This window comes from Camellia sinensis, chromosome 4, assembly GCF_055761805.1.
Source record: "Camellia sinensis isolate YWXY chromosome 4, ASM5576180v1, whole genome shotgun sequence".
NCBI classification, from domain to species: Eukaryota; Viridiplantae; Streptophyta; class Magnoliopsida; order Ericales; family Theaceae; genus Camellia; species Camellia sinensis.
Window position 1 is genome coordinate 192065629 of NC_138964.1, and position 55343 is coordinate 192120971.

At 34.3% G+C, this 55343-nt stretch overlaps 2 protein-coding genes and 1 pseudogene across 2 annotated transcripts; all 3 read right to left on the reverse strand.

Moving 5' to 3' along the window:
• Positions 1–10634: 10634 nt before the first annotated feature.
• On the reverse strand, positions 10635–11871 carry LOC145824320 (receptor-like protein kinase FERONIA pseudogene; annotated as a pseudogene).
• A 20645-nt stretch (positions 11872–32516) lies between these two features.
• On the reverse strand, positions 32517–36251 carry LOC114274602 (BTB/POZ domain-containing protein At5g66560). Its single transcript, XM_028216561.2, has 4 exons — positions 35973–36251; positions 35814–35883; positions 34493–35731; positions 32517–33249 (listed from the first exon to the last, which is right to left on the reverse strand). Exons 1-4 carry the CDS (start codon positions 35993–35995, stop codon positions 32689–32691), a joined length of 1893 nt encoding a protein of 630 aa, XP_028072362.1. The 5' UTR covers positions 35996–36251; the 3' UTR covers positions 32517–32688.
• Positions 36252–48436: 12185 nt separating this feature from the next.
• Positions 48437–54631, reverse strand: LOC114274603 (uncharacterized). Its single transcript, XM_028216563.2, has 6 exons — positions 54266–54631; positions 52948–53204; positions 50472–50672; positions 50235–50325; positions 49817–50090; positions 48437–49092 (listed from the first exon to the last, which is right to left on the reverse strand). Exons 1-6 carry the CDS (start codon positions 54532–54534, stop codon positions 48739–48741), a joined length of 1446 nt encoding a protein of 481 aa, XP_028072364.2. The 5' UTR covers positions 54535–54631; the 3' UTR covers positions 48437–48738.
• Between the last annotated feature and the right edge of the window lie 712 nt (positions 54632–55343).

Consider the following 55343-nt stretch of genomic DNA (forward strand, 5'->3'; position numbering starts at 1 on the left):
CTACAAAAATACTAAATCCAAAACAAATTGCAAGCACGTCTAGGCGTCACCGCCGTCTTGTTCGTCACCTACATATATATGGAGAGGGGTGAGCTTGGATACTCAGTGAATGGTATAAATAATAAAGGGGTTTACATGAATGATATCCGAAATCTTTATCAAATCAAGGCACATCATATCTTGTACAAAATCCAAGGGCAAATCAAGCTTATCTAACAAATCTTTCAAGTCTCAACGATTAAAGTCTTTCAAGGCTTTCAAGTTCCAAGGGATGACATTAACAGAGATTGTGCTACAAATGCTTATAGTCCCCTAGCACGTACGGACTTTCAAAGATTGTGCTACAAATGCTTATAGTTCCCTAGCACGTACGGACTTTCAAAGATTGTCAAAACCAAAGCTAATACTTGATACACAAAAAGGGGATAGTCATTCATGCTTAACAAATACTTTTCCAAAACAAGCAAGGCAAAACTTTATCAAAACTTAATAACATAACTTTATTAAAAATACCACTCACATAGTTCTTCAAACGTCGGGGTTACAGGCAAGGATCCAAGGCCTACAAGCACATAACAAATCCCATTGAATGCACCATCAAACAAGCTTTACATGAATGCAAATGATCCCGGCATTACTTCAAAACTAAGTCGAACCAAAACAAACACTGTTCCTCACCTCAAGAAAACATAATGGACACCATCCAGGTCTTGGCCGAGGTCCCACACCTCCCTTGCCGAGGTGTGGTCCCGATGGCCACATTCAAGGAAACGAAGTCGGGAAAATCTGGGTTTCCCTTTTCTTTGAAGAACATGAAGAACATGGATGCAAAGATCATAACTTATCATTACAAAATCTGAGATTTCATGCTATGAATTCAAAAACATGGACCTGGGTACCCTATTCAAGGATCTTGTGAGAACAACACAAAAACATGAATCTTAATGCAAACTTTTGGATCAAACAAGACTTTTTCTTCAAGAACACATGAACACTATTTTCTCTTTCTAAAACCAACTTTAAATCAATGCATGGCGTGCAGAGCATGTTCGATCGTGCAATGCAGCTAGATGATCAATAAGAACAACAAGAGTAGTTTAAGATTCTAACCTTAAAACTCGAATCTACCGGTTCAAACTCCAAAGATCAAGCTTGGAATTCTACTCCCCCCCTCAAGAACTCCTTCTTCTTCCTAGAGTCTCTCTCTCTAAAAGACAAAGATGTGATACAAAAATGATGTGTTTTCTCAACAGTCACTGACTTAACCCTCTGCTGGGACACGTGGCATCGGCTGATTGGTTCTTCTCAAAAAGGTGATAGATTGACAAGACATGTGTAAGACAAAGCGTATCTAACAAGCTACCCGGCAAGGCACTCCGGCAAGTGATGACATCGGCTAAGGACAAAGCTTCGGCAACTAAGGTGGCAATGACCTCGGCTAGGAAGGACAACACTTGACTAAGCTGTGCCACACCTTGGCCTAGATGTGCCACACCTCGGTCTAGGTCATACCACTCCAGGACAAGATCACTTAGGTGCAAAGGTAACATCTCGGCCTAGATAATACACATCTCGGCCTTGGTGATGAACACCTCGGCCTAGATAATGACATCTCGGCCAATATGTCAGGGCGAAGGTGGAGGTCAAACAAAGTGGTTCCAAGATAATTCTAGACTAAAGATGACCTCAGCTAAACTCACACCAAGCAAGGTACAAAACATGCAAGAAACACTTAAGCAAAACAAATCAAGGTTTGCAAAAATGTAACATATCAAGACAAGATCATGTAATATATGCAAGCATGACTAAAGTAGAGAGGGTTGTTACATATACCCTAAAATCTATGGTTTTTTGTGCCCTAGAATGTGGAATATCAAATGAAAAAATGATAAAGATGATTCCAAGGACTTACCAGTTTAGGGGCAGAAGTTGCTTCTTCGAACACGAACGCAGGAGAGGGCAGGAACGGAGCTTGATGAGGGCACTGGAGCTCTGAGACGTCTGTAATGTAGGAGAGTCAGTAAGAGGAAAATGTGAAGGGAAAATGACGTATATATGGGAGAGAAAGACCGCCAAAAGTTTTGAATGCGAAGGGACGTGAGGGTTGGCTACCCGAGGCCAATGGATGAGCAACGCGTGTCCCAATTAACGGCGGCGTCAGAATTGAAAAGACAAGAAGGCAAGATGAGGCGTTGGCCGAGCAAATCGAGGAACCGAACACAGAAATTAGCGCGGTTGACGTCCTGCAAACTAAGGATCGAGGAAGAGTCTACCCCGGTCGGATCATGTAATCCCAGCCACGCTTTTGCGAACAGAATTAAGGGGAAATTGAGAGGGAGATTTATGAGCTGGAAATGGGCCGTGGAAAGGGCTGGGCAAATTGAGGGCTGAGCGTGTGCAAGCCATGATAACTTGGGCTTGCCCGGAGATGGTGTTGCTCGATTAAAGCCCAAGACCGTGTTGGACCGAGCTACTTGAACTTGTCTATGTAGAAACCAGGCTACCTGAGTTGCTCGGCCGAGATGATTGCCTCTCATTCCGGCTTCCACGGTTCGTGCATTTAGCTCGGCAGGAAGGCCTTCGGTTAACCGGCTTGACCTGTCTCGAACTCAGCTTTGCCGGGATGCAACTAAGCTTGGACGTTATGGAGCTCGGCGAGTGAAGCATTCGGGCACGCTACGCAACACGGTTACAAAAGACTGAGGTGGTACCGCCAGTCCGCCGAGCTCTGCTAATATAGCCTGACAACTTGGTTAGGTGGTGATTGCTGAATTTGTGCTGAGGGATGGGACAGTAGCACCACGTGTCAAGAGACTAATGGGAGTAGATTTGGAGTGCAGAGAGTATATAAGCTTGACTACGCCCCCCATGCTAGGGATGGATCGTTTGGTAAAAAACACTTGAATGCTCAACTCTCTCCTCTCTCTCTCTATATCCCTGAGTGTGTACTAACTTGACCGTCGGAGGGGTTTTCCGGCCACACACCGTCGGGTAGCTCACTGCCGTTGTGTTCACAGGTCGATCGGACAGATGAGGAGCTTGGTAGAAAGGAGTACGGGCACGCCGGAATATTTGCTCCTCGTATAGTACAGAACCTGTCCTTGGAGAGGAACAACAACTTAAAACGACGGGTAATATCTGTATTTTAAAAACTGAACAAATAGAATTGATAGTTTATGAATAAAAAATAAAGATTGATGATACTTTAATGGAAAATGTAGAATTAACTCTTGTGACTCTGATTTTGTTTATGAAAAAATAGTTAAAATTCTTAAAACATAATCTATAAATAAATATATCTGAATGACACGAACTATAATGTAAAAAACTTTATCTATCATTACTCGATTTAAAGTACACAAGACCACTACTGATGGCATAAGGTTGCTTCCCCCCCTATCTTCATGAAAATTGCTTAGAATATTTTTAATCATACTTTTAGCTTTTGAGAATGTCAAATTTATTTTAAAATACAAGTATCATTTTCACATCTTTAAATTTGATATATTTAAAATAAACTCTCCTACCAAAATGTCAATTTATTATTTGTATTATTTTTTTACTTTAATGATTTTTCATCACTCCAACAAAACTTTCTCAAAAGTAAGGCCATTTACAAACAAATGAATAATAATAATTTTAAAAGGTTCATAAGTCACACATTTTTTTTATCATTATTATTTTTATTTTTTTTTGGGAGAACTATCATATGCAAAATTTGAAGGTAAAGAAAGGATGCCAAATAAGATTTTGACACTTTTGTTGAAACATTCAACACTTTCAAATCTGATTACCTTGTCAGTCACCTAAGATTTGACATCACTCTTGAAGAAGATCTTAGTAAATAACATATATTAAAATCTCAAAATAATTATATAAGGATAAGATTTTACTCCAATTCATCATGGAGGAATTCCTGTTGGTGCAAATTTGGTAAATGAGATGGAAAGAGATAAAATAGACAATAATTAGTATTATTTCAAAGCAAGTTACAACGTCGTTTTCCTTAAAACGATATTTACCCCTACCAATTCTATCGATAATGATATGCACTGGGTTACCTGCAAATCTGCCTCCAAAATACAATGAAGCCCAGTTTAAAGAGTCTAAAGACTGATGTCTAATTACGTTATGTACGAACGAAATCAGATCCCGAATACTTTTGAATTTTTCTAATCCACAAAGTATAGAGGAAAATAACAATATGAATGTTAGAGAGAAATTCCATAGATGTTCTATGCATTTCATATGATTACTTTTTGTCCAATTGCCAACCTGTTTCGCCTTTATATAGGCATTCGTCTGTATCCCTTCAACCAAAGGTCATGTCCTTTAGATTCAAAAGCCACAATCTTTAAATCCAAAAGTATACACCCTTTGGTTTAAATCCAAAAGTCACATCTTTATAATTCATATAACTATATTATATAGTTATATATATATATATATATTATGAAAATGTTCCAACAATCCCCTACCATTTTCAAAATATATGAAAATAACATCTTTGATAGATTAGGAAAAATCATGCATAAATGAAGATGTCTTGCAATTTGAATCATTCACTTAGTGAAAACATATCAAAGTTAATCAAAATGACATAGTAGACTTGTCTTTGAACTAGTGATCTTGTGTCTATATCTTGTTTCATGAGCCCTCTAGTGTCAAGTCCTTGGATTCATAGGAAGCGGCACCACCTCCTACACTCATATAGGTAAGTTTACTGATAGTACCCCTATAACTATAGTACCCTAACTCACCATTGTAAACCTTTTAAGGGCTAAGTAGCTCAACCTCCTCTTTTGCATTACATGTCCCAAGCACTAAAATTAAAAATTTAAGTGCTTGCAATCACGACATATAGTGTACTTGGGCTCATTGAACTTAAAGACTTTATGTTTTTTCTAGCGTTGAGTCAAGTTTCTACTAGGAGTGATATGTTACTTGGGCTTAAGACTCATCCCCTTTGATTACCTCACATCAAATTCCTTGTAAGTATTTCTTAGACAATTAAAATTCTTACATAATAACTATGTATTACCACAGTTTATGGCGTGATCAACATATCCAGACTAATAATCACTGTCATAACTATCAACTCGCATTGATGATGAGTTTGCATCTTGAAAAATTCAAGAAAAAACCATAACAAAAATACAATGTCACTCCATCTCTTTTGTTACAAGAGGTTAACAAATTGTAAAAATCATCTCTTTAATTCTAAGAGATAAACCCCCACCAAGAGTAATCTTTATTTACTCTAAGCCATTGTTTTAATGCTAAGTGTTCAAACAGGCGCCTTTGTATCATTTCAAATAAAATTGGATACCCACTTTAACATATAAATTAACCATTCTCAATAATTTTGAGAAATAAATTGTGGGACTTAAACAATCAAATACTCAAGATATTTAAAACTAATACTTTCTCATATTTTAAGTTTCTTGATTTGTACTTGTATTTGTTTGGAGTCATAAACTGACCAACCAATATGAAATTTCCGTTCAAATACAAGTTACAAAAATTAGAAATTCTAATTTAATTACATTCAAAAAATTCACCAAGTATATATTTTCTCAAGTTTCAAGAATTCACAAACCAAAAATCATACATCATTTTTATAATTAAAATCATAATTTGATTTTAAAAATACATTCTTAAAACTACCACAAAACATGTACTAATAATTGTGGGCTATTCCTTAAATCTAAAAACAAGATTTAAAGTTCAGGTTTTTAGTCTCATCCTTAATCTGTTAAATTGATTTATTAGGTTTAGAATGCTATTTGGGCCTTTATTACTTAAAGAACAAAAACTTGGGCCTTATTAATAAACCATATTATTATAAAATGTAATGGCCCAACTCAAATAAGTAAATATAGATGCTTGGTTTAAAACCACTAGGCTTACCAAAAGGTAGAAAACAACGAATGAAACAAGTCATCCCAATAAAAATTTGAGCCTTTCATATCAGTTTAAGATGGGAGAACTTACTAATAAGTCCAATACACAAAGTTCAAAATCCATCTAGTCGCAAAACAAAACACGTGTACCAATTAGTCTTACATATTTTTAGTTGTTACTAAAAAATCATATTTTTTTCTTATTTTAAAATTTAAAGATGCTTACATCCCACCATCGTCGGATTTCAGTTAGACGGTTATCAGAGACTCGCCAAAATGTTCAACATCATAGGGAAGTCGCTAGAAATTCACCGGAGTAGCATTGGAATGTTCTAAACGTCACCGAAAGTTGTCTTAATGTCTTAGAATATTCGCTGGATGTCAAGAATATCATCAGAGACTCACCAAAATGTCCAAAATATTGCCCAAAAAAAAGAGAGTAGGCTGATAAATTAAAGCGAAAAAACATACCAAAATATGTTAAATATTGATAAACTAAAAGAAGAAGAAAAAAATCTAAGAACAACAAACAACAATAATGGGAAAAAAAGCATATGTTATTTTCAATTTTTTTAGGGTTTAAGTAAATAATCTCCAATATTGATCAAACTGAAAAGCAAGCTTTGAAACTATAAAATGTTACAATTTCAAAATATGATTCTATTAAGCATTTATCTTATTAATCAAACTGAAAAATATGTTATGAAACTGTAAAATTCTACAGTTCTAAAGAAAGTTATGAAACTGCAAAATTTTACAATTTAAAGAATGATTCATTTCAGCACCAAAAAAACTGAAACTATAAAATTTTATAGTTTTCACCGCCTGTAACTAAAATTCGAAAACAACTTGGGTAGAACTTGAAGATTTTCTCTATTATCATAGGAAAATAGAAGTGTGTAGTACAAAAAAAGTAAAACAACTGAGAGATCAAAAGAAAAAAACAGATATAGAAAGATGCTTTTACTTTGGTAACTATTTTTTTAGTTTAGGTCTAGTCGGATCTAACGTAGATCTACTTAGATTTGATATAGATCTGAGTAAGATGCTTTTACTTCGGCAACTATTTTTTAGTTTAGGTCTATGTAGATCTACTCATTTTCTTCGTCAGAAACTCATCTCTTTTGCCGTCGGTGAGCTCAAAGTAAGGAATTGGTGCTCGGTGGTTGCCGGTTAAGCCCAATCAATGGTGGTCTCCGGTCACTGGTGACTGTAATTAGAAAGAGAAAGAAAAGAAGGAAAGCATGGCTGCGACTGTGGTCGTGGCCGTGGTCGTGGTCGTGGTCGTCGTCAATATCAGAGAAAGAGAGATAAAGAGAAGTAACAAGGTGCAGGAAAAGAGGAGAAGATAAATGAACATAGGACTTTTGGGTCTATTTAAAAGGTTTTGGGATTAAATAAAATATACACTTTTCAAAAAGGACTTCGTTTAAGACAAACAAATTAAAAGCGCATTAAGAGACCAAATTATTTGACCCAGGTATCCTAAATAGAGAACAGAACAAATATACACACAAATGGTTGTTTTGGGAAGTAGGTTAAAAATTAGTTCTTTTTTTTTTTGGCTTTTTTTGAAAAAAAAATGTAAAAAAGTAGAAAGTTGATGTGACCCAAAAAGATTAAAAGCCAAAAAGCTACTTTTAACCGCTTAGCCAAAAGAGGCCAAAGACAACGTTTCAAAGTTGTCTTCTCTGGAAATGGAACCGTTTGGCCAACAAAAACACTGCAAACCAAACCCACCGACTTTACACATATATAGAGTAAAACTTCCTTCGGTGTTTAAGTTATTTTTCAGCACTTTAAAATTAAATGAAAACAAAAACTATTGCAGTAAATTAGCCCAAACCCATCATCAAGTAATGCAGCATGTTCTATATTTTCAATAAACAACAATTCAATTCTGAAAACAGAACTTTGAAAGAAAACAAAACTTTACATAAGTAATCAGGAAATTTACTAATTACAATGCAAAGTAATAAGACTCAATGAAGATGACAACATGCACCACGTTAAATAAGAATAACCATGCGAATAAAACATATAAATAAGAAACAACGATAAAAATTAAATATAATCACACATGTTAACTATCAAACCCAATACCATAGATTCTGACATTGAACAAATCAGTATTTATTTTGAATGACAAGTATAAGCAAACATAGTTTTTATACCAACGATGAACTTCTGTGTTGTTCAAATTATAAGCATGGTTTTCAAATAAAAATCACAAAGTAGAGCACTAAGACATTCCTTTGCCAATAATAAATTGAAGCAAACCATTTTATCACTTTGATCTTTTCAAAAATATTATCTTAAGATTGTTGATGTAAATTTGGTAAATGAGACGGAAAGAGATAAAAATAGAAAATAATTAGAATTGCTTTCCTTAAGATGATATTCGCCCCTACCAATTTTGTCGAATATGCTATGCAACAACTTAGCCACAAATCTGCCTCCAGGATACAATGAAACCCAATCTAAAGACTAATGTCTGATTGCGTTACCTTTGAATTTTTCTAATCCACCAAGTACAGAAAAAAAAAAATAACAATATTAATTCTTAAGAGAAATTCCATGGAATTTCTACAAATTTCATGTGGATTTCTTCTTCTCTAATTGCCAACCCATTCTACCTTTATATAGGCATGGGTTTGTATCCCTTAAACCAAAGGTCATGTCCTTTATATTCAAAAGTGACACCCTTTAAATCCAGGAATCATGTCTTTTTGTTTAAACTCAATAGTTACTCCCTTTAGTTTAAACTCAAAAGTCACATCTCTTTAATAATTCATAAAACTATATTATATATTTAAATATATATATATATATATAAATATATATTATGAAAATATTCCAACATATTCTGAGAAAGTTCTCATAAAGGAAAAGAAACTTGATCCTAACAATAGCTGTAAGAAATCATTTACTTCTGGTTTTTAATGGGGAGGATGTTTCTCTCATGAGTCATGACTGTCAAAGTCTAAGTGCAAATGGATGTCATGGTCTATGCTTTTTCTTAGCACTAGTTAATTCGAAGTATATGAATGATTTAAACATGAGTAATGCCTACCCAATCTAGTAAATTTTACCAATTTTTGTTTTTAACTCACACGTGACAATTGGGTTGTCCTCATCACATTATTCTAGTAGATCTAGTTTCAAATATAAAAATTTCACTATTCCAGGTCATATCTATCAATAAGAAAAAATTGTAAAATTTCTAGGAGCTCCGGACAGGATTATTATAGTATGATTCACTGTAATCCGACCCCCTATAATCTCATCTACTTGTGCTGCACCTCCAAATTTCAATCAGGTCAGATTCAACAACATCAACTTTGTTCTTTGTAAATAATCACCATCCCCGAACTGAACTAATTCAAATTGTTTTTCCGTGTAACCAAGAAGTATTAGAATTCAAAATATCCTATGACATCCAAAAGAAGCATATACCTTACATAACTCATCCTACAATAGTACTCGTAGCATGTATCTACCAACATCAATATCATCCTCCACCGATGGCCAAGGACAAAACTCCAGATGTTAATTACATAATCAAAACAATAAATACACCCGTAGATATTTCCATATTTCCGTTCGTTCCAAACTCTCATGTTTTATGAAAGAGGTATATAGTGATCCCAGTTTTGACCTGGCACTTGTGGTAATTCGGACTCAGGTTTATGGTTTCTGAATGTTGTTCATTGTCTTTTTCTCTTTATTCCTCCTTAAATTTGGTTATTTGGACATGTTGAATATGTTTGGAACAGGTTGGTTGTTTGGTTTTCAAACCCTATGTTGACCAGAATTTTGGTCATCCGCTCAAGCGGCCCTTCTTGCGCTCGAGCGGGATTTGCAAACTCTCAGGTACTTTGCACGTTTGCAAAAGTACTGGAGGGGTGTTTTCCACGCTCGAGCGGCGTTTCCTACGCTCGAGCGGGTGGGCGTTTGAGCGGTCTTTCTTGAGCTCGAGCAGTTTGTCTGTTGTCTGCAAAAGTACTAGAGGTGTGTATTCTGCGCTTAAGCGGGACTTCTTGCGCTCGAGCGAAACAACGTATTGTGTCTGACGCTCGAGAGTCAACTCTTGCGCTCGAACGGACGGCGTGTATATTAGATTGCGAAAATGACTTTTTACATCACTTTTTCAGATCTTTTCTTCCAAAAACCCTAAAGCGAGACCCTCTCTCTCTCTACATTTACACCTAGATCTAGTGATCTCTACACCTGTGTGCCTTTATTAAAAAGAGAGTACATCTCAAGAGCTTCATTTTGGTCCGATTGAGGTTTGATTTTGGCGTCTTTGAAGATTCTCCATCTCTTCCTTTGCTCTTCTAAGCTTGAGGTAGAGATATTCTACACTTTAATGTGATTTTTAGCCTAGTCATTTGTTGTATGTATAAAAAGTGGAATATTGGGGATATTTGTGGATGAACCTAGGGTTTGGGTGTGGAATGAAAGAGGGGTTTTCAAAAATTGGTCCAAGTTCCTCTTTCTTGATGTTCATTCTTTCCACCTTTTAATTGCCACATCAAGATTCTCGCGGCTGATGTGGCCTCTATACGCTTCGATATCACCGCGAAGCCCAATCCCCAAAATCTCGTGAAAATTATTTGTGGCTGCTTGAATCTCTACAAGAGAGAAATGACAGTATGATTGGATGACAACATCTGCAGTTGGATCCTTCTGCAACTGCCATGACACACCATTCTTATGACCGTTGTTCTTTTACTTCCTCCATCCAAGATCAATACCTTTAGCCACTACATGTGCAGTACTCAAAAGCAGATTGCTTATTATTCCCTTTTGTCGAGATATATAAATATTGCCCTGTGATGCCAATCCATGCTTAAGGCTCCCCACAACTTCACTTATTGTAGGCCTTCCTTTTAGATAATTATGTAAACATTTGTTAGCTACTTCTGCAAACACTTTTAGACAATTTGGTGATATTTGTCCTCTTAAAGAGGGATCAATGATCTGGTCAAGGGTTCCCTTTTTTATGCCTTTTTGATGCATTTTTGAACCCATAGGGCTAGACCCATTTGGTCCTCCTCAACACTTATATCCACCGGTGGCCTTGCACATAACACTTCAAATATAACCACACCAAAGGCATACACATCTGATTTCTTGGTTAGTCTACGAGTGAAGAAATACGCTGGATCTAAATAACCAAATGTGCCTTTAACATCTATACTAGCATGGGTTCGTATATGGCTTGTTTTTACCATTTTGGACAACCTAAAATCTGAAATCTTAGCTACCCAATTCTCGTCCAACAAAATGTTTGTGGTCTTCACGTCCCTGTGTATGATACCTTTCTCGGTATCCATATGAAGGTAGTCCAATCCATGGGCAGCACCAATACAAATCTTGAGCCTCTCCTCCTAAGTAAGATGATAAATATCATTCCCATTTCCTTTCCTACTATTTTTGTAGAGATGGTCAGCAAGCGTCCCATTGGCTATGTATTCGTAAATAAGTATCATCTCCTCATAATCATCAGAGTAGCCAATCAGAGTCACATGATATGTGTGCCTGACCTTGGAAAGCATCTTGATCTCAGTCTAAAACTCTGATGCCCCTTGTTTGGACTTTGAATTCGATCGCTTAATGCCGGCAGTGGTAGCTCCACCATTGATGAACCCTTTATACACCTTACCGAATCCACATTTCCCAATAACCAAAGCATCATCGAAGTTGTTGGTTGCCGATTGAATCTCAATAAATGAAAACCAACAGCACAGTTCCTCGGATTGATACACATTGTTTGTAGTTGTATTCCCACTGTCAAAAACTGACATATTTCTCAGATTTGGATCCCTACACGATGGAATATGTGGTTAGCACACGGGATTTGGAATGGCCATCAACCGTTGTAATGAGATAATGAGGGAAGATAAGAGTGGAGGGATGAGAGAAGACATGAAGATCACAGAAGAAATAGAAGACTCAAATTGGTTCCGTCCTCAGATCAACAATGGTGGGCTGTGCTCCTAGCCCACAGTCAATATACCTCTATTTTTTATTTTTTTTTTGGATAAATAATATACCTCTAATTTTTAATGGATGTTATTTCTTCTTAGTGAGTTCTTACTGAAAATTATGAATACTTAAGTCTTATGCATACCATCACCAACAATTTTTAATACCTATGATTGCTTGACTATTGAATAATTAAATAGGTTATTGCGGATTTGAAACCATGGATCCAAGTAGGTATGCCTATTTTCCTGTTGTTAGTCTACCTTTTTTAACCATAATTTAAGCGCTTGGAACAAATTGAGACTATGGAACCATTTAAGAAATTTTTTGGCATTTAAAAATTTTCTTGGTCTAGTGTTTGATTTTATATTTTGCAACAACGTGTAAGAGTATGTGGCATCAACACAGGGCAAGTTGGATGAACTTCCCCCAGTCAAATGGTAGATCCTATTTTTTTATTTGGGAATTCTATAGGATAAGATCATAGAATTTTCTTCTTAATATAGATATTAAAAATACTTTGTTGTTCATTATTCTAAAAAATAATAATAATACTTTGTTGTTTTGTTTTTTATGTGGAAGTCAGAGGCCAAAAATTCCATTCCCTTCTACAAAAACTAATGAATATTTCACTCTTAAAAATAAGAGTTACTACAAGTAGGAAAGAACTGTTATGGCCTATGAAATACAACTCCCGAAATCTACGAAGAAGATACCAAACCTTACCAATCCCATATCGTAGACAAGCTTTTACAACCCATAATCAATTATAAACTATGAAGCATGGATACGAACACGAACACGGACACGGGACACGGCAATTTCAAAAAATGGGGACACGGACATGGCAGGGGACACGGCAAATTTTTTTTATTTTTTTTATAAATATTTTTATTTTAATATACGTTAATTATTTTATTTATTTATTTCCTTTTTTAAATAATGTATTTTTGGTAATTTTTTATTTTATTTTATATACATGTGTTTTTTTTATTAAAATGTATAAGCAGTATATATTATGTTATATACACTTATAAAATAATACGATTTTATTGATATTATCTTATATATACTTGTTTATATATATATGAGAGATAAGAAAGAAAGCAAAAAGATAGAAACGAAGAGAGAGACAGAGACGTGAGAGAGAGAGAGAGAGAAGATGACTCGAGCGAGACATGGTTCGATGTGAGACAAGATTGATGGTTCGATGCGAGCGAAACAAGATCGATGGTTCGATCGATGGTTCAAGTCAACTGGATGTTCGACAACTGGAGTCAAAGGTTTGTCTTTTCACCCTATTTCTTCACACACACTCTCTCTCTCATCGTCGTGTCCAAATCTGGACACGCGTGTCCCCAGCGTGTCCCATACAAAAAAAATAATTAAATTAAAGGGACGCACCATCTAACGTGTCTCGTATGTGTTCCCGACATGTCCCCGTATCCGACACCGCCACAGCGCCGATTTTGCCGTGTCCATGCTTCATAGATTATAAACATAACCCACAAACCCACCAATTTAAACCCAAATCAACCCATATGCTTTTTAACAAAATCATCCATAACACTATGTTTTTAAATGTCATAAAAAGTACTACAAGTCTATCTATAACGAAGAATTGAAAAGAAGTTAGGTTATGTTGTGGTTGTTTACAAATTTTGGGTTTTGGATTAATGTTATTGGGTGTTAGTAAGTATTGTGTATGTTGGGATTTGGAATAATGAGGACTTATTTTTAAAACAAAGTGTGATTAATTACCTTGTAACGCCCCCAAAATAACATAATAAATCCAACTCATGAATAGAAGAATAACAGAAATGAAATACTTTCATTCATCAGAGTTCGTGTTATCTTTTTCATTCATCAGAGTTCGTGTTATAAAAGATAACACATGCAATATACACTCATAAATATACATCCTGAATCTATAGCTTGTAGTACTAGTTAATGATCAACAAAATAAATGCCCTACAAGCTTACATATTTCCAAGACATTGCTTGGTTCCAACAAAAGAGAGTCATAAGCTCTGTACATATAAAGTCCTAGGCTTTAATAAACATTTAAGCACAAAATAACAAAATAGAGCCTCCAGCTCCTAGGTCCTCCCAAGCTATGTCCTTGGAGGAAGCATGTCACCGGTACCTGAAAATGGTTTCCAAGTATGGTGAGCCAAAACCCAGTAGTAACAATCTATCACAATATATAGGGTTTAACAAAGATATAAGTGTCAAATGTATATTCAATATTCATGACAAAACACACATTCTCTACATGACCATACGGTACCGATATTCACATCTCAATCCATTCTCATCTATTTATTTTAATTTAATTCATTTCATTTCAATTCATGGACCAAGTTTATAATTCTCCGAATAACCCAACTGAGACTACAACTCAATGGTTCTCAATCAACACAATCATCATACAAGCACTTCAATTTTACCATTTTACGGAAATTTCGTCCGCGGGATAGGTACCCATGTATATACATGATTTCAGGACTTTCACATTAGACACTCTAGCCAACTTAATTTCAAAAGAGTCCATCCCCTATCTCCTCCCAAAACATGGAGTACATCCCTTTTCTCTTTCCAAAACATTATACATATACAATGTATTTAAAAGCACCGTCATATTCAATGGCTATCAATTATACATACTCAATACCTTAACATACCGTCATATTCAATGACACAATTAAATGATTAGTTTCAATTCACCTAATCCTGATGCAATTTCTACAACAGTCATAGCTATCCTCCACCGATAGCCTAATACAGATATTTCTAAACAGATATTCAATCCCAAGATAGATAATTTATTCAAATTTCCATAGGAGCGAGATAACGTGTATCCGGCTCCACCATTTATATCAACAACTATCCAATTCAATGTTATCATAATCGATTTCGCTTATTTATACAAAACACAAATTGACCCATCTAGGGCACAACTCCCATTCTTCCAAATATTAACTCAAGTGTCTAAATCAACCCTTTTTCAACAACAAACCTTTACATCCACACTCAAACCGTTTTTACCAATTACATTTGAAAACCCCTCTTTCATTCCACACCTAAGCCCTAGGTTCACCAACAAATATCCCCAATATTGCACGTTTTATGCATAACAACAATTAACTATGCTAAAAATCACATTAAAGTGTAGAATATCCCTATCTAAAGCTTAGAAGAGCAAATGAAGAGATGGAGAATCTTCAAAGACGCCGAAATCAAACCTCAATCGGACCAAAAGGAAGCTCTTGAGACGCACTCTCTTTTTAATAAAGGCACATGGGTGTAAAGATCACTAGATCTAGGTGTAAATGTAGAGAGAGAGGGTCTCTGTAACACCCCCCAAAATAATGCAATAAATACAACCCAAAACATATATAAATAACTGCATAAATCAAAGTAAATCGTCCTTTTATTTCATAGAGTTAATGATACAAAAGAGTTTAGTGTAAATAAATACCTTATGGGCTTACATCTTTCCAAATCTTGGCTTGGTTACAACAAAAATGAGACTAGCTCATACAATTAAAGTCCTAGGCTATGCAAAAAGAATACAACAAATAGAAGCTCTTGCTCCCAAAATATCCCTCCAAGCTATTGTCTTGGCGGAAACATATCACCAGTACCTGAAAATATTTTTTCCAAATAGGGTGAGCCAAAACCCAATAGGAATAATCTAACACAGTATATAAGATTTAACGAAGTTATAAGTACAACGTGCATAAACAATGCCAATAATGAAACAAATCTCAAATTTATAATATCATAAAGTACATAATTTAAATCTTAATCCCTCTTTCCTTCAATTCATATCAAGTTCAATTATTCTTTTCAATCCACGAGTCAAATTCATTGTCTTTCAATAAACCAATTGAGACTACAACTCAATGGTTTTTTAATCATAATCTTAACACATACACACTTCAACCTACCATTTTACGGATATTTCATCCGTGGGATCGGCACCCATGTATACACAAGATTTCGGGACTTTCACCCTAGACACTCCGAGCAACTTAATTTCAATGGAGTCCATCCCCTATCTCCTCCCAAACAATGGACTATATCCCATTTCTCCTCCCAAACATCATACATATACAATGTATTTAAACATAATCATATTCAATGACAACCAACAAGAGATTAGTTTCAATTTACCTAATCCTCATGCAATTTCTACAACAATCAAAGCTATCCTCCACCAAAAGCCCAATACAGTTATTTCTAAACAGATATTAAATCTTTATAACAGATAAATCATCAAATTTCCATAGGTGAGTGATTAAGCAAATCCAACAACACCTTTCATCTATACGTCCTCCCAATTTCACATTTCCATACCAATTTCATTGTTTATACAAAATTGTTAATCAAGACATTTTAGGGTAAAGCCCTCCCCTCCATTTTTCCAAACATCAACCCAAAGACCAAAATCAACTGTTTCAACACATGAGAACCTCATATCCAAACCCCACAATCATTTATATAACTCTCACATAAAACCCCTCTTTTCAAACTTGAACCCAAACCTTAAGTGTGCTCAAAACATCCCCAAATCTCACCATTTTTACACAATGACAAATAACTAAGCTAAAAACCATATGAAAGTGTAGAAAATCCCTACCTCAAGAAGAGAAGACGAGCAAAGCAAGGTTGAAACTCCAAAGACACCTAGACCCAACTTTGTTCGGATCAAAATGAAGATCTCGAAGCACTCTACCTTTTTCTCAAAGGCACTAGGGTGAAGAACACAATGGATCTAGGTGAAATAGCAGAGAGAATGTGAGTTTTAGAGAGAGAAGCTCAAGATATTTGGGTTTTAGAGAGTTTTAGAGAGAGGGAGGAATGAGAAAGTGAACCAAAAAGTCGAGCGCAAAAATGGCACAGAAAGTGACGCTCAAGCGTCAGACACAAAGTTTTGCAGAAGTTTTGCAGACGAGGACCCCACTCGAGCACAAGACTGGACGCTCGAGCGTCCACCCGCCCGACCGTAGGAAACGCCGCTCGAGCGTAGAACACACTTTTCTAGTATTTGCAGGTCTGCAAAAATACTGAGTGTTGGCAAATCCTGCTCGAGCGCAAAAATGGCCGCTCGAGCGGAGGAGCAAAATTTGTGAAGCCCACTCGAGTGCAAGAATGCCCGCTCAAACAGAAGAGCCAAAATCTGGGCAAGAAAGGTTTGAAAAACAAGCAACCAACCTGTTCCAAACACACGACTACAACCCAAAAACCAAAATAGAGGGGAGACAAGGGGAACGAGATATGAATCACCATTCAAAACCCTACAAACCCAAGTCCGGAACACAACAAATGATGGGTCTAAACCGGAATTACTATAACCTCCCCCTTTAAGGAATTTCGTCCCCGAAATTACAAATCACATTCAAAATTCATATTTAGACCATTCGCAACAATGTTATTCTTACAAGTTCGTCACCATGACCCATCCTCCGATTATCCATTCTCATCGACTCGATATACAAGTCCCAATATAAAATAAAATTTACAATTTCCCAAAACATTTACAATGTTTAATCAAAGTCCGAGTTTTCAAAATTTACACAGCATATACAATGCTTCCAAAAATAATACAACATCATCAATACTCCATGCTCTCAAAACATGTGCAATGTTTATATAAAATCCATTTTCCAAAATGCCCATAACATATACAATGTTTTTACATTTCATTACAAAATGAAGATTTTAATATAAAATCAAACATCAACAAATAAGTCCGGATATTTCTCTCGGACTTTCAATTCACGTTCCCAAGTTGCTTCCTCAACCCCGTGATGTTTCCACAATACCTTAACCAAGGGAATTGTCTTGCCTCACAAGACTTGGTCCCATCTATCCAAGACTCTCACTGGTCTCTCCGCGTACGAGGCATCCTCATCTACCTCTAAGTCAGTCCAATCCAACATGTGCGATGGATCCGGGTCATACTTCCGAAGCATACTAATATGAAACACGTCATGAACCCCGGAAAGTTATGGCGATAACGCCAAACGATAAGCAACCTTCTCAATTCTCTCAAGGATCTTAAAAGGACCAATAAGTCGAGGGGACAACTTCCCACTCTTCTCAAATCTCATCAAACCCCGCCTATGTGATATTTTCAAGAACACATAGTCTCCCACCTCAAAAGATAAGGGTCTTCTCCTACGGTCGGCATAACTTTTCTAGCGACTCTGGGCCGTAACCAACCTTTTACGAATAAGTGCCACCTTCTCCATCATTTCTTGAACCAAGTCTGGGCCCAACAAAGGTGCATCACTCACCTCGGCCCAGCACACTAGAGATCTACACAGTCGGCCATACATGGCCTCAAATGGTGTCACGCCAATACTTGATTGGAAACTGTTATTATAGACAAACTCCACTAAAGGAAAGTGCCTCTCCCACGACCCCTTAAAATCAAGGACACAGCCTCGAAGCATATCCTCAAAGATTTGAATAGTACGCTCAGACTGCCCATTAGCCTGAGGATGATACGTGGTGCTAAAAGTCAATCTAGTGCCCAAGGCACTCTGTAAGCTCTGCCACAACCGAGTCGTGAAACGCGGATCTCTATCCAAAACAATCGTCACAGGCACTCCGTGCAACCTCACTATGTCCCTAATGTAAAGGTCGGCAGGATAGTCTACCGAATCGCTTACACGCATTGCTATAAAGTGCTCGACCTTCACTTGTTGACAAGTAAGGCATTTTGATACAAATATAGCTACATCCTTCTTCATACCTCCCCACCAAAATTGGCGACTAAGATTGTGATACATCTTTGTGCCTTCCGGATGCATCGTAAGGCGTGAATAGTAAAACTCTCGGAGTACTTCCTCTCGATAAGACTCCGGTACGAACAAACAGTCACGATATCTCACACTCTAGTTGGGATGCACAATCAAGCCTCATTCTACCTTCCCACTGGAAATCTTCTCTCGGAGGGTTTCTACCTTAAGGTCACCCCTCTGTGCTTCTAACAGTCAGTTCACAAGTGTAGGTTGTGCAACCACAAACAAGGCTCAGACTCAACGAACTCGCCCAGATGCAAGTCAAACTCACCAAGAGTACCCAACATTTCCCATTCTCGGATGGCGATACTAGCCACACTGCTAATTGATTTCCTACTCAAAGCATCGGCCACAACGTTGGCCTTTCTAAGATGATAATGCAACTCGAAATCATAATCCTCTATGAACTTCATCCACCTTCTCTGCCTCAAATTCAAGTCCTTCTGTGTAAACAGATATTTTAGACTCTTGTGATCAAAAAATACCTCAAATCTCTCACCATACAAATAGTGCCTACAAATCTTTAAAACAAATATCACCGCTACTAACTCTAGGTCATGAGTAGGGTAGTTCCTCTCATGTGTTATTAACTGCCGTGAGCCATAGGCTACTACTTTCTCCTCTTGCATCAATACACAACCCAAACCTTCTCGTGAGGCATCACAATATATCGAATAGCCCGAACCCCTCTCCAGAATAATCAACACTAGAACATTGGTGAGTCTAACCTTAAGCTCTTGGAACGACTTCTCACAAGTCTCACTCCAGAAAAATTTGATTCCTTTTCTCGTCAACCAAGTCAAAGGTGAAGCTAGCTTAGAGAAATCCTTCACAAACCGACAGTAATACCCGGCCAATCCCAAGAAACTACGGATCTCGAAAGCATTCTTAGGTTGTGCCCAATCTTGCACTGCCTCTACCTTGGATGAATCTAAAGTTACCCCTTCTCCAGATACTACATGGCCTAAGAACTTAACTTCCCTCAACCAGAATTCACATTTCTCAAACTTAGCATACAGTTTATGGGCTCTAAGAAACTCAAGCACTACTCGCAAGTGCTCCTCGTGTTCCTCCTCAGAGAGTGAATAAATCAAAATGTCGTCCACAAAGACGACCACAAAACAATCTAGGAACTCACGGAAGATCCGGTTCATCAAACCCATAAACATAGCTGGAGCATTGGTCAGCCCAAAAGGCATCACTAAAAATTCATAATGGTCATACCGCGTATAGAATGTCGTCTTCAGGATTTCCTCATCCCTTACCCTCAACTGATGATAACCCAACCTTAGGTCTATTTTAGAAAAACAACAAGACCCCTTCACATGGTCAAACAAATCACCTATACAAGGCATTGGATACTTGTTCTTAATAGTTACCCAGTTCAGCTTTCGGTAATCAATACAAAGTTGCAACGTTCCATCTTTCTTTTTAGCAAAGAGAGTCGATGCACCCCAAGGTAAAGTACTAGGGCCGATAAAACCCTTATCTAACAGTTCCTGGAGTTGAATATTCAACTCACTCAATTCAGCGGGTGCAAGTCTATACGGAGCCATAGAAATCGGTGCTATACCAAGCACTAAATCAATAAAAAAAACTTGATCTCTCAGTGAGGTGGTAAACTAGTAAGGTCCTCGGAAAAGACATCTAGGTATTCACAAACCGCCTTTGGCAACTCAACCTGGACTTCCTTACACTCACCAATCAAGAAGCTAGCAAGGAGACAACTAAGTTCACTCCACCCATGCGGATCGTACACCGATGATAAGACTCTATCTACCCGATCCCCCAAGAAATAAAAGCAATCACCGCTCAAGGTACACACAGTAACCCTCTGACGGTAGCAATCTATAACAACCCAGTATGATGATAACTAGTCCATACCCAAAAAAACATCAAAACTAGACATGTCAAGCAATACAAATGCAAAAGGTAATCCACGACCAACAACCTCAATGTCACAACCCCCACATCCCTGTTTCAAAATTACCTCACCACTAATAGGTGACTCTACACAAATAGGAGATTCTAATTGTGCTAACTCCAACACTAACACCGATACAAATGCAGACGAAATAAAAGAATGGGATGCACCCATATCAATCAACACATTAGCAACTAAATTGCAAAATAAGAAGGTACCTCTCACTACAGTAGGCGTTGGCACAAGGTCTGGCGTGGTAACAGCATACACATGCTCTGTAGATCTCTGCTCAACCTGCTCAACCTGCTCACTGCTCGGGGCATATGCCTGATGCACTGACTGAGCCAAAGAGACTCCTTGATTGGCCGTCGAGGACTATGCTGACTGTGCTGGCTAGTGACTCTGTGTCTGCGTCAGACCAAACACACTAGATGTGCCACCCAACTGTGGGCAAAACCTCTTCAGGTGCCCCGCCTGCCCACACTGATAACATGTGAGTAGCTGCCCTCTCCCTTGGCTTTGGCCCTGAAAACGAACCGAAGACGCTGCAGACCGTTGTCCTCCTCTTCTCTGCGAGCAAGCTGGAGACTTATGGCCCAATTGACCACATTTAAAACAAGTAAAATCTCTCTGGCCACCATTCCCAGAACCCGAACTCAGTTCTGGAAAGGTGAACCTTGACTGAGCTCCTTGGGACTGCTGGGGATTAGATCCCCTCTGCCTCTTACTATCCTCCCAATTATCCTGACTCCTTCTAGAGCCCCTCATTCTCTCCTCCTCTACATGCATAATAGTCTCAAGATGGGTTGTCGCCTCCACAAGGTGCCCATAATCTCTAATCATGGACCCGGCCACTCGAAACATGAGTCTAATCCTTAACCGCTTCTCGAATTCCAAACAACGGCGCTCTTCAGTCGTCACCAACTCAGGTGCAAACCTAGAGAGGCTAGTGAATGTGGCTTCAAACTCAGCCACTGGTGTGTTCAACTGCACCAGCTTGGAAAACTGGTCCCTCAACTTCTCCCTAATCGTGGGAGGTAGAAACTTGTCATGAAAGGCGCTGACAAAAGCCTCCCAAGTCACTCCAATGCGCCCACACGCATACTTCCACCACTGACCCGCATACCCCTTCAGCTGGAAAGACGCCAAGGTCTCCCTCAACAGGCTGTCCTCAATGACAAGCATCTCCAACGTCTTTACTGTCTACTCTAGCCACTTATCTACCTTCAATGGCTCCTTGGGATCACCCAAAAACTCATCCCGATTTGACCGAAAGAACTCTCTTTTCAGAAAAGAAGGCACTGTCTTAGTTACTTGGGCCTAGACTTGATTCTCAACCCTAAGAATGTCTATAGAGTCCCGCAATGCACCAGCCATTTCGTTGGCTAAGGCGTCCATGGCCTGCTGACCAACTAGTTCGGCCATATTGACCTGACCAACTCCCTCCTCATGTGCCAGAATTTCATCCGGTATAGGCACCTCGCGCCTTCTAGGCCTACCACGCCTACCACCATCGCGTCCTGACATCCTAATAAAGGTAACGCAAGATATTAGCACATTTATGAATGTGCCGAAGCAAACTCACTCGTGTCCTAATGCATTGGATAATAATAATTCACTCCATATAAGCACATAATCACATAAACACATACGAATTTCCTTCCAAGATAATGACTGTCCCGCGGCATTGCTAGAGTTCCAATTAGAAACAGCAATGATCAAGTGCTTTTCTAATAGGACTTCCAGAAACCCGTAGACCCAATCAATATCTTAGGAATTAAATCTCATACTCATATAATCATATAAGCATGTTATCACATAAGCATGTAATACATACTAACATCTCAACTAAGTGAGACAAACCCATTGTGGTACTAACCACTTCCTACATACCCAAAGTATTCAAACCCGGTACGCTCTGATACCAAGTTATAACGCCCCCAATACAATACAATAAATACAACTCAAAACATATATAAATAATTGCATAAATCAGAGTAAATCATCCTTTCATTTCATAGAGTTAATGATACAAAAGAGTTTAGTGTAAATAAATGCCCTATGGGCTTACATCTTTCCAAGTCTTGGCTTGATTACAACAAAAATGAGACTAGCTCATATAATTAAAGCCCTAGGCTATGCAAAAAGAATACAGCAAAAAGAAGCTTTTGCTCCCAAAATATCCCCCCAAGCTATTGTCTTGGCGGAAGCATATCACCAGCACCTGAAAATATTTTTCCCAAATAGGGTGAACCAAAGCCCAGTAGGAATAATCTAACACAGTATATGAGATTTAACGAAGATATAAGTACAATGTGCATAAACAATGCTAGTAATGAAGCAAATCTCAAATTTATAATATCATGAAGTACAGAATTTAAGTCTTAATACCTCTTTCCTTCTATTCATATCAAGTTCAATTATTCCTTTCAATCCACGAGTCAAATTCATTACCTTTCAATAAACCAGTTGAGACTACAACTCAATGGTTTTCTCATCATAAACTTCACACATAAACACTTCAACCTGCCATTTTATGGATATTTCGTCCATGGGATCGACACCCATGTATACACAAGATTTTGGGACTTTCACCTTGGACACTCTGACCAACTTAATTTCAATAGAGTCCATCCCTTATCTCCTTACAAACAATGGAGTACATCATCTTTCTTCTCTCAAACATCATACATATACAATGTATTTAAACATAGTCATATTCAATGACAACCAACAAGAGATTAGTCTTAATTTACCTAATCCTCATGCAGTTTCTACAACAATCATAGCTATCCTCCACTGATAGCCCAATACAGTTATATCTAAATAGATATTCAATCTTTATAACAGATAAATCATTAAATTTCCACAAGTGAGTGATTAAGAAAATCCAACAATACCTTTCATCTATACATCCTCCCAATTTCACATTTTCCATACCAATTTCATTGTTTATACAAAATAGTTAATCAAGACATTTTACGGTAAAGCCCTCCCCTCCATTTTTCCAAACATCAACCCAAAGGCCAAAATCAACTATTTCAACACATGAGAACCTCATATACAAACCCCACAATCATTTATATAACTCTCACATAGAAACCTCTCTTTTCAAACTTGAACCCAAACCCTAGGTTTGCTCAAAACATCCCCAAATCTCACCATTTTTACACAATAATGAATAACTAAGCTAAAAATCATATGAAAGTGTAGAGAATCCCTACCTCAAGAAGAGAAGACGAGCAAAGCAAGGTTGAAACTCCAAAGACACCGAGACCCAACTTTGTTCAGATCAAAATGAAGATCTCGAAGCACTCTACCTTTTTCTCAAAGGCACTAGGGTGAAGAACACAATGGATCTAGGTGAAATAGTAGAGAGAATGTGAGTTTTAGAGAGAGAAGCTCGAGATATTTGGGTTTTATAGAGTTTTAGAGAGAGAGAGGAATGAAAAAGTGAATCAAAAAGTCATCTTCACGGACTGTTATACACGTAGTCTGCTTGAGCGTGGAAAGTGACGCTTGAGCGTCAAACGCAAAGTTTCGCTCGAGCACGAAAAGTTAAGCTCGAGCGTGGAATAAAAACTTCCATAAGACTGGACGCTCGAGCGTCCACCGGCCCAAGCGTAAGAAACGCTACTCGAGCGTAGAACACACTCTTCTAGTATTTGCATTTCTGCAAAAATACTGAGAGTTGGCAAATCCCGCTCGAGCGCAAAAAAGGACGCTCGAGCGGAGGAGCAAAATTTGTGAAGCCCACTCGAGCACAAGAATGCTCGCTCGAGCGAAAGAGCCAAAATCTGAGCAACAAAGATTTGAAAAAATAAGCAGCCAACCTGTTCCAAACACACGACTACAACCCAAAAACGAAAATAGAAGGGAGACAAGGGGAACAAGATATGAATCACCATTCAAAACCCTACAAACCCGAGTCTGAAACACAACAAATGATGGGTCAAAACCGGAATCGCTATAGTCTCACTTTAGGGTTTTTGGAAGAAAAGATCTGAAAAAGTGATGTAAAAAGTCATTTTAGAGATCTGATATACACACAGTCCACTTGAGTGCAAGAGTTGACGCTCGAACGTCAGACACAATAAGTTGTTCCGCTCAAGCACAAGAAGTCCCACTTGAGTGCAGAATACACACCTCCAGTACTTTTGCAGATAACAGACAAAACGTTTGAGCTCAAGAAAGGCCGCTCGAGCACCCACTCGCTCGAGCATAGGAAACGCCACTCGAGTGTGGAAAACACCCCTCCAGTACTTTTGCTGACGTGCAAAGTACTGAGAGTTTGCAAATCCCGCTCGAGTGCAGGAAGGGCCGCTCAAGCAGAGGACTAAAATTCTAGGCAACACAGGGTTTGAAAACCAAGCAACCAACCTGTTCCAAACACATTCAACACGTCCAAATAACCAAATTTAAGGAGGAATAAAGAGGAAAAAACAATGAACAACATTCAGAAACCATAAACCCCGAATCCGAACTACCACAAGTGCCGGATCAAAACCGGGATCGCTATAACCTTCCGCCTTAAAGAATTTTGTCCCCGAAATTTCAAATCAAGTTCAGAATCATTATTAAACCATTCACAACAATCATGACCCACTCACCGATTTACCTAACTCGATACACAAGTTTTAGTATAAGACGTGCCAATTACAATACTCACATTTACAATGTTTAAACCAAACCCAAGTTCTTTTTCCAAACTTTACTCAATATATATATATACAATGCTTTCAAAAGTGATACAATGCACACAATATTCCATATTCTTAAAACATATTGTCGAGACCCAAACCTGCCCCTAAGGGTTTAGCATCGTAACCGGCTAGTAATCCGTGATTACCAAAGGCCTACAATGATGACAATAATACAGTATAAAGGGGCTGGCGGAAGCCAATTAGTAATAAAAAGATGTCCAATGAGCTGTGAAAACCTAAATGGGAAAAGAGTTTCATGGACAAAACCACATTCATAGCCATATACCAAAAATACATGTACAAAGTAACATACAAGTTAGGGGCCTAATCCCCTCATCATAACTATACATTCGAGGTCTTAAACATTCTTTACATTAACAGAGACAAAAAGGGTGAATCCAAAGCACCTCAGACAGCCTTGACTCGTGTAGGTTCGGAACCTCGATATGAGACGCGATGGTTGGCTTGACAAAACAAGAGTCTAAGTCAGTGCCTCTAGCTCTGGTCTGGTACTTGGCCACCTACATATATATATATAAACTGTAAGCTAAAGCCCAGTGAATAACAATTGTGTAAAGAGGTTAGGAATGAATGTCCTTTTCAGTAATTGAAACAGTCATTTGCATCAGTAAATCAGTTATTCAATCAGTGACTCATATTTCAAGTCATATCAGTCATTTAGGAATCATAGTAATCATACATGGTACATCCAATAGCAGAACAGTACAGTAGGTCCAAATAGACCGAGCAATCAGTTGATGGCCATCAAAATAGTAAATAGTAGTAGTTCCAAACATTGGAACTAACAGAGATCTCTGTAACAGTAGCAGTAGCAGTAGCAGTAACAGTAACAGTAACAGTCAATTACTATGGATGCCACAAGTACAGTTCGTAAAATAGAACAAACATTTATTCAGTAAACAATATCATTTCAGAAAGTAATACAGTTAATCATTCAAAAAATAATTGTAATTGAACATACCTTTACAACATCGTTACTCACTAATTACTGGGCTATAGGTGGGCTAATCAGCGTCCTTGGGTGCCAAACCTACACAGTTGCAAAACGAACACATACTAAATTACACACCCGGAATTAATAACTTAGCCCCCTTGCTCGTTTTGGTGTGATTCTAAATCATTATCCTCATTATGGTGCCTTAAACATGACCTAGGAATGCATAGGATGAGAATGAGGATGCAAAAATGTACTTAAAAATATTTTTCAAAACTTGCTAAAAACAGGGGTCTCGCTCGAGCGAACATGTAGGATGTGCTTGGTCGCTCGAGCTTAGACTCCTTCGCTCGAGCAATCTGCAAAAATGTGAAAAGTACTGGTTGCTGAAAATCTCCACTCAACACTTGCCCGATGCTCGCTCGAGCGTGATACACAGTTCTTCGCTCGATCACGAGTCTTGTTGCTCGAGCGTGTTTCTGCACACGCAAAAACCTAAGAGCTTGCAATTTACGCTTGAGCCAGAATTCTGTCGCTTGAGCAAAAGCATGAAAACAAAGCTAGTCGCTTGAGCGTGAAATCTTTCGCTCGAGCGAGGAGGCAAAATTCTGGGTTTTCCAGATTTGCTCCCAAAGTTTAAACCATGGATTTGATATGCCAAAACTCATCCTTTTGGGCCAATTTTCTGGAAAATACTTAGAAACTCATAACACAACATGTTTTAAAGATCATTTCATAAGATCCAAGCCCAAACGTGTGTCAGTTGTACCAAATTTCAATGTAAACTTTATGAACAATGCAAGAACATAACATGCATGAGTTCTTTAGAACTCCATTACCTCAGCATGATTAAATGTGAGATTCAACTCAAAAACATGGTGAATTCTTGGATCACAACTAAAATATGAACATGCATGTGTAAATTTTCATGAAAATAATCTCAAAATTCAATGATATGGACATGCATGCATAAATTGATTCTCAATTCTACTCTTTAGGCTATTCCTTAACTTTAGTCTCCAAATTTTCCATGAACCATGCATGCAACAACTTAAATTCACAATTAAGAGGGTAAATTCCTACCTTAAGTCTTAAGTTTCCAAGTGTGGTAGCTCAATTATGTAAGTCTCTCTTAATTCCTCTAAACTTCAAGCAATTGCCTAGTTGAATCCAATTTTTCTTCCAACTCTCTCTCTCTCTCTCACGTTTTGTGCAAGAAGATGGAGAATGGATGGTGTCAAACATGAATAAGGTGTAAAGAAATGGTCTTGAGAAAGCCCACTAAGTGGTAAACATGTAATTTAACTTAACTTAACTTAACTTAGGTTTTATCAATTAGCATTATTTATTCTAATTTAATCATTTCCAATCGAATTTTCATTAAACCTATCATAAAATTCTATAAATCCTAATTAGCATATAACACAAATCAATTTCTGAATCGGTCGCCGATAGGGCTTTCAATTCGTAAATCGAAAACAAAACATGAACAGATCGTTCTATACCAAACAGATAGAAATGCAATTAAGACAACACACTCACATAATCAATTTGGGATTTCATCTTAATCATTTACTTGTCATGCTTAATCATGAATTAACGCCAATCATAGGTCAGGGTTGTCACACATATACAATGTTTATATTGAATTTATGTTTCCAAACTCCCATAACATATACAATGTTTTCACAATTTAAAACATATACAATGTTATTACATTTCATTAACATAATCAAAATCTCAATACATGCTCAGGCACCAACAAACAAGTCCGGATATTTCTCTCGAACTTTCAATTTACGCTCCCAAGTCACTTCCTCGACCCTGTAATGTTTCCATAATACCTTTACTAAAGGAATTGTCTTGCCTCGCAAGACATAGTCCCGGGTGTCCAAGACTCTCACCGGTCTCTTCTCATATAAGGCATCATCATCTACCTCTAAGTCGGTCAAATCCAACACATGCAATGGATCAGGCTCGTATTTTCGAAGCATGCTAATATGAAACACATCATGAATCCTAGAAAGCTGTGGCGGCAACGCTAAACAGTAAGCTACCTCTCCAATCCGCTCAAGGATCTCAAAAGGCCCAATAAATTGAGAGGACAACTTCTCTCGCTTCCCAAACCTCATCAAACCCCGCTTAGGTGATATCTTCAAAAAGACATGGTCTCCCACCTCAAAAGACAAAGGTCTCCTCCAACAATCGACATAACTTTTCTGACGACTCTGAGCCGTAACTAACCATTTACAGATAAGTGCCACTTTCTCTGTCGTTTCTCGAACCAACTCTGGACCTAACAAAAGTGCATCACCCACCTTGGCTCAACACAAAGGAGATCTACACGGTCGACTATACAAGGCCTCAAACGGTGCCATGTCATTACTTGAGTGGAAGTTATTGTTATAGACAAACTCCACTAAAGCGCACACGACCCCTTGAAGTCAAGGACACAATCTCCAAGACTTTATCGCTGCTCTATCAGTTCGAATTCTTGACCTCCCTTACCACACCCTATAGTGTGGCTACTAAACTATTGAGCCAAACTCCAATGTTTAAAATTATTGTAAAGCTAGAGATCCAGAATTTTGTGTCATAAATTTTACATAGAATTAAAATGGATGATTGTGATTCAATTAACTAAGGAAAGTGTTTGAGTGTACAAGGTGCATACCATATGCGTTTGCTTAAATTCTCACAAATATATGTAAATTGTCTCACAAACTCATGTAAGTTCTCACTAATATATGTAAGTTCTTGCTAATATATGTAAATTGTGATTTCTTAAATTTTTATAGATTAAATTATGTATATTTATAAAAACTTAAGCGATTTTTTAAGATAATTTATGTATATTTATGAGAACTTATGTAAATATATATGGTATGTACTTGTACATTTAAAAATTACCTATTAAGATATTATAGAATTTATGCATAGAATAAATCTCAATCACATATTAATAATCTTAGAATAAAATTTTGAGTAAAATTTTAAGTTTGTAATTTTGTTGTAAAGTTTAACTAAAAAGTGAGTGCAATTTTTTTCAAGGTACAAGTAACCCACGCGAAACGCAAAGTAGCAAGAAAGAGAAAGAGGGCACAACGACAAGTTAAACAGCTAATCAAAGCAAAAACAAAGGTAGACGAGAACAAAGGGCAGTAACAGTGTACTAGTAGTAGCTGGCTTAAACTGTCGTGCTTTTTAGAACACGAAACGATGGATTTATTTGATTTGTAATTTAAGATATAATTTTATAAAAGAAAAATTAAAATTTTGTTTGATTTAAATTTTTTGAATTTTTTTTTTAAAATCACATCAATTAATCACTTTTTCTCTCTCTTTTATCATTCTCAATCACTTTTTTTTCTTATTCATATTTAGTTAATTATAACAAAATATCAAATAATCTCAAACTCCCAAATTCTAAAATTATTTTTAAAATATACAACTAAATAAACTAAAAAAAATTCTAAATTCTCTTTTTAAATTTTTTTTTTTTTTAAAATACAAATCAAACGCATAATAATTTTTTTTTTTTTTTTTGTCACTTTCTAATGAGAGTGAAAAAGAAAGGACTTATCATCATCATGGGAGACCACTTTAATTTGTTGGAATTTGGTGGTGCATGTGCTTTTGAAACATCCTCAAATCATAAGAACTTGAGTGAGAGTACTTGCGTACAATATAAGTAAATTATGAGTTCGACCTCTCAAATAAAATAAAATTAAAAAAAGAAAGGAAAAAGAGAGGCCTATCCGCTTTGTCTGCTGGCACGGCACATGGAAAAAAAAAAAAATTGCGCAGAAAATATTTTTCTACTTTAATTATTCCTTTGAAAATATTTGTGTTAGTAGTAGTGTTTCCCGTGTTTCTAGTGTTGGGATGGTGGGGGGTGAGGTGATAGAAATGGTGAAATCATTAACTAATTATTTCTTCTCAACACGTCATCATTATATTTAAAAAGTGAATTAAAAAAATAAACTTCTCTATCATTTTTCATATTAAAAAATACGACTCTGATTCATAACTCGAATTCGGAAGCTCGAATTTGCCTCGAAGAAGAAGAAGAAGAAGAGAAGGAGGAAGGAGGAGGACTGGAGAGGAGGGGGTCATCAAAATCAGGCTGGAGGAGGCGGGGCTGCGATGATTGGAGCTGCTGCTGCGACGATCGGAGCTGCTGCAACGATCGGAAATGCTGCGACGATCGGCGGCTGCGGAGGCACAGGAGAGGCCCTTCTCTCCTCTCCTCTCTCTTTCTCCCTCTCTCCTCCTCTTCCCCTCTGTTCTTCTCCTTTGTTCAACGAAGAAGAAGAAGAAAAGAAAGAAAGAAAAGGAAGAGGAAAAAAAAAGAATCGCAAAACGACGTCATTTTGCGATTCAAGCCAAAATCGGGTCACTTTTTTCGAGCTACCAGTCATTTTTCTAAAAAATATTTTTCATTAAAACAAAACAACGGGTTAGATTTTTGTAGTGTCTCATACGGATCATGTATTTCTTTGATGAAAATATCATTACCTGTTAAGGATGGAGAAAAAAAAAATTGTTAGAAAACATTTGCATTTTAGATGTTTTTAATTTTTCTTTATTTTTGTGTTGTCAAATATAACAATAAAGCAAAATTTCAAAGAATCTTCAAAACATTAGAAAGCATCTTAAAATTGATAGAATAAACTATACCGTAATTCTCTTCACATCTGATCATCACTCAATGGATGATAATATACATTTCCGTAAGATGAGGGACAATAATGAAGTTCTAATTTGTAAACTAAACGTTACAATGCTTCATTGTGACCATTAAATTTGTAGGACACAACACCTATAAATTAGGGGTGAAGAGCAGATATATCGATCCGTCAAAACCGATCGAATCGAATCGATCCGCCGCATTTTGAACGGATGCATGATGACGAGCGGACGATTGCGGATTGATTTTCTACAATCCGCCAATTTGGCGGACGGATGGCAAATTTGAGGTTCTTTAGGCCGCAACCGAACCACCAAACCGCGAGCACCCTTAGTAATTTATAAGACTTTATGTTTTCAATTTTTTTAAATATTTTGTTTGTGTTTTCAATTGAAAAAAAGTTCAAATATTCTGTTGAAAAAAGTTTTCAACTTGAATATATTTTTTGAATTGAAAAAAATAAACGTATTATTTATCTATATTTTTTTATTTTTAAATCTAACTCTAAAAGTTTTAAATAGAAAATATGATATATGCTAGTTGGTTTTTGTTTTCAAAAACATATATAAATGTAACAATACAGAGACATACAATCTCTATTATTGCTCTATTCATGGTTTTGGTGGTTTGAATTGTTTTTATATTTTAAGAACCACAGATTGTAATATTTTATGTGGATGAGATATGCTGTGATTATAATATGTGGATGAGGCATGCAGTGATTTTGATATTCTAAAGTTTCAAACTTTCTTTCTTTGGATGAGGCATGCAATAATTGTAATACTTTTTTAAGTCATTAACTGTAATACTTTTTTTTTGTTTTTTTGAGGAAGTGCACAAGTTGAACTATGTTGAAAATTTATAAAATTTCAAACCGCCAAACCGATTCACATCCATCCGCCAAACCGTCAATCCGCTCAATCCACATCCGCCAGATTAGCGGACGGATGTGGATTGATTTTCTCCAATCCACTAATCTGATGGACGGATAGCAAATTAGAGATTCCGTAGCCGCAACCGACCGATGCCCACCGCTAGTATAAATATATGGCTGGAGGAATTGATGGGACTTACTCAATAGTAATACCAACTAATCTTTGTATTCTTTGTACTTTTGGATGGCCAATTCTTCTTATGTGATAAATATCTTCACAGGATTATTTCATCATTCACCATTGTTTATTCTCAAAAAAATTAGGATCTAAAAAGCTGTGACTAGCATGACAATTTAAAGGTATACAAGGGCGAAACAAGAGAAGATGATTGTTTGTTGCAAGAGCATGGAAAGTGACTCAACAATTAAACTATTTAACTCATCTAAACTTCACCAAAAGAATTTCATAGAATATATATATATATATATATATATATTTGTTTATTACTTGGCAAAAGCTTCAATTTTTCAAAAACCCTCCTCATATTTTGATCGTCTCTATTTTTATACATGACATAAGATTCTTTATTTTATTTTGATCTCTTTATTTTGTTTTCATGCATGACATATTACATCATAATAATTAACACATCATTACAAATTTTAAAAAATAATTTAATTACTTTTAAACTTAAAATTTTCACAACCATACTAATCACAAAATAAAAAATTATAATCCTATTCATAAAATCAAAATGATCTAAAATAATAAATACATTTAAAAGAAAGAAAAAAGAAAAAAAAAACAGAGTGAAATCGAATATAATAATGGTCTATTGGTTTCGCCCTTGTCTAGGCTCCACAACGGTTCGCTCATGCGAATCACACACTTGCGTATGGAACTTGCAGCCAAACTTCTTCGTGAGCGACCTCTTCCAGCCTGCGGGTGGGCCCAACTTATCAATCGCCTTCTTCATCGACGAACACTCCCGCTCCAGCTCGTGCACCCGCGACCTCATGCTATCCATGTCTAGTTTCAGCACCTGATTTTCCCTCACCGCCGCCCTCCACACGGCGGTGGTGGTGCTATCTTCCGCTTGCGGAGCCGCAATCGTCGCCGCAGCGTTCGAGCCTTCGTCTCCTACTTGTTCTTCCTCCTCCTGCTGCACGTTCGACTGCCTGGGGAGATCCACCGAGGCTGCGTCGGTGGCGACGAGATTTCCGGCGATGGCCTGGCGGAGCTGTAGCTGCTCGAAGAACAGCACCTGAACCACCGCGCGCAGCGGGAGGCGCTCGTTCTGCGCCGCGTGAGTGCAGGCCTCCAATGTCAGTTTCTGGCAGTCCATCACGCCACAAATCTTCTCCCGATCGTCCTCCGTTAACCACGGATGTGACTGCATATGAGTGAGTAGGGTTGAAAAAATCACAAACTCGTTCGATTTACATCAAATTTTTTTTTTTTTCTTTTTTTATACAAATGAACTCCTGACCTCCCCTCTTCACTCCCTAAGATGTGCTACTAGATCATTGGGCGAAACCCAATGTTTAGATCAAATTGCTTAGTTTGATTTGATTTTTAAAATAAACAAACAATAATTTAAGGTTTGATTTGTCATTTTATAGTTATGATTTGAATTTGAAATTGAATATATATGTATATGAAAAATATTTTTGACAGTACTAATTAAGTACTCTCAATCCATGGCAACGACATAAATAAAATGTACCATGTGGAGAGGTGGACCTATATTCTTGTATCTATCCCACTTTATTAGGGACAAAATAAGGGTACTATATTGATAAAATATAACATAGTTTATATATATATATATATATATATATATATATATATATATATATAATTTCCTTTGTTAGTTAATTGGATAGTATCCATTTTTGTACATCAATTGTTAACCTATTGTTCTTATAACCATTATCTAAATTATTTTTATTTATAAAATAATGGCATATATATTGTTTGATGTTTGAATAGATTGTGAACAATAATTTATAATTTTTTCGTAAATGATAAATAAAAAATAAAAAATAAATTTAAAAATCATAATTCCAAACTAAACACAATTTATTAGTTGGGTCTAGTTTGATTCTCAAGTGATTTAGTTTAGTTCTAAATTGTTTGTAGTGATTTCTTTTTGATTTAATCTTAAATTGAACCAAATTCAACTATGCGCACCCTTAGAGAGACAAGCATAGTTTTAAATACAGCAATACTAGGTATCATAAAAAATCTTTCATAAAAATAATCATAAAAATTTTGTAATCTATATATACTAATTACCACATATTAATCAGGATAATCTAAGAATCATAACTCTTATATCGTCATTTTCATTAAAGAATTTTCATGAGAGCTTAACTTTTCTCTTCTAAATATTGGCCATTACATATCATATTGACTGGTACTTAATAGCTTTTGAGTCGGGTATGGTGGTGTTGGTGTAGGCCGATAGATTTCTTTTGGTTACATATCGGATTATAACTGTTACAAGAACCATTACAATCCCACACAGGCTCAATATCCATCCCGTTAATGATTTCCGATACTACAAGTGCGAGCTATGGTCGAGAGAGACACAAGTTCATAAGACAGACACTATGAGAAAGACACAGTCGTACCTTGAGGTAGACATCGACGGCTCTGTAGAGACCATCATCGAAGATCCTGGCATGTTGAGGTAGAGCAACAGCGAGTTGGTAGAACTCTTCTGGCTTCAAATTAGCATCCGAAGCAATCTCCCCGAGATAACCGTCAATCAATTTTCCAACTGACATCAGATCCGCCATTCTAACTCCACTATACTCTTCTTCACCTTCGATTCTCGCTGCAAATCTCTCCTCCGAACCATCCAGAAAGTAACCTAAGATCCTCTCAACACAATGAACATCATATAGCGTCTCGTTCAGATACGAATAGCTCGGTATCAAAAGATCGTCTAGCGTAGCTTGTTCAAGCTGTGATCCAATCTTTCTCTCCAAAGCGACTCTACAAGCATCGGAAGCTTTCAATATGTTCGCTGTCCTCAACAATCCGAATAAAAACCTCGTAGTTGTTGAAGATCTCGAACTCTTTTCCACAGGTAGATTTTCGATTATAGTCTCCAACAGCTCTCTCTGTTCGTTCTCCGAAGGAATTGATGATGACGATGGCTTTCGCTTTGAACGTAAAATGCCTGGAATGTATCTCTTCGCGTAGCAAATGAGACAGTTCTCGATGATATCTGGACTCAGATCTCGAGCTTTCATGGCAAAAATCAAGCGTTTGAATAGAATTAGACCGAGATGTGCTAGTTCGTCGAACCAAGAGTCTGCTCCGGTAGCTCTGCCGGTGGTTTTGCGGCCTCCATTTCCGGCGGGATTTTCATTCACCGGCCATCCGAACAAAGACGGATCTGTGGAGAAAGCCCTAGCGGCGATGGAGTCGATGCATCTCTGAACAATGCCGAGAGTCTCCGCCATAGGCATCAATTTTTCGCATGACTTTAGGGTTTTGATGGAGTCCTTGATGCTTTTGAAGACGGATTGGGAGAGAAATCTCTCTGTTTTGGAAATGAGATTGTCTTCAGAGTACTCTTCGGTCATCTCCAGAACCTCTCCGGCGCAACGGAGAGGAGCGACGTTTGAAGACGAGAGGCCAATCTTGACTCCGTAACAGAACTTGGCTGCGGTCTCGAACGCCTCTGAACCACCCGGGAATTCTGGAAGAGAAATGTGACAGTAGATATCTTCTTCTTCTTCCTCCTCTTCTTCTTCGATCTCTCGCTCATCACCATCTTGTCGTTTTTGGAGTCTAGTAGGGTTTGTCTCTTGCTCTGTTATGAGCTCGTGAAGCTTGTTGCTTTTCGACATCAGAGGGAACTGAAATCAAATCAAACAATTAAAACGCATTTTTAGCCATAGAATTTGAAGAGAAAGTATAGAAAGTCTAGTACATACAGACCTTGTGGAGATGAAAGGCCATGTTTTCGACTTCGACAACGACATCGCTTGGTAACCCAGTGGTGCAGAACCTGTAAGAAAATCAACCATTCCGTCAGTCAGTGCTCTCTCGACAACAAAATGGGTTGAAAGAAAAACTTGCATTTGTGATTTGTCTTACCATGCTTGGCCTTTGGAAGCCATTGATAATAGTAGAAAGAAAGCTGTGAACAAGAGTTGAATGTCTAAACCAGATCCATTTTCAGAGAACAATAATGAGTGAGTTCTTTTCGATCGTATACTTTACTTTACTTTACTTTAGCATAACTGAAAAATATAAGACCGAGCTGCTGCTGCTGCTGCTGCTACTGCTGCTGCTGGGTTTTTGAGGAAAAAGTAGCAAAATGAGGAGGGAGGGAAAGGTGGAGCAGAGCAGGTAGGAAAAGTATTGGGAATCGGGAAGGTGAGAGAAAGGACAAATGGGGCTTTAACAACAAAAATAAAAATAAAAATAATAAAATAATAAAAATCTCAAAAATTTTATTAAATTGTTTTTATCAAATATTTTATATAAATATAAAAGGAAAAATTACAAACACCCATCTAGATTTGGTAAAAATATAAATTTTTCTTGAAGTTTGAGAAATTATAAATTATTCTTGAGGATCAAATTTTCATAACAAATTAGGAAAAATTATAAAAGAATCTATTATATGAAAATAAAAACTTCATGGGACAATTTGTTATGAAAATATAAATCTCAAGGGTGAGATGTAATTTCTCAAATTTCAAAAAAAATCTACATTTTTACCAAATCTCGAAGAGGTGTTTATAATTTGCCCATTATAAAATTTACATATCTCACATCCAAATATAAAATATTTAATAAAAATTTTATTAAGTTCTAACATTACCCTTTTAACAAATATCGAAAAAGTGGATCAATATGCACTGGTTGGCATTTTCTTTTCCGAAATTGCTCTCTCTTTCTTACTTTTCTTCTTGTTTTTTCTTGACGTTTTTCTCTGTCTTTCTTTCTCACTTTCTTTGTTCGTTAGTTAAGGTGGGGATTTAGAAAAGGACTGACTTTGAATACACCTTTTTGAAGGACATAAAAATGACCGTCTTCAAATCATTGAATTTTGATCTACATCTACTAACACCCAACGAGCAAGGATCTTCTAGAGTGATTTTTTTTTAAAATTTCATAGAGTGTTATATTGTGTGATTGAGATTTACTGACAAGTCACATCATTAATGTGACTTGTCAATAAATCTCAACCACACAATGTAGCACTTTAAAAAATTTTAGAGAAATTTCATTCTACAGGATCCTTGGTGCCCAACAACGCATTCCTACCAGCTGCTTTTAATTGGTTTTTTTGCCTTTCCAATTTACCTACACCTCCCTACCTTATGGGTAATTTGTAATTTAGTTAAACTTTAAGGAAAATGATGTAATTTATCTTTTTTTTTAAATAATAATATTTTATATATCAAATAATATAGAATTGAAAAAATTATAAAAAAAAATTCTCATAATTTTGATCTTTATAATAAAATAAAATTTTAATTTTAATTTTTTATTTATTTTTAATCTAGCCCCCATTTGACAAGATGATTGGAACTAATTTAATTCATAAAAGATAAAACAAGCTTAAAAATCAATAAAATAAAATTTCACATTCAAATCATAATCATTTTTTTCTCACAAAATTACAAAAAAAAATTAAAAATTCATCACAAACGGAACTTTTTTAATTAGGTTAAAAAAATCAAAAAAATCATACTAAAAAAGTTTTTTTTCCAAACGAAACCTAAATCATTTGTTGATCCAAACCCTAAACAATTTGCCTAATACAATAGTCCACGTTATGTAGGAATAAAATATGATAATAACTTATACACTGTTATTTTTGAATTTTGATAATGAATTGTAAGTATATACATTTTCCTCCATGTATAGAAATGATCCAAATTGTTTATGTTTGAAAACTCAAACAATTTGAAGTGGCCTTGGACATTGTAGCTGCCGACAGTATTTTACATTTTGAGTTGTTTTGTTTAGTGCCCTTTTCTGGGGCCAGAGCGTCTGATTCAGAAGTACTAAATAAGATGAATGGAACGAATAAATGATATGAAATTGTAAGAGATCATAAATAATAATAATAATAATAATATTGACATTAGAATATGAAATGGGTTTCCAAGCTTGGCCCATTTTCAGCCGGGTCAAGCCCCCCCTTCCACAATTTCATATTCTACGGTTCACATTTAAGCATCTAGCAACCAAGTCTGAGTGCTCACATGCATAACATGACCCAAATAACATAACTTCAACAACATCATCATCCGACGGTCTGAATAGCATACATTTTGAATGTTTGAATGTTGGTGCTATCTAACCATTAATTGCAGCATATCTACCCTCTGCACATAAATTAATTGTCATCTAATCGCCTGTGTGACAGGAGAGCTAGATCAATAACATTCGCATCACATACCAGACAAAGGATTTCACTTCTTTTTAAATTAACCATTTCAATTTGAGGGAGTAGTTGTGTTTAATAGACTCATTTTAGAATCGATTTTACTGATTCAAATCGTTCACTTTTAAAATTTATTGGGCAAAATATTCATCTAAAAAATTAAGATAATTGGATACCGATAACTATATGCTATGAAGTGCGGACATGGATACAGATACAGATACGGATACGGACATGGGAAAAGACAATTTCTAAAAAAATGGGGACATGGACACTGCGGGGGACACAACAATTTTTTTTTTTTTTATATATGTTTTTATGTATTATGTATATTCATATTACATTGATCCTAAATCAAAATTAACAAACACTAACATAGTAACATTAATTCGATAAATATAACCACTAAATTTAAACTAGACATTTTTCCTATAAATTATAACCATTATAAATTAACATTAACATTAGAAGGGGGAAAAAAAATACAGTGTATAAATATATATAAACCTATAATTTAAATAAATAAAAAAAACAGTTTTATATATATATACATATATATAAACGTATAATTACAAAATAAATAAATAAACGTATATATATAGCCACACAGTCGAAAAACGTATAATTACAAAATAAATAAATAAACGTATATATATAGCCACACAGTCGAAAGAGATATATCCATATATATATATATATATATATAAACGTATAAAAAAATAAAAAATAAAAATCAGTCAATTTACTCGAACGACAGAGAAAGAGAGAGAGAGAAAAAGAGACAGAAAGAGAGAAAGCGAGAGCGACAGAGAGAGAGAGAGAGCACGAGGCTTACCTTTGAAGACGACTGATGGAGATCGACTAGGTGGAGGATCGACTGATGGAGATTGACTAGGTGGAGGATCGACTGATGGAGATCAACTGAGGTGGTGGATCGACTGGTTCAAGTCGGCGATAGGTACGATTAGGGCTCCATTCCCTCGTTTGTCACTCTATTTCTTCACCCTCTTGATTAGAGCTTTAGATCCTTGCTGTTGTAGTTTTTTTTTTTTTATTAATTTTTTTTTACTTTTTAAATATTACACTTTGACCCCAAATAAATATGATAAAATTAAAAATGAGCCCCGCCGTAACCCATGCCGTGTCCCTTACAAAAAAAAATTCATTAAATTAAAGGAACACGCCATCTGGCATGTCCCATACGTGTCCACGTGTCAGACATTGCCACGGCACCAATTTTGGAGTGTCCATGCTCCATAGACTATATGTTTGAATTATATTTGTATTACAAAAAAATGAATGAATATTTTTGAAATTATATTTGTATTTATTTTTTAAAAATAAATATGATTCAAATATATAGTTACTGATTTCTAATCATTTTATTTTTGGCATGAATATTTTACTCAATAAGTCTTAAAAGGTAAGCGGTTCGAATCACGAAAATCAATATCAAAATAGGCCTATCAAACCTAAACGCTATCTCAATTTGAGATGATAATTTAAGAGAAGCCAAATCCAAATAATAAATAAATAAATAATTGTTTCATAATTGATTCTATTTGGATAAGTTTCATAATCTATTTTTTGAAAAAATATTAAAATTAATTTAGTGCAAAAAATTAAAATAAAACACTTTTTTAATATATATTTTCTTTATTTTGGAACAAAATTAATTTCAATTAAAAAAATTGTTTTAATAATTATTTTTGTCAAATAATTATTAATTTTTCAAGAAAATGGTCACAATTCAACCACACTGCCTGGGACACATTGTTTTGAGGTGCCGCCCTCTATTTCTTTCCGGTAGTGTTACATGCATCAATTAATATATTAATGAAAAAATTATTTATAAATCCTATTAGGGAGACTTAGGCTACATATGGTCTTATTAAAAAACTTATGTTCCCATAAGTCCTGTGAGAAGTTTGTTGACACATTTACCCTCAATATTAGTTGTTAATATCATAAATAATAGTAAAACCATATATAGGAAATTGAATGTTACCATAAATCATAGGTATCACGTTACGTTTATATAGGTGTCATGTTACGTATAGGTGTCACGTTACGTTACGTTTATATAGGAAATTGCATGTTACCATATATCATATCTACATAAACGCAATATAACGTGACACCTACATAAACGTAACGTGGCACCTATGATCTATAGCAACATTCAATTTCCTATATTGAAAATTAAATGTTACCATAGATCATATTTACATAAACGTAACGTAACGTGACACCTACATGAACGTAACATGACACCTATGATCTATGGAATAGGAAATTGAATGTTGCCATAGATCATATTTATATGAAACGTAACGTGACACCAACATAAACTAGCAACATTTTCACATTCAATTTAAAAAAATAAAAACTCATTAAGTTTGCGAAACGTAACGTGACACGTTACGTTACGTTTATGTAGGTGTCACGTTACATTTGTGTAGGTGTCACATTACATTACGTTTATATAAATGTCACGTTATGTTACGTTTATGTAGGTGTCACGTTACGTTACGTTTATGTAAGTGTCACGTCACATTACGTTTATGTAGGATCTTGTGGAATACATTCCTATCTAAATATGACTTGAGACTCTATAAGAAATTACACAGGACTTACCCTACCATAAGTGTCTGAGAAAGGACTTATAAATAAGTCTCCCTATATTAATTAGTATATCAATTAGTGTTATACCATTATTATTGACCCTATCTATTATACAAATTATAAATATTCAAAACTTCTAAAATTATGTCACACTATTTATTAATACACTAATTAATACATACACCATTATTCATTTCTTTCACATATATTGTATTATTGAATGTACATTTATTTATGTGTGTGATCAATGTGGTTCATAAATAAATAAATAAACAAATAATAGAAAGTGGGTTTCAAAAGAAGAGAGCACAAAAACCATGATCCAAATCAGCCAAAAAAAGCACAAAACCCATGATTAATTAATAAGCAATAAAGTTAAAAGAATTAAACTTAGTTTGGTTTTAGATTTTTAGCTTAAAAAAGTATAAAAGAATAAATTAAACTATATAAGTTAATAAAATAAAATGTCACATTCAAATCACAAGCATTATATTTTTTCTCTTATAAAAATTTAAAAAGTCAAATCAAACGAAACTAAAAAAAAGTATCAATACAAAAAAATCAACTAAAAAAACTAATTGCAAATGAAAACTTTAATGGCAAAAGATAAAAAAAGATTGTGGTTTCCAACTAATCATTCCACACATATACCTACAACTTAAAAGCAGAGATTGGTCAATTGCATATTGACCTTGATTCCCTTCTTTACATCATTTTTAGCCCTACAAACATTATTCAACCCAAACTTTGTAACAAAATAATATTGCTCCACAAATAGGATACAATTGTATCCAATTAAAAGTAATTATTTAACATTTTCGTAACACCAACTCAGTATTTATGGATGGCACCGCACTATGACTATAATAATGGGCCAGACTTATGAATTTGGGAGAACTTGAAAGGTTTGCAAGATCCATCACGAGTCTTGTTTCATACGTTAAATTGTTTATTTTATTGAAAAATTATTTCAATAAAGTAATTATTGAAAGGTTTATTTTATAAATAAAAAAAATTATATAAATTCGACAATCGCAATATCTTCATTTTATTACATTTGTCTCCAAAATAATGGATAACAAAATATTTTTGAAGAAAAACTATCTATTTTTCTAGAGACAAACACGATAAATAAAAAAGTGATGGTTGTTGTATCAACTTAATTTTTTTTCATAAATAATATATAAAAAAAATCCCACAAAATAAACTATTTAAATTTTCAAAATAAGACCCGTGATTGCCTCACGAGTCTCTCAAATTCTCTCAAATTTGAAAACATGGATTCAAGTCATCCAAGACGCCCTTAAATATTTCATTGTACCTGCACCAAATAAAAGCCAACAACCTAATTAGTTGAAGACAAAAAATCTCATGATAGACATTTGATTTTATTTGTACTTATTTATCAAAATTTGAAATATTAGTATGCATATGCAATTTTTGAAAGTGGGATGTTTGGTTCCAGTTTTCTTGATTTTAATTTATTTGTTTTTTAAACTTAAAAACCTCAAAACACTTTTCTTAAAGTTGTGTTTTGAATGCGTTTTTCAACTAAAACCAGTTGTGTTTTAGATGTCTTTGTTAAAAATAACATTTTTTAAGTGGAAAGAGACGGGTCCACACCGTCAAGAGGTTTTCTATTTTTTGTTCGTTGTTAATATAATAATGACGGGAAATTATTTCATAGTCTTGAAACATTACGTGGTCTTATTTTAAGTTAATTATCAATTACTTAACTCTTATATTGTTCTTCTATCCTTAACATAAATCGTGGGTCCCTACTCTTTTCTACCAATTAAAATTTTATGAAACACTATGTACCTATATTCCAAGAATACTGAATAATCACCTAATAATGATGTTCTCTATACTTTTTGATATTTATTTTTCATTTTATGGGTTCAAAATAGATCATTTCGAAAAACTTGCAATAAAGACTATTTGTGCAAAAATCTAACTTCATCGAAGGAAAATAGATAAACAAATCACAGTTTATTAGGGATGGTTTAAGTTTAACTTATAATTGTTGTATATTTTAAATTAAAAAATAAAATATAATTTGTTTCATCAAATATCAATAAATAGATAAATAAATCATATTTTGTTTTATAAAATTAATTATTTAAGTTTAAACTCATAGTTACTATCTATTTTAAAAATAAAATACAATTTATTCATATATCTAATGATATTCAATAATATTTTTTTTGTTTTTTTTTTTTTTTTTTTGTTTGCATAACTCAAATTTACTGTTGAACTTATAGTTGTGGGCTTGAGATGGGATTTCATGAAATAAGAGTATGAAAAGAAACCATTCCTTTAGCAAATAGTATGTATAATTTTATTTTTCTTACTTCATTTTCCCATTTCTATATATAAGACAATATGACCTACATTAACAAATGTACATTCACTCAAATAAAAAAAAATATATAATAAAAAATAAAATTATATACAACATTGTTCTATAATTAAACCTAGGATGCCCTCCGGGCCACTTTGTTTTTTTTCTAAATAACATTTTTCTATAATATTAAACCATACAAATTAGTGTTGAGGTTTAGACATATAGACAAACCGACCATAGACACTTTTTTTTCTTGTTTTTTTTTGGGCACTTTGTTTTGTTTTGTTTCGTACCCTTTTTTTTTATTTTTTTTTGTACCCTTCTTAAATCTTGTTCTTTTGTTGTTTTAATATAGAAACCTCAACAACTTATTAAAAACAGGCTTAAAAAAATGTTGCCATTTTCATCTGTATTTCGTTCATTCCATCATAAAAAACAAGGGATCCAACTGAGCATGTTTCAACTGTTTCATTGCATTAATCCCATGTTTGTTTCATCAAATTGGAATATATAGGACTAGTAATCTAGGATAATAGTTTTGGTATTACCAATCTCTTAGAATTATGTAGTCTATCTCATGTTTTAGAATGTCTTTGGATTAAGATGAGGAATTGGTAGAATCTCATCATATATGTATATTAGATGTTGTTCACACCTACGTAGATTGAGCAATTACAAATTCAATCACCAGTTAAAGAAGAATCTATGCTTGAATTTTTAGTTACACTAGTGGGTGGCACACACGATGTGTGTGCAATTTAAATAAGTAAGAATAAAAAAAATAATAATGAAATTAATATTATAATGTGTACTTTGCTTAAGTGGTATGAGTCCTCGTACTTAAACTCAGGACACCATAAGAGGTGTTCACTTTATAATAGTACTAGCGGTTGGGCACACGCGCGATGCGTGTGCAAACTCGTTTGGAATTATAACGTGAAATTCACATTAAATTTTCTAATAATGCACATATAAATCACATGTATAACTATGTGTAATGTAACATTTGATATTAACATATTGATAAATAAAATATATATGTTAAAATTTGTTCGATTTATTTTTAAAAAAAAATATAATATTTACTAATCTTAACTAAAGAAAACCTTACAACAAAAATTCATATAAAATCTCAATTTGGTAAGATAAGACTAAAGATCTTACAAATCTTGCAAAAAATATATAAGATACATGTAAAAATTAATTTACAAACAATGTACATTGATCAAATTAGAATTTTACGTTGTTAAAATGAGCCACAATAGTACACATGCATACTTTGACTAATAAAGTACAATAATAATTTTGGTTTTCTAATTGGCTTATTATATATAAAGGCACAAAATGTAAATATTATTAAAGTTTTTTATAAATGAAACTAAAAAATTTAAAAATTACATTTTGACATAGATTAACATAGTCCAAATCAAATGGAAAAGAAATCCAAAACTTTTTAAGTCTAAGTCTAAACAATTACACACATTTTATGCTTCATAGTTTTTTAAATATATATATATATATATATAAATGAATATAAACTTACAATATAAGTGTTTTTTTTTTTTTTGAAAAGGAACTTGATATAACATAATGGATCTTTTTATTTTCTATGAAAAATATAATTAACAGTAATACACCAAAAAATACAAAAATACAAATTCAAGACTCTCAAAACACTTACAAATGTAAAATTTAAGAATACTGAAGAACACTAAATTTTTTAAACACGCCCACAAAATTTAAAACACAACTATAGAAGTTATTTGTTCTGACCATCACAAACTCTTTAAGTAAACATAAAAAAAAAAAAAAATTATAAATTTGATTTTTTTAAGCTTAGAAAAAGAAATTACACATTTGTTTAACCCCAAATAGAATTAATTTGAATTATTCAAGTTTCAAGCATTACAAACCCAACGCTCATATAGAATGTTTACAATCAAAGTAAATAGGTGTCGATAGAAAATCAATCGAGAAATTGTTTATTCTGAACAACACGAAGTCAAAAAGTAACCTGCAAAAAATACAAACGAAGGAAAGTCAATTTTTTCTCCAAGAAATCTAATAACATAGTTTTTTTTCTTTTACTTTTTAATGAAGAAAATAAAAAATGTAATTAATAATGGTACACACAAAATACCAAAACACAAACCCATACTCTTGGAACACTCACAAAGATTTGATATATACAAAAAAAATAATTAACTATTAATATAAATAATAAAAAACCCCAAAACTTTTTTAAAAAAAAATTAAGACTATTACTTTTTTAAATAAAACAAAATTTATGAATATTGAATTGTTTTTAAAAAACACACACAAAATTACACAAATAAACAAACCAATTTTTTGAAAGCATAAATTATAAACGCACAAACACAAATGCTGATGTAAACCAAGAAAAATAATAATTGATTTTTTTTAACCTAATAACACAATGAAACATTTTATTTTGTTACTTTTTTTTTTTATAGAAAGTATAACTAACAATATTACACCAAAAAAAAAAAAAAAACTAAAGACACTCATTTTATATGATTTTTTTTAAGAGCACTGGATTTTATTTTAAATAACATACACACAGAATTAAGCGAACAAACAAATCAAATTTTAAAAATTGAATTTATACACACAAAAAAAAAGACCCATAAAACAAAACAAAAAAAACAAAAACAAAAGCTTTAAAAAGATAACTGTGAAAAAAAAAAACTCCAAACTTTTTAAGTGTAATCTACGTCTAAATAATTGCACACATTTTATACTTCGCAATTTTTTATATATATAAAAAAATTTGAATATAAACTTGTACTATATGTTTTTTCCCCAAAGAAACCCGGTAACATAATGGATCTTTTTTATTTTCTATGAAAAGTATAATTATCAGTAATACACAAAAAAATACAAAAATACAAATTGAAAACTCTCAAAAGACTTATAGTTATGTAGAATTTAAAAACACTGAAAAACACTAAATTTTTTAAACACATCTAGAAAATTTTAAAATGCTTAATTATTTTTTTTTTAACAAACAAATGACACCAATGATCTTAAAACACTTACAGACAAAGAGATTAATATACAGTTGACAGTTTAAAAAAATTAAAACAAAGAAGTTGAACACTATTAAAACAACAAACAAATAAATCAAACCCAAACAATTGCATCAAAACACAAATGATGTACATAACATTATATATATAAAATTGTTGTATACATTAACTTGAATCCAAAATAAACAAAATTGTGAATTTTCAATTTAGAGATGTGAAGGGGCTAAAAAAATAAATGACTACCGTCGTCTTGGAGAGGGTAACAACGCCTTCGACTTTGGAGTTGCCCTTGAGGACGGATACAGCTTTCTTTGCGGCGGCGAGAGAAGGAAATGGATTGGGGGTAAATTTGAGGAGGGAGAGGGCGTGGAATGAAGAGAAGGGAGATGGGTTCTTGTTGTTGTGAGGGGTTGGGGAAGAGAATAGTGGGTAATGAAGAGTATGGGATAGAGTAGTTGAAAGAAGTTACTGATGGAGAAAGTGGAAAACATGGGATGTGGTTTTTTTTTTTTTTTTTTGGTCAAATTATCTAATTTACACGTGGACATGGTTGAGACTTCATGACACCAAAATTGGTATTTGCTTTTAATAATAGAATAGATAGATAGATAAGGACAATCTAGAAACAAAAACTTTGTGACAACAAAATGTCAACACTTACTCAGCCCTTTGCATATATAATAGAATAGAAAGATATATAAATTTGTTTAGAATTGCTAGACTAGAACTATATGATGTAATGACCATAATTTGAAGATTAATCTAAATCCCTTTAATTTATCATTTTGTATCCTTATCCATAGTTCTAAATCGAGGTATCGGAACACATTAGTATTGGTGGCAATGTATCACGACGAGTAGTATTATAGACATATACGTATCAAGATTTGGGTGTCATAGTCGTGAATTTTTAAAAATCCTCAAAAATACTCTCAAACTCAAATTTTAAATCGCAATTGTGAACTAAATCGGTGTGAGGAAAAATTGACAGCATAATCAGTTCAAACTGTTACGCAATCCGTATTTGTTGGTCTATAAAGTTTTTCTATTGTGCCAGTAAACCAGCCTCTAATGGTTACCAAATCTTCGGAAAAACCATTACATAGTCGCATTAATTAGGAAGAACAAAATCAATAGACCTCATATGCTATATGTAGAGCTGATGATAATGTTTGGGTGTAAGTTTAGCAGCTTAAAAATTCGTACTGTAGAATTGGAATTGATTTCCAATTCCATTTCCAGCTCCAAGATGTCAATTCCATAAATAATAAGCATTTAATCAAAGATAATGGATGATTATGAGAGGTGGGCCTTGGAAATCAAGGCTGTAGGTTTTCATGGTCAAGCCAATAATGTCATTTTATTATGAGAAGCTAATCTGAAAAGCTCAAAATGATGGGAAAAGCAGACAAAACAGAATAGAAAAGTTTTTGGACCTTTCCCAATTCATAGCACAAGTTTTTACTTAAATTATTAATGATACATTGGAGAACATGTTTCCAAACATATATGAACAAAAAAGACAAACAAAAAAGCAGTTACGGTTCGGTTGGCCAATCAATTGATTGAAAGAATTAACAATAACGGAGATAATCGGGGGCAAAAAATGGAAGAAGTTCATATAGATGACAATTAGGCTACATTTAGAAGAATTTGAGGTTAAACATTAGGAAATTTGAAAAGATCAATTCCTGAAATGGAGCAATGAATATAGAAGAATGGAAGATGCATTTTGTCGAGCTTTATATACAACTAAAATGATTCATACAAAATCTCAAATAATAATATTCACCAAATTATTTGAAAAATCCATTAATCTAAAGTTTCTCAAATTCAATTTTGAAATTTAGATTTCACCATATGATTGGTCCGATTTTCTTTTAAAAAAAAAAAATCATCCCTTTTTTTTAAAAAAAATAAAAATTAATTTAATAAAAATAAACATCAAAAAGATATTTTTAAATTTTAAAAAATTATTTCTGACTTTCTAAAAGATAAAATTATATAAAAATGATAAATATTTTTAATTGTTTCTCACCAAATTAATTTTTAGATTTTTAGAAGAAAAAAAAAATCACAAATTTCTAAAAATCAAACCAAACATGACCCATATTACTCAAAAAAAAAAAAAAAATGATGCCAAATTATAATTACATTTCACTTATATTTCACACACATTTTTTCTTTCCTTGTCCAAATTCATACCCCAAAACAGACTCAATATAACTTAAATTAAATGTCTTTAATTTTTCCCCTTACATAGCATCAGTCCGCCAGTAGTCCTAGTACAAAAGAACTATCATAAAGATCTCAAATACAAACAACTACTAAAAGGGAAGAAAAAAAATCAGCATCGAAGGAAGAGTTGTGGCCTCAAAATGTGCAACGGTTTATCCTAGGAAGCATCGAAGCACAGATCCCTGGAATGAAAAACATTCAACAGCCCTTGCCATCACCTTTATCTGGTGTTGGATCTAGTCCAGGTTTTTTCATCGGGCTTGATTCTGCTGTACCTGCCGATTCCGCTGCACCTGCCGAGCTCATCGACACTCGTTTGACCCCTCTTCCCACCACGCCAAGATGTGTTACTCCAGCAGCAGCCCCATTTGTGTGAGCAGTGGAAACAGTAGGAGAATTGAGATCTCCACTGCTGCTAGCAACGCCCAGATTTGAAGTACTCATAACTGAAGGGGCATTTTTATTGGTTCCTCTTGCTTTGGCAGAAATCATCCCCAGGATATCAGAGAGGATAGATGTTGGGTTCGAAACAAGCTGCTGGAGATCTTCAAGCTGCAAATACAAAGAAACATAAGATATTCACGTTATATTAGTTGTCAAATTGGATGCGAATCGTGTACTGTTATTCTATTTTTCTGAATCAAATATCCTATTGTGTATCACAAGATTTTTTAGCATCTGTAAAAATAGGAAAAAAAATAAACATAGCTATATAAAACACAAATATCTTAAGAGAAGAAAGCAATAAACAATGAATAATTCGTAAAATTGCAAAAGTAAGGTTGTTTGAAAAGATAAAATGCATAATCCTCAAAACTTAATGCATATAAAATGCAGAGTAAAATTAAAATATGTATAAAATACTATCTACATTCACCAAGTTTACTATTTAATTTACAATTTTTAAGTTCTCAGAGAGCTTATCCATAGTAGGAAACTTTAAACTTTAAATCAACCGCAAACAAGTAGATATTTGTCGAAAAAATAGAGAAATAAAAAAACTAAAGTGCCTTTCTCAATCTCAAAATATTCTCTTTTAATACATTAATAAATTTTTCTAACAATATTAATTTGCTAGAAATAAGTACAACTACTTTTTTCAAAATTGCTGAAGATATTTAGGTATTCATTTATCGTATCATGCATTCCATGTGTCAATTTAACTTGAGACATATTGATAATGCGTGTCAATTTCTCTCTAAAAACATCAAACAGTAAGATATGTATCGTGAATCGTAAAATACTGACATCTAATAGGAACTTCAGTTAAACTTGCCTTCTTTTCCAGCTCATCAGATAGGCCAGTGAGTGTTTCAATCTCTGCCTCTTTATCTGTAACAGAATCATTAGACTGGGAACCATTTGAAGAGAGTTGGACTGTTTGGTCCAATTCTGAAACAATAGATGTCGCTGTTGATTCTGACAAAATCTTTGATTCATTCATAAGCCGCTGCACTCTAGACTTGCAAATTGATAGAGCCTTTTGGCAATATGGAATGGCTTCCTCAGCTTTTGACCCAATCTCCAAACACAAACATATCCTAAAATTTCTGAATTCTCTGGTCAAGGAAGTGACTTGATAGAAAAGATAAATGAGGGAAGAGGGGGAAAATAACCCAGCCAATCAATCAATACATGCATAATCATCGATAATTATCATATCTCAAGATAGTTTGTAGCCTTAAAAAGGATACAGTTCAGCTATATACCGACTGTCTGGTTCGACCAGGCGTTCCAAAATAGCTAGTGCTTTCAGGTAATCACTGAGGGAAGTTTCAACATCCTCTGCATGGAGCAAAACAAAAGATGTCGTACACAGATAAGTGTGGCTTAGAAAAATGAGCAGAGTAAGCCGCAGAGAAGATTCATCTGCCACGAATACTAAACAGTCTCAGCCCTAAGGTATGTATGTGTATATGTATAAATCAGACCTCTTTCCAGAGCAACTTCGGCCAAGGCTGACAATATGTCCACCTTCTCCATTGTGTCACCTGAGTGTTTTTCAACAATTGCCCTTGCAACATCCAGCATTTTCCATGCCAAATCCAGGTCGGATTCGTCCTCATCTCCCTCAGGCAGGTCCTCAGCATCAGTTTCCTCATCATTTTCTTCCTGATCCTTCCCGCCAGAAACTATCTCCCAAGAAACAGAAAGCCAAGCTATGTGAGGAATTTCTAATTTGTGCTTGCATATAAAAAGCACATGTCCTCTGAAGCTACAGTAATTGATCAATTTTTAATTCAAATATAAACAGTGTCGCATGATGTGATAATTGTCCAAGATTACATTCACTATTTGATGCTTTTAAGGCAATACTTTTTTCAGCTTAGGGGAGTTCATTAACAGACTCAACTCAAGTATGATTTTTCTACTTTTTTTCTACCAATGGTCCCATTCCATCTAATAAAAAACAATCAGGCAAAATACCATTTAGGCAGTTTATCCTGCTGTATTAATAAGTTTCTGAACATACAAATAAATCGGCTTCTTTCTTTTTTCTGAAGCTTTCCCCAATGCTCCCATGATAATTCAGTCCTACCACATTGGCTGGCTTACATAGGTCACATTAATAGAATGGGTTAAGGTACTTTTACAACATGAGTGTGATTTTTCTTTTAATGAATACACATTTAATGGAAGGTAATTTACTGAAATGCATTCTCTACTTACTTTTGAAGTCTTCTTCCATTCAAATTAATCAAGTAAAAACACATTTCTATATGAAAGTCATATAAATAGATCTATTGATAGAATGGGTTAAGGTACTTTTACAACATGAGTGTGATTTTTCTTTTAACGAATACACATTTAATGGAAGGTAATTTACTAAAATGCATTTTCTACTTACTTTTGAAGTCTTCTTCCATTCAAATTAATCAAGTAAAAGCACATTTCTATATGAAAGTCATATAAATAGATCTATTGATGCATTATGGCTCCTTTTCCAAAGATTCTCCCATCAAACTCCACTCAACCCATATTTTAATTTGTTGCATTTGATTTTTTTTTTTCTACCAAGAAAAACCATAAACAAGAAAAACTGTTTGAATGTTTTGGATCAATAAATTTAAGTTGCGTTTGGTAGAGTTTTGTAAATATGATTTGAGAGTATGAGTTGTATTTTTGAGTTTGTGAGTTGTTGAATTATGATTTGAGTGTAGAAAATTTGTTTGGTTATGATTTTTGAATAGAGAGTTGAATTGAGTTTTGATTTGAGTGTGAAAAGTTTGATTTGACATGTGAAGTAAGAAAATTTGTTTGGTTATGAGTTTTAGAAAGAGTTTTGGAAAGAGTTTTCAAAACTTAATTCAAATTGTTATAACTTATAACAAAACACACTACTTTCACACTATTGAAAATTCTGATCAACACTCATAACCGAACTCTTTTTAAAATTCAATTAAAAAAATTTATTATTAACAGAAAATAACATTAATCAATTTTTAATTGAAAATTCTACAAAGAAAATAATTTTTTTTCAAAATAAATATTCAAAAAATTTAAATCATAAATATTTAAATAATTTAAATAATGTAAAAAATTTAATAAGTAAAAAATTTAAATAAATATTCAAAAAATTTAAATAATTTAAAATGCTAATATTTTAAATTTAAAAATAACTCTACACTCAAATCGTAACCAAACACATAAAACAAAACTCAATTAAGAAATTATTTTTAAAACTCATAACCAAACACATAACTCGAAACTCTATGTTATTTTCACAACTCTACATTCAAATCATAACCAAATACATAACAAAAAAAATTAAAATATTTAAAAATATTTTTATAAAATAGAGTTTGAATTTATTTTTATAAAATATTTTAAAATTTAAAAAATTAAAATCGTAATATTTTGAAATTAAAATATTCAAAAAATTAAAAAAATCGTAACATATTTAAATATTAAAATATTAAAATCTTAACAAAATTAAAATATTTAAAAAATTAAAATATTTATTTGAATTGAGTGTTGAAAAGAGTTTTGAATTATGTATTTGGTTATGAATTTTGAAAAGTAATGATTATGTTTTGAATTGAGTTTTAAGAAATGGGTGTAGAATTATAATTTGAAAGCTCAAAACAAACAACACACTCAAATCAATGGGTGAAACTATAATTTGAGAGGTTTACCAAACGGAGCCTTAGTGTTCTGGAATAGAAGTGTACTATATTTTGGTACAAGTATTCCAAAACACAAATTACTATGATGTTGGTGTTTTCAGGTAACTATGACTTTTAAACAAAATAATTTAGCACTCAATTACAAATTGGGTGTTTTTGTTTTTGTTTTTTTTTTAATTTAGCACTCAATTAATCGATTGGAATAAGTTGTGGGTTGCCCATCTATAAGCATGACCAGAAAACCAATATATCACAGAACATCATAAACAGGGAGGCTAACCATCATCAGCAGCTCCTTCCTGAGGCTTTGAACTCCCTTCTAGTTCAACATTACCAGAAACAGAAGCCGAAGATGATTCACCAATTACTGCATTTTTAACAGATCCATCTTTATCAGAGAATTGTTGAGATTCACCCTCTTTCTTTGGCACAGCACCCAATGGATCAGCCTCTTCTTGAGCTTTGTACAGTAGTGCACACCCGTACTTATAATATGAGTTAACACATTCAGGAGCAAGTTCCCCATAATGAGCAGCCCTGGTTGGGGGGAAAACATGTAAATTTTTTTACTAGAATGAAACAAAATAATGGAATATAATTAACGTGAGACGTGGGAAGATCATGAAAGAAAGGCAAAATCTCTCTACAATTCCAAGGAACTCAGTCCAAAAATAGTACTGCAAAAACTTTTAATTTGTAAATGTGCCAACAACGGATTAATTACAATTTACATCTTATTGTTGTAAATTTTTGCAGTTGACATGATGAGGTGAATTTATAAAACAACAAAAAGCACAAGAAGCAAATGAGGCATGCTAAGCAAGCACAATTGTGTAGTCACATTCAAGAAATCTCATATCATAATTTCTTTGCACCGGTTTTTGTGTTGTAATAGAGAATCAATATACCACTACATACCACATTAACACTGCATCCTTACCACAGCTAACAACCAAAAAGACAAAATTGTTAAGTCAACATAGCAAGTTGGCAAAGCACACACCATTTTAACTGAAAACAGAGAAATTAGACATATAATATTGCAGAAATTGAAGGCATGCTATGCATGAGTCACTTCGACAGCTTGAAGATCAGGGTTCAGTCGCTCCAACTATGAAATAATTTATCCAACAGTTCAAGAACCAGTTGCATACATCTTACTCAATTCAGGATTAAAAAAAAAAACTGTTGTGTTTGCCACCACTATCACCACTATCATTAATTTAACTTTTTGAAAGCTTAGTAATGATTTCAGGGATTCAAGCAGCCAAAAAAGAAAGATGAGAAAAATTGCCCCAATAGTTTTATAATGTAAAAATCTCTTTCGTTCTTTCGTTTTTATGAATAAATTTACAGTGATAAATTTATCATCTAGTTAATAGGTCTGATTGGTAAGTGGCCCTTCGTTCTATCCATGGCTCACAGTTATCAGAATCGTTAAACCCCTAGCCCAGCTTAATGCCGAAATAGACATTGCTACACTAATCCGCACTAGGGCTTTAACTTCAGGAACGAAAACCAAGTAATTCTCGACTAAAGACTACAAATTTTCCATAAATCTTCTATCAATTTTGCTACACTTAAAGATAAACCCTAACCTGATTTCTAGGGAACGGCTGTAACAGTCGGTGGCCTCGCTGTAATCGTGGTCCTTGGAAGCCTTCGAGCCTCTCTCCATCAACTCGTCCGCGTACTCCAACGATTTCTCGCGGTCCCCATCAGAGGTGGTGAGAGTGGAAGTTTGGAGATTGATGTTGTCGCAAGAAGACTCTGTGCCTCCCTCAGCGTTCCATTCGATGGTTGCTTCGACCGAAGCTTGTTCGGCATTTTGTGGTGGGGTTTCTGAATTCGGAGCTTCGTCGGCCATTGATGAACTCAATCGGAGTGAAAATTAAAACACACACCAGTAGTACGTGAAATGGTTTGCTTGATTCTCGGGGGTGTTTGGGCTAAAATGTTAATTGAAGATAAAATATATTAAAATAATTAATAAATAAAAATATTACATTTAAATTATAATTATTTTATTTTTTTCTCACCATCATTAAATTAATTTAAAAAAATTAATTAATTTTTTAAACATAATTATTTTATCTAGGCTAAGATAGTCAAATAGTCAAAAACTAATTAAAATAGCTAACTTTCTAAACAAGGCCTATGTGATTTGTAACAGGAACAAAATTAAAAACATGGTTTTAGGTTTCTTTTGACAAAATGGTTGTGACTAATTTAGTCTATTAAAAAACAAAATAGATTAAAAAGTTAATAAGATAAAATATTATATTTAAATCATAATTATTTTACTTTTTAACTCAAAAAACTATAAAAAAAAATTAAAAATTCATCCCAAACGAATTTTTTTTTTAAATAGACTAAAATAGTTTTAAAAAGTTAAACTAAAAAAACTCTTTCGAAACGAAGGCTTAATGACTACCTTAAAGGTAAATTATAAATAAATTCGTTCGTTAACTAAAAAATCAAAAGTCATTATAAATTATTACGTCACTCTTTCTACTTTTCTACACATCTTTTTATAAAAAGTTAAAAAGTTATTAAAATAATTTGCTCCTAAACAAGACCTACGTCATTTTTAGATTCAAATTTCAATATTTAATTCTACTCATTTTTTTCCTTTCTTTTTTTTTTTTTTTTTGACTTGACGCATTAATATTCGAA

What these genes read in the sequence shown, in the direction of transcription:
- LOC114274602 (XM_028216561.2), bottom strand. Translation starts at nt 35,995, where the DNA reads ATGGCTTCCAAAGGCCAAGCATG. An exon ending in GCTTCCAAAGGCCAAGCATG is followed by an intron (nt 35,884 to 35,972) that starts GTAAGACAAATC and finishes ATTTTCTTACAG; the next exon opens with GTTCTGCACCACTGGGTTAC. An exon ending in TGGCCTTTCATCTCCACAAG is followed by an intron (nt 35,732 to 35,813) that starts GTCTGTATGTAC and finishes ATTTGATTTCAG; the next exon opens with TTCCCTCTGATGTCGAAAAG.
- LOC114274603 (XM_028216563.2), bottom strand. Translation starts at nt 54,534, where the DNA reads ATGGCCGACGAAGCTCCGAATTCAGAAACCCCACCACAAAATGCCGAA. An exon ending in CGAAGTTGCTCTGGAAAGAG is followed by an intron (nt 50,326 to 50,471) that starts GTCTGATTTATA and finishes TGCTCCATGCAG; the next exon opens with AGGATGTTGAAACTTCCCTC. An exon ending in CTGATGAGCTGGAAAAGAAG is followed by an intron (nt 49,093 to 49,816) that starts GCAAGTTTAACT and finishes TTGTATTTGCAG; the next exon opens with CTTGAAGATCTCCAGCAGCT.